General features: G+C 34.9%; 3 protein-coding genes across 6 annotated transcripts; 1 reads left to right on the top strand and 2 right to left on the bottom strand.

Moving 5' to 3' along the window:
- The first annotated feature begins 29,891 nt into the window (after positions 1-29,891).
- Positions 29,892-42,175, top strand: LOC141692873 (uncharacterized). Its single transcript, XM_074497820.1, has 8 exons — positions 29,892-30,033; positions 30,299-30,427; positions 30,633-30,713; positions 34,176-34,224; positions 34,404-34,500; positions 34,995-35,047; positions 35,239-35,301; positions 41,643-42,175. Exons 2-8 carry the CDS (start codon positions 30,306-30,308, stop codon positions 41,919-41,921), a joined length of 744 nt encoding a protein of 247 aa, XP_074353921.1. The 5' UTR covers positions 29,892-30,033; positions 30,299-30,305; the 3' UTR covers positions 41,922-42,175.
- A 154-nt stretch (positions 42,176-42,329) lies between these two features.
- LOC141692874 (uncharacterized) lies at positions 42,330-48,054 on the bottom strand. Of its 4 annotated transcripts, none has more exons than XM_074497821.1 (8): positions 47,800-48,054; positions 46,669-46,759; positions 46,525-46,551; positions 45,238-45,353; positions 43,822-43,881; positions 43,686-43,751; positions 42,622-42,820; positions 42,330-42,542 (listed from the first exon to the last, which is right to left on the bottom strand). In XM_074497821.1, exons 1-7 carry the CDS (start codon positions 47,854-47,856, stop codon positions 42,647-42,649), a joined length of 591 nt encoding a protein of 196 aa, XP_074353922.1. In that variant the 5' UTR covers positions 47,857-48,054; the 3' UTR covers positions 42,330-42,542; positions 42,622-42,646. The 4 variants fall into 4 exon arrangements, with proteins under 4 accessions (XP_074353922.1, XP_074353923.1, XP_074353924.1 ...); XM_074497822.1 differs by having other exon boundaries at positions 42,631-42,820; XM_074497823.1 differs by lacking the exon at positions 46,525-46,551 and having other exon boundaries at positions 47,800-48,052.
- Positions 48,055-51,874: 3,820 nt separating this feature from the next.
- On the bottom strand, positions 51,875-67,103 carry LOC141689161 (protein EXPORTIN 1A-like). The gene is made up of 33 exons (XM_074493348.1): positions 66,903-67,103; positions 66,697-66,810; positions 65,188-65,304; positions 64,121-64,213; positions 63,952-64,023; positions 63,739-63,846; positions 63,576-63,658; positions 62,948-63,086; positions 62,739-62,807; positions 62,556-62,633; positions 62,403-62,465; positions 62,269-62,313; positions 60,827-60,934; positions 60,580-60,678; positions 59,744-59,947; positions 59,162-59,221; positions 58,452-58,562; positions 58,260-58,357; positions 58,067-58,175; positions 57,047-57,112; positions 56,742-56,840; positions 56,579-56,659; positions 56,354-56,443; positions 55,618-55,703; positions 55,430-55,510; positions 55,163-55,345; positions 55,007-55,073; positions 53,794-53,904; positions 53,505-53,612; positions 53,233-53,370; positions 53,016-53,153; positions 52,832-52,936; positions 51,875-52,308 (listed from the first exon to the last, which is right to left on the bottom strand). Exons 2-33 carry the CDS (start codon positions 66,793-66,795, stop codon positions 52,186-52,188), a joined length of 3,231 nt encoding a protein of 1,076 aa, XP_074349449.1. The 5' UTR covers positions 66,796-66,810; positions 66,903-67,103; the 3' UTR covers positions 51,875-52,185.
- Positions 67,104-72,089: the final 4,986 nt, after the last annotated feature.

Raw genomic sequence — 72,089 nt, 5'->3', positions numbered from 1 at the left:
GTACTAGGAAGCAGCTGTGATTTAATTCTTTGAATCACAGATTTTCTGAAATAACACATCTCTGGTGGAACAACAAATCCACCAGAAAAGTTTTTAAATTCTTTGTGCTCATTACATTTGTGTTTGAACATATATCTGTCTGCATCAGCTTCAAGCAATTCACACACATTTGATCACTCAAACACTTAGCCTTAGAAACTGCTCAAAACTTGAAAAAGTTTTGAGATTTACATTCAAGCCCCCTTCTGTAAATCTCATTGTTAGTCCACTGGGAATAACAATTGGTATCAGAGCAAGCTCTTAACATACAAAGAGTTTAAAGATCTATTCTGCTAACATCATGAGTGCACAGAAGAATCCTCCTGCTAACATCATGAGTAGGAAGGATATTGGTGTAAAGATCCCACTCCTGGAAAAAGATAATTATCATCACTGGAAAGTGAAGATGCATTTACATCTTCTTTCTCAAGATGAAAGCTACATCAACTGTATTGAAAATGGTCCTCACATCCCTCACAAAGTAGCCACAGCTGCTACTGCAACAGTTGCTGTTGGACAGTCCATTCCCAAGCCAAAAGCAGAATGGACTATTGAAGACATGGAAGAAATCCGCAAGGATAAGAGAGCTATGAACATTTTGTTTAATGGCTTAGATCAAGATATGTTTGACAATGTCATCAATAGCCAAACTGCAAAGGAAGTTTGGGATACTGTACAAATCATCTGTGAAGGTACTGAGCAGGTCAGAGAGAACAAGATGCAGCTTCTTATTCAACAGTATGAATATTTTCACTTTGAAGAAGGTGAATCATTAAATGATACCTTCAACAGGTTTCAGAAACTGTTGAATGGATTGAAGCTGTATGGTAGAGTATACCAAATCAAGGATTCCAACTTAAAATTTCTTAGGTCTCTGCCAAAGGAATGGAAGCCCATGACTGTCTCTTTGAGAAATTCTCAAGATTATAAGAACTTCACACTTGAAAGACTATATGGAATTCTGAAGACTTATGAACTTGAAATGGAGCAGGATGAGCTGTTGGAAAAGGGAAAGAGAAAAGGAGGAACAGTTGCTCTTGTAGCTGACAGTGAGAAGATGGAAGCCAGGAATGAGGAGAAGACAATGCTAAGTCTCAAAATTGGCACAAGCAAATCAGAATCAAGCAAGGGTAAAGAGCAAGTTGCTGAGGATGAAGACAATTCCAGTCAGGATGAATCTGATGATATTGAAGAACATTTGGCCTTTCTGTCCAGGAGGTTTGCAAAAATGAAGTTCAGGAAAAACACAAAGTTCACTAAGCCAAACAAAAACATGGTGGACAAATCAAAGTTCAAATGTTACAACTGTGGCATTAGTGGACACTTTGCAAGTGAGTGTAGGAAGCCAAATTCTGAGAAAAAGAAATTTGAGCAAGTTGATTACAAAAAGAAGTATTTTGATTTGCTCAAATAAAAGGAAAGAGCTTTTCTCACTCAAGATGATTGGGCAGCAGATGGGGTAAATGAAGATGATGATGTGGAATATGTCAACCTAGCCCTGATGGCTAATTCTGATGAAAATGAAACTAGTTCATCAAGCAACCAGGTAATTACTACTGATCTCTCTCAGCTTTCTAAACATGAATGCAATGAAGCCATAAATGATATGACCAATGAATTATATCATTTGTGTATTTCCCTTAAATCACTAGCAAAAGAAAACACTAGGATCAAGGAGAATAATGTGTTTTTAAGTGATAGGAATGATGTGTTAGAGGATCTAGTAATTGAGCTTGAAAAGATAAAACTTAAATGTTTGACTGTAGAGAGTGAACTAGCAGAAGCTGTTAAGAAAGTAGAAATTCTTTCTACACAGTTAGAAAGTGAGCAAGAGGTAATCAAGGCCTGGAAAACATCTAGGGATGTTAGTGTTCAGATTGCAAAGGTTCAGGGAATTGAATCATTCTGTGAGGATGCCTGGAAGAAAAACAAAAAGGAGTTAGAATTAATTGATGGATTGTCAACGGATGTGGAATCAACGGATGATGAAAGTTATCCGTTGAAGGAAGACAAGGAGCATCCGTTGAAGGCTCATCAATTAAAACAGGCAAGTTCTTTTAAAAATAAAAGTCTCAATAAAAAGAATGATTCAACTCTCAAGAACTTTGTCAAAGAAGGAGCTAGCACATCCAGAGATGTCAGTAAGGTGAATATAGGACACATGACTTTAGATCAGCTAAAAGATAGGCTTAAGTTGGTTGAGGATAAGAAGGAAACTAAAAGAAAATCTAAAAGAAATGGGAAGGTAGGGATTAATAAAAATAACAATTACACACCTGATAGGTATGCTCCTAGAAAAAGCTGTGTACATTGTAAAAGTGTTAATCACCTATCTGATAATTGTAAATCTGTTAAAAATGCTCCCATGCCTTCAAATCCCTCCATGCCTAACATGTCTATGTCACCTCTGCATGCTATGCCTGTTATGTCTCACCAGAATCCCCATGCACATTTTGCAAACATGCCATATATTAACAATCCTTATTTTAATGCATTTAGTATGCCTCAAATGCCATACAATATGCCTATGTGGAATAACATGTTTGCACAACCTATGCCTTATCAAATTCAAACAAATGTGTTAAATGATTCTGTGACTAACCCTACACTTCAACCAACCATATCTGAGACCAAGGTTGACCCAAAGTTACCTAAGTCAAAAGATGCAGGAGGAATGAAGTCTAGGAAAAAGACTAACAAGGCTGGACCCAAGGAAACTTGGGTACCAAAATCAACTTGATTGATTTTGTTGTGTGCAGGGACAAAGAAGGAATCTATGGTACTTGGACAGTGGTTGTTCAAGACACATGACAGGAGATTTCACCCTGCTCACAGAGTTTAAGGAGAGAGCTGGCCCTAGCATAACCTTTGGAGATGACAGCAAAGGATTCACTATGGGATATGGCTTGATTTCAAAAGAAAATGTTATCATTGATGAAGTTGCATTGGTTGATGGTCTCAAACACAATTTATTGAGCATCAATCAACTATGTGACATAGGGAATACTGTTTCCTTCAATTCTGAAGCCTGTATTGTCACAAGTAAAAAGGACAATAAAGTGGTTCTAACTGGAGTTAGAAAAGGGAATGTGTACTTAGCTGATTTCAACTCTACAGATGCAGAATCCATTACTTGTCTTCTCAGCAAAGCAAGTACAGTTGAAAGTTGGCTATGGCACAAGAAGCTGTCCCATTTGAATTTCAAGATAATGAATGATCTAGTCAAAAAGGACTTAGTTAGAGGAATGCCTCTAGTGGAATTCACAAGGGATGGACTGTGTGATGCTTGTCAGAAAGGAAAGCAAAAGAAAGTATCATTCAGTAAGAAGCTTGAATCTGCAATTGATGAACCACTACAACTTCTACACATGGATCTTTTTGGACCAGTCAATGTATTGTCAATTTCAATGAGAATAATAAACTCAAATGCTGGGCACAAGAGAAAAGGGTTCTTGCAGACCTTTTAAGAATGAACCTCAACAGCCAGGTGCCATTGGTATACTTGTCAATCATGAATGCACCACAGGTAAGTGAGGTAAATATTTCTATAACTCCTACTATTTCCAACCCCAATGTTTCTTTGCCTTCTAGTGTGGCTATGGAACCTGTGTCTTTGTCCAAACAGGCTCCTACCAAAGCCACCAAATCTAAAGTTTCCAAAGTCAAGTCAAAGAAACCTACCTCTGTTGTTTCTCAAAAGACAACAGTTGTAACAACTACCATAAACCCTGAAGGGAGTGCACAGGGCGTGAGTGGTGAGGGGAGGGGTGAACATCAAAAAGCCCCCCAGGATTAGGTAGGAGAGGTGAGTGGTACCCAAACCAGCCAAGCCACAGTCTCTCAAAAGACTGTGGTGGTTCAAAAGGAGTCCAGCACATCCCTAGTTGCATCCTCCCAAAAGGATGTAACTATTGAAAATAGTCCCCAACCAGGGACACAGAACAAAAGAGGGAGGGACACTGAAGCCACAAATTCACCATTTAAAGCCTTTTCAAGGAAGAAGAAGGCCAAAACCCTAGTTTCCACACAAGGGACACACACAGCACAGATACATCCACCAGTATCTGTGCCTTCTCAAATTTAGCTTGATGTGATTCCAGCAAATGTGGAATCACAGCCCCATTCTCTCAATATAGAAACACACCATTCATCAAACTCTCCAACACCCTCTCTGGATGTGGATATGATATTCACATCAATTCCTGATTCTCCCTCATTAAAACTCAGGGAGGAGCCCCACTCAAAACCTGGTGATCATCATCTTTTAGATGATTTGTTGGATCATCAGCCAATTATTTCAGATGTAGTTGCAGAATCTGTGTCACCTCACTTAAAATCAATCCACAGAGATTCAACAATTATGTCACTTTCTATATCTACATCTTTTCCTTCCTCAACGGATATCTCTCATCCGTTGACAAGTGGTTGTTCTTCAACGGATAAGCTTAACAGCAGTTATCCGTTGATACCATCAGTTTCTACTTCAACGGATACTCCCTATCCGTTGATGGTCTCTACACACTTAACAGAAACAATTCCAACTGTAGAGGACATGGCAACTGTACAATCACTTTTAGGTTTGAGGGAAGGGAGTGATCTTTTGAGTAAGAGGCTGGGTTGCTCCCAGGCAAAAGGAGAGGTTGAGAGTCACCAAATGCATGCTATTTCTTCCAGCATGGCAAAAGTGAGTGAGAGGAGTGCCACCTTAGAAGGTGAAGGTGAGGGTGTGAGGGTGTGTGTGAGCTAGGGGGAGCCCCTGATGCAAGAACAGAGAGAAATTGAGAGAAAGGCAGGTACAGAAGCTATAAGGGTGGATCCAGCCATTGCTAGTGGGTTAATGAAAGTGGATGATGTAGACAAGGGAAGACAATTTCAGCAACTTTACAAAGCTGTCATTGATAACATTTCCTTGGATGCTGACACTTTTACTCACCCTGTTTCAGCCTATCAATTATTGGCTGCACAGGGCAATGTGGAGGCAGAACAGACACTACACATTGTACACACTTCAGAATCTCTTCTCAGAGACAAAGCTGCTGTCAACAGGCTGCCTTCTCAAGCTGGTGAGCCATCTGAAGAATTTGGAGTGAATTCTAATGATGATGACTCTAATTCTTTGAATGAGAGCATGAACTTAGGGGGAGTAGCAGGCCCAAGTTCTGTTCCTGATCTTCCTGCATGGGCATGGGCAAAACCATCAACACCAGGAGAGTTTGGTGTCACTTTGGTCAGACAAGTCATGACAATTCAGCAGCCCCTTTAGGAGACTCAGGATGCTAGTACCAAGGCAATTCTTCAAGCTCATCTGGAATCTCTGCATCTCTTGCAGTTGCAGCACTACCAGAACAATCTAAGTGTGGATGAGCTCAAGCTGGGCATTGCTGATCTGAAATCCTACAATGCTGAGAAATTGGATTCACTTATACCCTATGGTACTATGCAAGATTTATTGGGGAGACTGAGAAAAGCATCTGATGCTGACAAGAGGCTGGCCAGATTGGAAGATAGGGTTCAAATCATTGAAGACTCTATGGTCACCATCCTTTAGAATCAACAAACTCAAACAAATCTACTCATGCAGCTGGCACAAGCACAAGGCTTGACCCCTACCCTTGATGATAATAAAAAGGGGGAGAATAAAGGGGAAGGAGAAGGAGAGCCATCTACAAAAGGAGAGCCATCTACAACAGTTCAAATTTCTCATGTGCTAGTTCCTGTCATCACAACTTCTCCAACTATTCAAGTCAAAGGAAAGCTAGATGGAATTGATCTAATCCAGATAGCAGCAGCTGAATTGCAAGTCAAAGAGCAAAGGAAGAAGATTGATGAAAAGATGCAACTAATATTTGGTTCTACAACTTCTCAATCACAATCTGTGAAGCATAGCACAAAAGTGGAATCAATTATTATGGAACTCAAGCCAGTAGGGAGGCATAAGGATGGAGAAACTTCTTCCAAAGATCTGCAACCTATGGTTCTCAAGCCCAACAACAGATCCAATAAGGACTCTACAAAGAATCCTCTAAAAGAGGTGGATTTTCCTCTTCCAAAAGCTGATGAGGACAAGCTTTTAGGTAGAAGTATTGCATATCTCAAAGAGACCATGGATGAGGCTGTAAGGAGAAACATGGCTATTATCTTCAGAGAGGGAAAGAGCATATGTGTGATGCAAGGACATCCCAAATTCTCAATAGCCAAGAGGGAAGAAACCAAAAGGTTGAAGGAAGAAGCCAAACAGCTAAAGGCTGACAAAAGAGCACAAGCAAAGCTTGAAAAACAGCTAAAGTCAAGTCAGGCTGAAGAACAGAAAGAAATTGAAGACAAAGGTGAAGATGAAGCTATGGGGGACATGGTTGGTACTGAGATGGAGGAAAGAAGTAAGGAAGAATGGCAGAAAGGGAAAAGAAAGAAGGTCAATGCAAAGAGAAAGAAGGTAGATAAGACTGAAGAAACCCAATCAATATCCAAACCACTACCCTCTATTCCTGAACCAATTGTACCTGACCCTTTCATGAACATTCATGGTGAAGCAATCATTCCCAAGGAAGAACCAATTGATTGGGACACCATCAAATTGCCCTCCTTCCTAACCTCTTCTCCACCTTCAAAGAAGCAGAAAAGAAGAATCAAATCAACACCCTCTAAAGCCTCAATCAAATTCACACAAAAGCCTAAGCCTAAACCTCAAACCTCTAAAGATGATTATGTTCACATCTGTGACATAAAAGAATTTTCAGACATTGAACTCTATCTGGATGAGCTGGAGGAAGTAAGGGGAATAGCTGCCTACAGACAGCTACCAGAAAGACTAGTGTTCAAATACAAAGGAGCTGGGGAAAGAACATGGCCTCTTCACAGAATTCTGAATGAAGGCTACTCTACCTTGATTAGAGTCTACTCAGCCATACAAAAGGATTCTGGCTTTACCAGAACTGCCAAGACTGAGATTCTCAACAAGATTGCCAACATAAGGAAAACTTGGAGGGAGCCCAATGCTTTGCCTAGAACTTTACTCATTCAAGAAAGAGGAATTACAATTCACAAATCACCTCATTGGTTGATGGAGTTCAGAGACAACAAAGGAGTCAGAAGATTTTTCAGAATTGAAGATCAGCTAAAGATTGCCAGTGATGAAACTCTCAAGGATATGCAATCTAAGTTAGATATCAATGAAGAAGATGAAGCTGAATTCTACAGACAACTTCAACTTCAAATAGAGGAGAATGACAGGAGGCTAGGAAAGAAAACCAGGGATCAAAGGAAAAGAAAGTAATTTGCTCAGGCTAAAGGAGCACCCTTGGAAACAATGTAATTCTTCAATTCCATCTCAGCATATACATTTTTGTAGCACTTTTGAATTTCTGCTTTGTTACAGTTTATATATTTGTTAAGTGTTTTGTTATCATCAAGCTAAACCCAAATTTATGCCTACAGTTCTAGTAGACATAAATAGGGGGAGATTGTTAGGAATATGTGTATTAGTTTGATGATAAGTTAAGCAAAACACTTAAGTAGAAATCTAGTGTTTGTAGCCTCAACGGATAAGACCATCTTGGCTATCCGTTGAAGGAGTAGCTTTACTTAGCAATAAGTTTAGTATTGTAGCACATTTCACTCTCTGGTTTCAAGCTGTAATTCTTAGATGTTGTTAGGAAATAATCAGTCATGTTGACTACTACTGGATGTACAAATAGGAGGGCTAATTGTAAATATTTCATGCCTTGTAATTTTGTATAAGTGAAGAAGTGTCAACGGATATTGAAGACCTTCAACGGATAAGAAACAAAGCTTCAACGGATGTCTCTAATGCTTCAACGAATAATATCCATCAACGGATAAGTGCTTCAATGGATAAAGACTTCAACTGATAATGCATCAACGGATAAAGCTTCAACGGATAAAGCCTCAACGGATAAGGCATCAACGGATGAAAGCTTCAACGGATGCTTAGTTCATTAGCAGTTGATAGTGACAATTCACAAGCTGACAGAGGCACATGGGTTGACAGAGACTTACTGGAATGTGGAAGCCTCTAGGAGGAATCAAGAAAATGCAGCATTTCCATTCTGATGCAAACAAGGAAGTATTCAAAGATTTACAGATTATCCTAGATTGCATTGGATAGAGAAATGAAGAAGAAACATGTGAAGAATCTTTTCAATTGTATTTTACAGTTTGTCTTCACTTGTAAACTTGGTGATATATAAACCAAGTAGCAGCTAGTAATTAGAGATGAATTTTCCTGAGCTGTTTAGAAATATCAAAAGAGAAAATCATCTAGTTTGTACTAGGAAGCAGCTGTGATTTAATTCTTTGAATCACAGATTTTCTGAAATAACACATCTCTGGTGGAACAACAAATCCACCAGAAAAGTTTTTAAGTTCTTTGTGCTCATTACATTTGTGTTTGAACATATATCTGTCTGCATCAGCTTCAAGCAATTCACACACATTTGATCACTCAAACACTTAGCCTTAGAAACTGCTCAAAACTTGAAAAAGTTTTGAGATTTACATTCAACCCCCCTTCTGTAAATCTCATTGTTAGTCCACTGGGAATAACATATTATTATATACCCCACGCTCGAATATCCTCATACACCATCTACACTCAACCATTCTTTCGTATCACCAAATCGACCATCATTCGAGCAACTAATTCTTTTATTAATTTTTTAATGATTCTGTTTTGCTATAAGGAGGAGATTCGTCTTTTTGTTATTTGTCAATGTCATTTTTCTAAATTTCTAAAAGACGTATATTAGCATTTTCATAACTAATATAAATCGTGTTGGCATATACTAAATGTAACTAGCATAATAACCTGTGTGAGGCACGGGTCATTTTTTTGAGTTTTTTTATACATCATGCAATTATAATATTTGTAGAGCAACTCCAACAATATCCTTATATAGGCTCTTGAGTCAAATTTTGAAGAAATGGAGATAAAATTTCTCTCCAACAAGCTCCATGTCCCCCTCTATAACATTAGAAGCTTCGAATGCTTCCTCACTTTTTGGAGTGAATATCCCCTCAACTATTATTATATTATATTTTTCTTACCAGTTATTTTATATTTAATGAATGAATATAAACAGGGTAGTAAGTGTACATTTAAAATGAAACGATTAAACTTAATCTGTAGAATGCCGTTAGTATGTTTACAAATAAAAAGTTACAAATTAACATATATGTTAAATACAGAGTTGACCAAAATCTTGAATTTTATTTAAATAAACTATATGTACTGCTCTATATTATTACTGAGTTCAATACTAACTTACAATTAACTTACTCAATTTAAAAAGATAAAAAATGCATAACCGAAGTCAGAATGACTTGCAACTATAATATACAATAATGTAAAATTTACATTATTGTTAATATTAAAGTTGATTTTAATGAAAAATATTATATTTTGAAATTCAACGTATGTATGTATGGGAAAATGCTAGTTTTTTATTTACACTACTGTTAACAAAGTAAAATTAAGTTATATGTATGTGTGTGTTAGCATGTAAATTATTGTATCTTACATCTCTTGGTAAATTATGATGGTTTCAATTATTTATATGCCAAATATCTGATTTATTTACATGTATAATCATTATTAACATCTAGTGAGATAATTGATAACTTAAATAACATGCATTTATAATTATTCAAAAATTAAAATTATGTAATAAATAAATTGCTATAATTTATATATGGTATTCAAATTATCACTAACAAACAATCCATATCTATTTTTTATGCAACCGGGTATCAATCATGGTTGTAACATAAAAATGAATTATATATTTTTAAAACTTAATATTGATATTCATGATTTTTTTTCAAGAATTCGAAAGAAAAATTGTATTTATATCGTTATTTAAACTGTTTTTAAGGTTCATTCATTACGACTATAATATTTCTTTATATAATAATTTGATAACATTTTATACTATTCTTCTAAAATTAAAAATTTTCAGTTCGATAAAGTTTTATAAATATCAGTTGAACTGGTTAATTCCTTCAAATTATTGAACTATATATGTTTTTTTCCTCAAATAATATAAAATGCATTGAACCAAATGCTACAATATAGTATAGATATAACTTTTATTTGAATAAATCAAAGATTAAACTAATTCAAAATATTTATACAATATTATCTTGATCAATGAATATTGCTGATCTAAAAAAAATCTTTTTAAAAAGTTAGTTTTTTAAGTGAAAAATGAAAAATAAATAGATTTAATATATCATCGTAGTTTTAACAAATCTAGTGAGATCTCATTTCAAATTTCAAATATTCTTAAAATTGGGACAAATCCCAAAAATAATAATGCGTTACCAGTGAAGTTAGTAATTTTAATATAAATAATCAACTGACTTGATCCTATAAAGACCTCAAACACATTAATTTATATTAACATAAGATATTAAAAAAATTTACATTATGGGTAAAATATTCTCGCCGAGCTTGTAATTTAAATTTACTAAATGTAGAATGTGACGATATTTTTCGGCCGGGTCATGTAGTCAAATTTCGAGTATTTTTGAACAATGGGCCAAGTTCTAAAATGAATTGACTCATTATAATTCGAACTTATTTAAATATGTAATACCAATATAGATTATTTATATATAAGCGATTCTATTTTCAATATTTTTTTAAAAATTATATTTGTACATTTTAATTACTTTTTATAATAAAAAATATGTTAAAAATATATGAGATATATTTTCAAACTAAAAATAATTAATAAATAAGATAATAATCCATTTATGTACTATGCCTAATTTTATATCTGGAATTCAATTCTTTAAAATTAACTGTATAAATATTCAACTAACTATCCTTTTTGTGTGGAATTCAAGTAAGTATCTTTAAAGTTAAATAAAATATTCATTTAGCACACTTACATATTATGTGTATGATAAAAAGCACATGTGACAATATGGTGTAGTGGTAAGAGGTTGTATAGTTGAATGAAATAACTTGAGTTTGATTCCCACAAACCACCACATTTTTTATATAAATATTAAAAACATGGGTAATTTAGTCTTTTCAATGAGAGTTTTTAATCTCATGAAATTATACTCTTGTTCTCCTATTATATATAGAAGAGATAGATAATAGATGCATACTTTTTTCTTGTAAAAAAAAGTTAAGTGTATTTCACTAGTCATTTTAAGCACCGCTTGATTTTAAAAAAACACCGTCTTTTCAAGTCCCACCACAGTTGATATAGAAGCATTTATTAATAAAAAATTTGTCTCTATTTTTTTTTGACAAACGTGGAAGTATAGTCATGAAACATACATTTTCAACACATATATGATGAGCTGCACCGGTGTTCGCAAACCGCTTTCTTGAATTTCTATTTAGGTTTGCATTCAGAAGTAACATTATATAAATTATTTTTCCAACATCATCAGAAATGTAGGCAATATTAACATCTTTCGCGGCAACATTGCCTTGTGATTTTTTTTTAAAATTTTTACAATTCTTTGTCTGATGATGTACGTAGATTTTATGTCACATATTTTTGAGACATTTTTAATATAACCCGTTAGTAATTTTTCTTATGATTTTCATGTGTTGTAGTTGTTTCTGTATGATTCATTTTTAATATAAAATTTATTCACTTGTACACAGGTCCTTAATCTTTCGTATATTTAGTTCAAGACCTCCAAATAGTTGAGAGGCTGAGCAAAGTAAAAAAGCAACAATAAAATAACAATATTAATAAGGGACCAATGTACTCGTATGATAAAAATACTAGTAGTATGCTATTCAACAATATTGTTGATATACATGGTCATTTCTTGTAATGTGAATGCAATACAAAGTTACATAGTCTACATTAAAGGATCAGTTCGACAGTTGTATATTTATTGCAACTTTACAAGATGGGCACTTCTAGTTCTTGTTTATAACGGATGTTAATTTGTGTCGGTAAGCTTCATTTTTTATATTCATAGCCTCAAGATTAACGTTTGAATAGACATTATAGGCATTGGCGAATATAGGATTTGGTTTCAGGGGGAGCGAAAATATATATTAATTTTTAAAGATGAAGTACACCTCTACGCGATTTCATATTTGGAAATCGTTCGATGATTTCTTCAATTTTTACAGTCAGAAAGATATCTCTTACAATATATGTGACTAAAAGATCATTCAACCACGCATCTCATATTCGATTACGCAATCGAGTTTTAACTATATTCATTGCCGAGTACGATCTTTCGATTCCAGCTGTTGCTACAGGTCATAGCATAGCAAGTTTTAAAAGTTTATATATTGTTGGATGAACTAATTTTTTTCCGGTTTCCACCATTTTCTTTGCAAGTCCCGAAATATCTCCAAATTCTTTGAATCGCCGATCATGGTTGACATCTTCAAAATAAGTATACAGAGACCATTCAAGTTCCATAAAAATTAACCTCGGAAAATTCAGTTGGATAAAACCTGACAAACCTCACAAGTTTTTCCTGATCAAATGCTTCAAATACATTTTTTGGATCAAGTGAAGACAGATTCAAAAGAAGTTATGTGCCAATTTCTCAAAACGGTCATCTAACTCTCTTATTTATCTATATAAGATAGCATTAAACTTGTCAACACGATAGTGATGATCATTTGTCAAGTCTTATATCATCCGCAATTTTTTTCTAGAATCAACATACTTTTGACTCATGTCAATTACATCAACATTATGTTTCTGGCAAAATAAAACAACTTCATTTATAATGACTCCCAACCAGTTTCTTTCATCTTCTTGAATAATCTCCTAGTTGTATTAACTAGATTCATCGCATTCACTATATTTTGATCATTCCTCTGCAGTGTCCGTGATGATTCGTTATTAACTCCAAGAATATTTTTCAACAAATGCAAGTAAAGCACAAAGTCAAAACTATTCATGGTTACCAACATTAGCTCTGCATTACCACGATATTTATGATCATTAATAAGTTTTGCTACATGTTCCAGGATATTACCTACCGGACTCCACGGTCTAGTTAAGCTCAAAAGAGTCATGTAATACCTATTTAATTTGCTTATATCGAAGCAAGTCCTGCCTTTTGCACGAAGCAGAAACCACATTTGTTAAAGTAGATATTTGAGTAAAGAATACAGCAATCTTCCGATCATTTTTAACAACTCCAATAAGCGCCAATTGTAGTTGATGCGCAAAATAATGGACATAATAAGCACATGGATTGTCCTTTAAAATAAAGCTTTTCAATCCGTTAAATTTTCCTTGCATATTACTCGCTCCGTCGTAGCCTTGCCCATGATTTTTTGCAATACTTAATATGTGCTTGTTTAAAAGTTCTTCAACACCATTAATATGTGCTTGTTTAAAAGTTCTTCAACACCATGTTTAAGTGAGATAGAAGTGGTATCATTAACGTGCACAACTCCAAGAAAGTGCTCAACAACAGAACCATGTGTGTCCATATAACGTATCAACAACACCATATGTTCTTTGATTGAAATATCCCTGGACTCATCAACTAAAATGCTAAAAAATTCGACTTCAAGATCTTTAAGGATATGATTAGTCATTTCAATTTCCATTGCATTTATTATGTCTTTATGAATATTTGGAGCTATCAACTTATTATTTCCAGGAGCATTATCAAGCACTACCTTCTTTACTTCTTCATTGTGTTTAGCTAGAAATTCAAGTAAAGTAAGAAAATTACCCCGCTTAAGTGAGTCTTCTGATTCATCATGTCCCCGAAACGCCAAACCTTGACGCAAACACAATCTGATAATGCCTATTTTTGCAACCAAACGAGTGCGGTAATTCAAACATGATTGTTCAGTTTGCCTCGACAAGACAACTTCTATATGTTGTTGTTGGTTCATCAAAACTTGAGCAACCTTTCTACATTTGTTATATATACTATTATGATCCCAACGTGTTCCCTTAATCTTTTTAAACCTTGCCTCAAATTGGTAAATCCAATTCTGACAAATGCGTCAGCATCACTTTGACCACCGAATGTCAGCTTGAAAAGTTAACAATATAAGCAATATGTTGAATCAGTAAAAATGTTATATTCAAGCCAAGTTGGATGTTCATGTTCTTTGAACCAACTATAAATAAACCTACGATACTCGCTCCCAAATTGTTTCCACGAAAAATTTGTGTTAGGTTGACATGGACCCTTTTATAAATAGTATCTTTTGACCCTGTCTTTTTTATTTGCTGCAAATTCAGATATATTCTTTCTCTTCGCCAGGTCTATAGATAGCTCAATCTCATGATCTATATTGGTGTCCTTAAGTGGCTGATTTGTAAAAGCATTCTCCCTAGGCAAATTCATGTCTCCGGAACTTGAGTAGGAATTTCAGTAGTATTCTCCGGTTGCTTTCTTTTCGGAAAATACCTCTTCATTCTATTATAAAGAAAGGAAGTACAATTGAGTCAAATGTCAACAAATTTTCATAGAGACATAAGACATAAAATCAAACACTTGTGTTGCGACGAAAATACAAGCTTGAAATTGACAACAATTAATGAATAACCCTACTAAATTGAGTTCAACGCCTTAAACACACCTCACTACTTGGATATGTCCCTGATTATACGGATTTATGCAGTTGTTAAGGTGAAAAGATAAATCATAAATACAGCAGTGATAGAACCACGTGTTTGTGTCTATATACTCGGAGCAAAATTCATATAAGAACTCATTAGGAAGATATTCTACGTCATCCTCAACTGAATGGACCAAATGAAGAGGGTGTGGATCCCAACTATGGTTAATTGTAGCTGGCTTAAGAAGGCAATTAACATGTAAATAGAAACTACAACTTATATACCCGAACGTGAAAGACAAATAAAATGGATATATACGAACAAGGCATGCTTTACAGGTTTGAGAATCCAGTATTTTATGATTTTCAAGGAGGTGATGATGTGCCTGATGTTAATTTTTTTGGGGGTAGACATGCACAGAAGAGGTCAAGCGATAATTATTTTTGTTGAAACATTAATTGTAATCCATTGCTATAAATATCGCAAAAGTTGCAATGAAATGTATCATTGCGGAAAACACCAAGTTAAAATAAATTCAATATGCCTACGACCCAATGCTACATCACTTTAGGAAACTGTGCACAATATTGATGGAGAGAATAATTACATTGGCTACATTCGTAGAATATATAACTCAGTATGGATGAGATGAGTTTTGTGCAACCGTCACAAATAACTAGTCTTAATTCTTGGTTCGAGTCTTTATCATGGCACTTGTGTTTTTGATTGATAAAGAATGTTAGTTAGGCCAATGATTTAAATGACGAGGTGGTACAATGACAGTATTTTCTAAGTGGAAAATCGTATATTTGATGCAATTTTTCATGATAAAGTTCATCGATGATTCATCTGGTGCTAGGAGTTGGATTAACTTAGGATCATCAAAACAATTATCTTGTTTGTAACCATATAGCCTGGATGAGAATACAAACTAACAACTCATAGTGTACAAGTTTGGTATAATCTCTAATTAGTGGTCAAAAGTACGAGATTTTAATTATGGTATATGTCTAACCTGATTACTGGATTTTTTTGATAATGCACGCTGTGCATGAACTAAAAATCTGCAGCTGTCACAATAGTAGAGTCAACGTCGTGGGTGCACGGTTGCTTTGCATATTTTGCAGAACTCGTAAAATCTATGAAAGATTTCGGGCAGAGAATCCGAGAACGTAGGAGTATGCTTACTGTGGATTCCAGACGAATAAGTGAATGGTAAGATAACACAACTTTTGTGGCTCCATAATGGACAGTTGAGTTGATGTCGCACATAGAAGAATAATCAGTGGCCATCTTGTTACACCCATTACACTCAAACATGACATATCTCTTCACCAAGAATAGCGGGTGTTGATGACACGAATGTTGAATCGTTTCACATTCTTTATCAACTACATGATAATTCATGTAGAAATGGGATTCACATTCTCCATAACAATGTAGATAATCTCCCGTATGTCAATTGCAACCATCTCACTAAATAACATCTTTGCTTGAAACAAGGCTAATAAATTGTTTGTCCTTTGGGTGCAAAAATAACCTCAAAGATGCACAATTTTGGTGGAGAAAGAAAGCATATTTTTCAGGTTTACTAGTAGTAGCACTGCCACAGGTATAAACTGTCGATTTATGTAGCATTCCTTTTTCGCAACGAATGCAGACATCCCCATCCATAACATGATTATACTCCAGTTGTCGTAGATAATTTTTGCTACAAAAAACAACAATAAATACAACCAATATAAATACTCATATCAGTAACAAATACTTAATTTAAATAAATGGGGGTGGAAGGACTCGAACTCGAGTCCCTCCCTAAATCGAGCTCTGATATTATGTTAAGTAACCAGTCACACTAAAACCTAGAGGAAGATCCGAACATGGTGTTATACTATTTAACGGTTTGATTGTATGCCTATGTGTTTGCTCATGCATATCTGTACACTGTATTGGGAGAAAAGGAATAAGCACGGAGAGTTGGGGACAAGATTATACTACTACTTATTAAAAGAGTTACCACCCATTTATATATTATGTATGAAGTGACCATGCATCAATCTGAAAGTAATAGATTTTTTACTTCTAACGGGAGGCAAGAATCTATATTATCCTTCTTATCAAAAAAATTTCTTGATTCTCATAGCAAACTCCATGGCAATCATAAAGCTTTTGATCCGTTTCTATTATTTAAAGTAAGCAAAATTTGAGAATGTTTAGATATAAAGATAGGTGAAAAAAATTTATTCATAAGAAACAAGTAGCTAGACATGCAAGAGCTATATAACAAAAAAGATTTTCTTTTCATTTTCTTATTTTAAAACTACACAGAAATACTAAATGGTCCATTTGTTAACATGGGAATAAATAAGAATTAACCGGATGACTCGTAATTGTATCATTAAAAATATTAATTGGTTACGAGCACATCAAAAATCTTACCACGTGCCATTCAGCAACTTGATTTAAGTTTGCGACTATAGAACATCATTTTTTATATACCATACCTATCTTTTATAATCTTATCTCTCCCGTTATTTTACAATGTCTTTTATCAAAAATATTTTATCAGTTTTAGCATGATTATTTCATTATATATATAATTTACATGCAATTAATATCTAAATTTTTATAAAAATTGTTATTTAGAAACAATGTTTCAATTATGCTTCATCTTAGTGATAAATGTGTACCAACTCTGATTGATTAGTGTACCCACATATGGGAACACTAATGTTGCGTTTGGTTCACCGGAATGGAATGGTTTTTGGAAGGAATGGAAAGCCCCATTCAGCCCACAATTTTTTTTACCGTTTGGTTGGGCCGAAGGAAAAAAAGGCCCATTCAGGCATCATTCATTTCCGGTCCGTTATTATAAATTTATTACTTCTTAAAATCATGGTATACATTCATTCCATTCACTCAAACATAATTGCCGACATATGAACACACTGGGAAACTCGACCTAATCAAAAAGCTCGACCTAATCAAAGCTGCCTAATCAAAACTTTAATTTATCGATAGCAGGTAAAAATCGATCCATCGAAAACTATTTATATTACTTCATTGATGATAATCTGTACTTCTTCATCGATTCAGATGCTTTTTATATTAGGTTATATGTATATGTTCTATTACATATTCAAATTTACATGTATATCATCACAACCTTCAGATTTGTGTAGATTATAGTTGATATGCTTTTTGTGTTTTCATATTAATTGATTCTCTTGTTTATATGCATTATTATGTGTTTTTCACTTATGTACATTATGTGTTTCCTGATAATCCTCAAAGGTAACTTTATCAGGAAAACATTTTTATATTGTTTGCTTAGATTAATGATGAATAAAGTGAAACTCCAGTGATGAATATTATCTGATATAGTATGCGGTTATGTGCAGCCATGGCACGACTTCTGTTAACTAGAAGAAATAATACTTGGAGAAAGAGAATTATAATATTTACAATGTGGCTAAAACTGATTGTGTCGATATATTGGTTTCTTCAAATGATTATTTTATTGGGTACAAGGGTAGCAGTAAGGCAGGGGTATTCTATTTTCAAGACGGAGAGGATTTCATATATTAATAGGCTGGTCAATGAAAGTGATTCAACTTGTATTAAAAATCTTCGGATGAATAGGAAAATATTTCACAAGTTATGTCTTACACTTGATAAGAGATAGCAGGCATATGAGCGCAATATAACAGGTTGCAGTGTTTTTATACATATTAGCACATCATAAAAAAATGAGTGTTATCGGCACCGACTTTCAGAGATCAACCGAATCAATATATAGACATTTTCATGTGGTGCTTAGAGGTATTTTGAGATTGCAAGAGTTTAAGAAACCTGAACCAGTTCCTAGTGACTCCACGGATGAAATATGGAAATATTTCAAGGTACATTTACACACATCAATTTTATACTAACAAATATGTAATTTTAAAGTTGTCTCATCTATGTTTATTATTCCTTAGAACTGCCTAAGAGCTTTAGATGGAACGCATATAAGAATGAATGTTCCCGTAGAAGATAAGCCTAGGTCCGAAATCGAAAAGGAGAAATAGCAACAAATGTGCTTGTTGCGGTTACACGGAATTTAATGTTCACGTATGTATTAACCGGATGGGAAGGGTCAGCCGTTGATGGAAGGGTTTTGAAGGATGCGTTGTCAAGGAAAAATGGGCTACTAGTTCCAAAGGGTAAAAGAATATACTTCATATTTTTCTGATTATTTTTTAACCATTATATAAATGTTGAATTTATCTAATGTAAAGGTACATACTACTTAATTGATGCGGGTTATACCAATGGAGAGGGATTTTTAGCCCCTTATAGAGGACAAAAATATCATTTGAATGATTGAAAAGACGGGAATCAACCAACAAGTGCAAGAGAGTATTTTAATATGAGGCATTTAACGGCGAAAATGTGGTTAAGCGCACTTTTGGTATTTTGAAAAAGAGATGGGCAATTATGAGAAGCCCAACATTCTACTCTCTAAAGATTCAAAGTCGGATTATTTTAGCATGTTGTCTCTTGCACAATTATATATTAGAACTGAAATGACACTAGATCCATGTGAATTTGACTTTGACGATGAAGAGATGGAACAAGACGTGCTTGAAGACCATATTACAAGTGTTGGCACAACCACGAGTGGACATATTTTAGAGATCACATGGCTGAAATTCTTTTTAGTGAATGGAGAGGTTCTAACAATTAAGAATTAACAATTAAGCTACTAGTTCATTTTAGGGTTTTTTATTTATGGTATCTTGTATTAAGGAGTACATTTACTAAATCAGTTAAATAAAAGAACGTTTATGTCTTATTACCTGTATGATGCACTTTCTTTGAATTTGTAAATGTCAAATTATCCAAGTATATGATATGGAATTGGAACCGACTACATCTGTTGGAAGAGGTGCCGGAAAATATAAAAGAAAGTGGATTGACTTCGAAGATGGAAAATTAGTCGAAGCTTTGATTGAACTTGTGAACACCGGAAATTTTAAAGCAGGCAATGGGTTCAAACATGGTTATTTGACATTTCCGGAAACTGCATTGCAGACCAAGTTACTTCTTGCGGTTGAAGAAGATATGATGGATAAAAAGAAGTAATTAAATGAGGAACTTTCAAAGATTCCAGGTCTTAAAGTACTGCAAAAACTTCAAGTTGTAAAGAAAATAACCAAGGATGAAGATTTGATGATTTTATTTTTTGCAGCACCTGTTGAGGAAAGGAGTGTGATTGTTGATGCTATATTAGATGGAAACATGTGAGATTGAGTTGTGTTATTAATATCATTGGGTTGCTTCAACATTTGATATTAAAACTAGTAGCAAAAATTGTTCATTTTATATTTGGTTTGTGTAAGAAGTATCTGTGCAATCTCTTCTACCTCACTTTGTGAACTATGAAAATATATTATCTCGTAGTTGAATGGTTTGAACATTTTTTTATTTAAAAAAATTTCTTGAAAGTTATGTAGTATTTGTATAATATTTACATTTGAAATTATTGTATTACACAAGGGTATCCATATTTATATTAATAAAAAAATTGAGTTTATTCCATTCCCTTTCAATAACCAGACAAGTCTAAAGAATGGAAAGGATCATTCCATTTCATTAAAAAAAATTGAACCAAACAAGATACCTAAATAATCATTCCATTCTCCCCCATTCTATTATTTCCCCGTTCCATTCTCACAATCATTCCAATTCTATCAAAATTCATTCCTTCCAACCAAACACATCATAAGAGGTTAGATAATCTGCTCGAGCTAAGTCATGTCTTTGCGTTGTTTTTGTTAGAAAGCAAGGTAATAAGTTAGCTCAAAAAGTGGCTAGGCTTCCTTGTTTACCTAAGAGCTACAACATTGTCACGTCTACTCCAGTGGTTATGTGTTTGTCGGATACTCTCTCATTTTATTAGTTAATATTAATTAAAATGATTTTTTCTTTTAAAAAAACATTGTGCACATGTAATGTTCAACTAGCTCCTAAACCCGTGCAAGGCACGGACAATTCTTATCTATTAATTTTTAAATATTTTAATATTTATTAAATATATTTTACAAATATTTGTAACCGAAGAATATGAGTATATTTATAAAAAATGTGTAAGATCGTGTAATATTCAAAGTGATTGTAGTATAAAGGAAAACATTATTTTAATTTTCTTTACCGAATATTTTACTCTTTAAAATAAATGATTGAATTAACTACGCAATAAGAATTGATCCAAATTATTGAAGTAGAGAATGATTATTATTAATGATGGTAGCTAAACATTTCATACCGAGATGTTTTTAGTTTTTAACAGTATTGAAAATTTTAAAATTATCGTGAAATGGGCGATGGTCGTTATGTGCGTTGTTTTAAGATTTTTTTATCTTCTCACCATGTTCAAGTATCAGCGGTATTAATTACTTCTCTCATGCAATTCATGAGCATACTCGACGTCACATATTATGTGCTTACGGGGTATAGATTGATTCTAAATAATTTATTCATAAATATGATTTTGTGTTCATAATTTTTAATTAATTATCGATTCATAGATCGTGAATGGATTTACATATATTTTGGTAAAGAAAAAAATCTTCTTCTTTAAATCTTTTCGTCTCAAATCTATTTCTTTACGACCTCCTTCCATAGATGACTAAAAAAAGTATCGAGTTATTTTTGTACCGGCCTATCCCCTTGATATTTTGCTCCGGTTGGGATAAACATGATTATTTGATTGTGTTGTAAGACATATATATATATATATATTATACGTCAATTTTAATGGTAAAAAAGTAATTAACCAAATTACCAAAGTAATGAAAATGGAGGGTAATCAATTGACTTGTGAATTACAGATGTGTTGAAAATTTGTGAAGGGTCTGGTTCGGTCGGTTTGTATTCAGTTTAAAAAATATTAGAATCAAACTGCAGCCATATTATCGGATCGGTTTTTATACGTTTTGGTTATTAATTGGTTCAGTTTTTAATGGTGCGGTTTGTTTCGGTTTTGTTCATTCTGGGTTTCAGTTTCAGTTTTTGGTTTTAACACACATTTGAGACCTTTTAGGGGTTTGCTCATCTCTAGAAGAGTCACAAACATGTACAATAAAATCTCGATGAATGAATACATTCGGGAATATAATTTTTTTTATTTACCGAGATTATTAATTTATTTGATGAGTTCATTTATTTATCGAATGTACGTCTATCGATAGTGTATATTTTATGCTTATGAATATCCTACATTAATCTTTTATAATAGGCACTATGATTAGAAGATCATGTTTCAGTTCGTTGATTAGAATAAGTTGGCTATATTACATAAGAAATTTTGATTTAAAACGAATTTTTTTATTAAAGTTGTCTATGAACTCTAGATTTAACTATAAATAAAAAGTTGTACAATTAAAATATATATACTCTTGTTGTTTTGCTCTAGTATAAAGCTAACATATAGAAATGAGTTAATTAATCAGGCCTCAAATCATTATATTTTATAGATATATTAAAATAAATATCAAATTAAATATAGAGTAAGACACTGTATAAATAAATAACCTCTACCTCGACATTTAATGTTACTTAATGTTATCAAGAGTGACACAAATGTGTCTCTAGCTCAAGTGGTTGATATGCAAAATTTTCAAATACTTAACTTGGGTTCGATTCTCATCCAAAACAACAATTTTTAATATTTAATAAAATACAGGGGTAAAATGGTAATTACGAATAAAATGTTTCCCCAAAACTTGATGTTGCAGTATTATATATATAACTAGCATAATAGCACGAGTCATTTTCTAACCCGGTACGTGGAGAGGTTTGCACATGTCATTCTCTAGCCTGGTACGTAGAGAGGTCCTGCTAATAATTTGAGGCAACAGTTAAACATGTTTCGTTAGAAAATAAAATGTATGTAATCCAAGTTATGTAATCAAAATGCTTAAAAAGAGTAGCGTAGAAAGCACAAATTTGCTAGCTAACATCATTCAAAGTTGGGTTGTAAAGCTTAAGTACTAATCTATGCTGACAAATGCAATGACTTGTCCTTTTACATAAAAGGGAATCAATTTAAAAGCATAGGTCTTAAACATGGATAAGAGGCATGCATAATATCCGGATTCATTGCTTTTGCCCTATTCAAGCATAATTTTGTTTTTTCTGCAAGTTGTTGCTGCCATTATCATTGTCCTTATAGATAGCAATTGGTGAGCACTCAAAGATGAGAGCAGATCTCATTTTACTCGTCACATTCATGGTAATGTCGTACGAACTCACCTTAATTTGAACTGCACACATTTTTCCAATAATACCTTTCACAGCCGCATGTATTTGTGTCATGGTTCCATTCTGAAACGTGAACAATTGATATGGTTATTTCTGAGATAATAGTATATTAATTTAAAATATTAATGATGACAGGCTATACCTCCAATTCTCTCAATAATTTTTGTGAAGGGACGGATGTAGGTTGGCCAGCTTCCTTGTCCAATAATGTTAAGGTTTTTGTGCCAGATTCATCCGTAATGCGCATGACCGCCCTATAACTGGACCAAACAAGTATTTCCAGTACTCGGATCTGATTCCAACATGCTAATACAAAGAGAGAAGCTTACTTATCCAAGCACATGAAAGCTAAAGGCAGTTGTAGGTTAGCATATATCTTCATTTGTCAGATCAGATGAAGCTCAAATGTGTGCAAGGGTTTGCTTCATTGGCGCAGCTTCCGCTGTAGAAATTACACTCACCGAACTTACCATATAAGCACAATTTGGGCAGCGGATTTTGTGCCACCCATTTCTATTGAGTAACTATATTATTTTTGTCATGCAGTATATATTAATGCAATATTTTTTGTGTTGTGGGTGCCAGTTTCTGTCACGAAGGCTACCAATTCGTGATGTTTGCTTGTTCGCAGAGAACCCGCATGTGTACTAAGCCGATGACAATAAATTCTGTATTGCGTGGGTAGAAATCTGGGATTTTGCATGGCTGTCTACGTTTCTGATATATGATTTTGACTATTCATTCACGATGTTTGGTTATTCGAACTCGTAGATACAGTTCCTGAGAATATTCTTCTTCAATAGTGGAATTGCAGGCTTTGACAGATTGCGGAAGAGAAAAACCGGTAATCTGACAAACAATCTGATATGCTCCTACTCTGTCCAGATTAACTTGGGCCCTTGAATTTCTTCCTCCTTTCACCTTCCTCTCTTGCTATTTGAGCTTCCTGCATGCATCAGTTTTTAAAGAAATTTAGGCTTCACATAAAGCAAAATACAGTAGCTGAAAATCGAAGATATAAGCATTGCATCATCACTACCACCTCCTCTTCTCTTGCTTTCCTCATTTTCTCTGCTTCCTCAAAGGCCTAATTTTCGATCTTAAAAAACACCATGTTAGGTACACATGGTGAAAATTATTAACTCACCATGTTGGCTAGTATGTGCAAGGGTAAATTAAAGAGCTAGACTGTTTCTTGCACAACTTATTTTGTGTATTCTGGATCATCATAAGTTTGTGTATTCTGAATCTTATTAATTCTATAAATGATCGACCTGGATGCCTATTACATATATATATATAACAATCAAAACAAATATATTGATATCTTATTTGCTATACTTATATGCCCAAATTTTGAATTGGCTTCATAGCATAAAGATCAAAATCATCTTCCAATTCAATACATAATCAAAGAAAAGCGGTAATCTTTGTACATACTAAGAATGGACAGAATACATATAAGCACATGATAAAATATATATAAGACGAAGAACCTGAATAATCAATAGAATTTTCCACTTCCCTTTATAGTTCGGGTTAGGGGTGTATATGGTTCGTCCAAACCGAATACGATGAGCCAAGAACATGTGCACCATACAATATACCTGATTGGACAATCAATAGTTTCTTGTACCATACATGTTCTTGTACAAAGAAGTTCTTCTTTAGGTATATTGTACAAGAACATGTGCACCATACAAGAACATGTGCACCATACAATTCACCTATAAGTTTCTTCTGAGTGAGAGATCGGACAAAAGGTTATGACTTATGAGGAACCCATAAATGATTAGTTAAATTACCTGTAGTTACAATATTACACAGTAATTTTCTAAAGTTTAGTTGGGCAGAGTGAGAATCATCGTAGTAAAAAGTTTAATAAACCGTCCAAACCGAACCGAACCGAAATAACCCAACCCGTAACAGGAAAAATTGGGTTGGGTTACAAATTAATTTTAATGGGTTATGTTCAAAAATTATCAAACAGTTTTTAATAGGATGGGTTGATAAATTCTTCAAACCGGGCCAACCCGGCCCGTGTACACCCCTAGCTCGGGTTCTTTATCCTCTCTTGCAGCAAAATCCATCGCATATGAGAGAATTACATTATTAACTAAGTAAGCATTTTGTGCTTCTACTAGCTCCTAGAGAGAAGTAAATGTACCTCGCTTTTCCACGGTCCCTAATATGCGGGGTTAGGCATTTATCGGCTTCCTCAATAGTGAATGACAGATTGCCCATTAAAAGAGTTTTGAATCCTATATTCTTGTGGCTCTAACTTTAGGAGTGCTAGGGGTTCTTGATTGCAAAAAAACAAAATAATATTAATAAAATAATTTAAAAATAATATTTAACATATGTTTCATGTAGGTAAAACAATAGAAGATAGCACTATTAATCACTTACAGCTTTTTGATATTGACTTCGTCGAACGCATCCACCAATTCTATGCCACCGCCCTGTTTACCACAATATTAATCTGAAAACAAAATATATTACAACTCAACAGAAAGAGGAAGAACACTACAGTGTTCAAACAAAATGACTTAACCAAGATAAGCTATTAAACCACTTTAAGTTATTTACAATTACAAACCATTTTGAGACATATTCAGTGCTATAGGACCTTTGGATGGTGCATGCATTTAGTATAGTAAGCAAAACTAAATCTCTTCTGCATCTCGGGGCCTTGAATTGGCTTAATGCTGGTCCATTTCCATGTTCCAAAATCTTAACAAAAGTACCCGTTCCCAAAATACATAAATCTTAACAAAAGTACCCGTAACCAAAATACAGAGTCATAATCTAATTACATGGTTTTCCGGGAAACGACATAGCCTTGATCTATAAATGATGCATCTGTATCTCGACAACACTCCTACGCTTCTCTCAACAGTGCCTTTGATTTCCCAGTAAATTAAATAGTGGCCCGGTTAAATTTCAAATTAACTAATTCAGCCTTTGCCTTTCTTGTTGAATAAATGTACTTGATTTTTTTTGGTTAGTTTTGAACTCTTTACTTGTAAAATATTGAGTCATGCATGTCCAAGTTTTTAAACCTCCACGTTTGCGCCCATTTATTGCTTTATGTAAACTCTCGGATTCTTACCCCTTCTTTTATCAGATAAACCTAACATCAATATTCTTCAACAAAAATTATAAAATTATTACAATGAGACTTTGTTAATTAATGAAATCACAGAAATGATCGACTTATCTATCATTACATTCTTAAGGTAGTGTCTAAATGTAAAATGATGGAGAACAAGAAAGAATCTTGATCTATATGATGCACTAACCTTATAACCTGAAGAGTGGTCTTGGAGCTATTGGAAGTAAAGGTTACGCATTTCTGACGTCCACCTGGAAGGACTACATTGTTGCAATCATTTAAAAAGACTAAAAAAATCAGTATCTTATGTGTGTGTGTGCGCATCTTTGTGTGTAAAGTTATATTATACTTTTTTAATATAAAGTAAATAAATACCACAGCAACAATTCTAACTCAGAATCATAGGTACTCCCTCATATTTAACTCATAGTATGATTTAATTAAAATCTATAAATGTTGTTATTTTATTAACAGTCAATTACAGACGGATAATGTGTATGGATAACAAATAGAAATGCAATTACACAAAATGTGACGATATTGAAGCACTATTAGAAGTTTAATATTGTAATACAGATCTATAGATACGACAGTACCTTAAGGAGAAGGTGATGATGGATTGTTTGAGAGCGGAATGAAGTTTTGTCTCCATCAGCAATTATCTAAACATAATTCTCCAGATCCGCATATCTTGCTAAAGGCACTAAATAAGTGTACAATGTCTACAAAGCACAACCATCCACATCCTCAACATTATCTCCTAAATTTTGGGCTTCTGCATTACACAATATACCCGAATTATAAATTAGTTGAAATGTTAAATAATGAAGCAGTCTAGTGATTATAAAAATTACTTGAATTAACTGTTAATACAAAGCTTATAGTTCAAACCCCATCAGAGTCACTATCATACGACTCCCAATCGAATTTCATTGTCATCTGACCCATCCTTTCTGTTACAGAATACAACAATAAACACTTACTTTAGTTGGAGAAGCCCTAAAATTAACTTCGAATTACACTGTTTAGGTTCGATAAAAATATTTTAACCAAAGCCGTATAATTAACTAAGAATTACATTGTCGCTTAGTTTTTAAGAAACACTCAAAACAGAACATAGTGACGCAACTACGACAACAAGATCGACACCTTAAATTCCTTTAATCAATATATTATAATCACATGTGAACTATATCAAATAGAGTTACTTTATATCTGAAACCAATAGCACTCTATTTAAATAGCTTCTTACACAACATTACAATATTTAGTTTATCCAAATCATATAAAACCTTACCAAAAATAAGAGATGCAAGAAAACTATTGTAATAGATGAAAGCAGAAATGGTCTTTTAAGCAGATGCAACCCAAGTAAATCTCATATTTTTTTTTCATTGGAAGCTCAAATCATTAATAAGTCAAAGATAAAGACGTACCAGCTGCAGGAACTGTGTTTGGACAGTGCCGCTTGTGACAATGTGGTTGGGAGGTATACATAGAGGGCAGGGTAAAATTGTCATTCCCCAAGGAACAAAATGTCTCGCAATTTTTATTCCCATGTTCTGCTATTATATAGATCATAATAATAAAGTAAGGATATGTGATAAGGAAATGTAATATTAGTATAAAAGCACAAGACCTCCGATATGGAAAAATCTAATGATGTAGGCTTATAATTACAAATGTAAGAACAATTCAAGCAGGCCATAGCAGCCACCAAATGTATATTTACAAGGAACCATAAGAATACATGTAGCCCAAAGCATATGTGGGTTGCATTTAACAGATATGAATAATTATCACACTTCATATCATTCCTTCTTTATTTTATCTACAACACTCTAATTAGATAATCTGCAGGTCTCTCTGCCAGATTTTGTGGAGCATTTTAATGGATCTATAGAATAGTCTATTGTTCATTTGTTGAGTTGTCTCGAAAGTGAGTTCCTTAAATATTAAAAGAATGACAACTATAAGCTCATGTGATACAGTATATATGTAAGGTCTATCTGATCATGGATCAGTAGATTCAATATTGCTAAGGAACCAGTCTTTTCAACCATGTAAATATTATAAATACTAAGAGAGGAGTATAATCATTGAGCTTACGAACTTGCAAGAATGTTATGATCAGTTGAACATTGAGTTAAATTGAAGTCTTAACGAAGATCTTGACTCTAAAGCAGACGCATTAGACCTTGACTCTAAAGCAGATGCATTAGACCTTGACTCTAAAGCAGATGCATTAGACCTTGACACCTTGTAATGGTCTTGTAAATTTAAAGAGGTTTGTATTTATGTCATTACTGAACTATAATTCTCTAAATGCAATGTAATGTCATAACCAGAAGTCTTCTTTTTTATTAATCCGTTGAGATTTCCTCGAAGAACCCATCACCTAAGAAGTAAGAATCCTTAGAAATTATTACTTTCATTTTATTAAAAATAGATATTCTATTAAATTTATATATACGAAGGGCAAAGTTTCGTGTAACTTAATAGATATGCCAAAAGAATATAAGCAGATACATAACACTATATGGACTTCAATTTACCAAGAAAACTCACGCCTCTCAGCTCCTTTATTCCTTGCGATTCTGTAAATTGGGAACTTCTTCTGCGTTTTTGTGAATGTGGAGCGGCTGGACCGTGCGGGTAGACAAATTGAAGGGCAAAATAGTCATTTCACAAGGATTAAAATGTCTCAGCTATTATATCTATACTATATTATAATAGCCGGAATACAAATAATTTGGTTCAACGGTTTGGTTAAACGATAATTTCCTAATTTTAATTATTACAAAAATAAATAAATAGTGTTATATATCTGATAAACTAATAAATTATTAAACTACTACTAAATATGGTATACTTATCCTACTAAACTACGAATACAACTTATCATATATTAAAGAATATAAATAATAGTATTACATATCTGCTAAACTACTAAATTGTTAAACTACTAGAAATAGTCTATTTAGTCTACTAAATTACGACCACATGTTATTCTATTATTTTTATTATAAATTTATAATCATAATATATTTATATAAATAATTTAAAAATATAATATAACTTGATAAATAAAAATTTAAAATATTAATGAAAACTCGTGCATCGCACGAGATTTATGCTAGTAGATATATAAAGGATAGATGATTTGTTAGAAAAAAAATAAAAATTGGGATAATGAAGTAAATTATAATCATAAAAGATAACTTATGTGAATTGAAAATAAATAAGGTTTTTGAGTTGTAAACTTAATGTCAAATAATCATTTATTTAATTTACTTTTTATTTAACAAATGATACTTTTTACTAATATACATATTTATTATTCATCCAGAATTTTAACGGGTCAAAAAATATTGTTCATATTTAAAAAATATCGCTTAAAAGTTATTTTCACTTAATATTATAAAGTTAAAATTAAATGATTAGATAAAAAATTGCAATTACTATTTGGAAATTGGTACTTAATCTTTATTACTTGATATAAATACATAGGGTTTATTTATTTAATAATCAGATTTCAATTATGAAAATATGAACCAATTATAATATATGAATACGATATCAAAAAGTAGGTATCGTTTCAACAATATTTCAATTTTTATGATATGATATAGACTTGTTAAAAGGTTTGTGATATATTACTGTAGATAATTGTGACCTTCAAGTTTAACATCATTATTTAACACAAAAAAAATACATTACTTGTCATTTGTAAAAAAATCTGAACACCCGAAAAGAAGCTCAATTTTCACTAAAATGCAAATTTTTATACCCTTTTCATACCAGAAATTAAAATAAAATTGGTGGTTCCTAAAAAAAACGAAAAAAAAAATTGTAGGGGCCAATTGCATCAATTAAAAACGTGGCCCGCCATAGAATCTAAACGACGTCGTATCCAGCAAATATCAACCAGTAATAGTACTCTCTCCCAGTTGAGAGGGCAGCTCGCTTTCTCCATCTCCTCGCTTCCACCACTGCTGTTACCAGTAAACGACGTCGTACACGGTAAATTTTATTTTTCTCATCATATAATTACTTACAAATTTATCCAACTAAATTTCTTCTTAATTTATATAATATTTATATTCATGTTGTCGATTTTAAAGGAACCAAAACTTAGGGTTCTAAGGTTATGTTACTCCCTCTAGTTAGTAAATTTAAGCTAAGCTCGCTTTAATTAGCTATTTAATTAAGTTTTTTTATTAAATTAAGATATCTGTTAATTATACTATTGATTTGATTGACCTAATTATGATTTTAAATATGCAAGGGTTGAGATGGAGACACCAGTTGAAAATTCAGAGTTGACTGAGAATCGAGAGCCGCAGTCAGTTATTAATTCCGATATTGTTGTGGACCAGAACCACCACAATGCAGTTTCTAGTCCCCCGAATGATGGGTACATTTTCTATTTAGTGAGTTTTGAATGTATGAGATTAATTGGAAATGTAAATGGAAGTTGCGATGGTTGGAGATTTTGTGATTCTTTGCAGGTCTTTGAATTTGTTGAACTTCGTCTGTTATGCTTAAAATGAAAAATATTAGAGTTTAATTTAAGCGGATTACATTAGCCGTGTTAATTCTATTTTGAACTTAAATTTCAGGGGAGAAGAATCCAAGAATACGATAGCTAAAGACGAAGTGAAAAGCATACTGGAAGTTATAGCGGCTACTGGCAAGTATTGGTATGGTTAGAACTTAGAACCTTATGTAATTATCACTTATATTATACCCTTGATGTCTGTTTAATGAAGTAATATATGATACCTAATATGCTTTATAGCATTGGATATTCAGATTAATATCTACGTTACCCAGACTCTTCAATTTTGCCCTCATACCCGTGTCGAGCCGATATGACATGGGTGTGGGTATGGGATCTGAGTCGGATCCTTCATATGGAAACCGGACACTTGGACTTTAAGAAATTTAGTTCAAAATGATTTACTAGGGCTCGCAACAACTTAATTCTGGATAGGAATGTCAATAGATTACTATTTTCATGTTAATCTTTTGATTTATGCAGTAAAATAACATTTGTTTGAGGACACTAAATTAGAAATGTAAAGTATAAAAAGTTGGTATAAATTCACTTATATGAAGGTTATATGCGGGACTAGTGTCCAGTTTCTGATCCATATCTACGAATCCTAATTTTTTTAAAAACTAAGAGTCTGACACTTGGATCCGCACCCTTGTCTGACGCCTGACGCCCGTACCCGAGCCCATGTAACTTAGTTAATATGCATTATATAGCCTTATTAAATATTCGTTTGATTTTATTTGCTCAAATGATGGCATGGTGTAAATCACAAAGATTGTAACAGTACTATGTTTAATGTTTACCTGCATAATTTTTGTATAGTAACTGTTGTCGCTTTGCTCTAGTCTGGTGGACTTTGAGTTCAAGAGACTAATTAATTACTTAGTAGGACCTGATGTAGACTCTATACACAAAAACATAAAGTAATTGGGTACCATAATTAAATCATTTTCTCACCTTTGAAACTCCTTTTTCCCTTGGTGTGCACAAACTCCACAACCTGGCTACAAGATGGTATTTGGGGTGGGGCGGGGGCTGGAGAAACCGAAACAAATGACAGAAGCCTTGATGGAGTCAAGGGATCAATTAAATTTCACTTAAAAAATAACTAAGTACAACAAGACTGGGATTTCACACTGCAGGATAATGTATTGAAAATTCAAGATTGGTACCTGGCCATATTTAACAACTTGTTTTTGGACAGTTGCCACATAATTCAGACTGGTTGCACTATCCGGCAGTATTACCCTGATAATTTATGAATTAAAAGTATGCTTTTTCTTTTAGGACTTCGCATCTGATCTTATCCCAGCAAATAAGTCACTAGTACTTTTCCTTTGTTGACTTTAATGTCTTGTCATGGACTCGTGCTAGTCCCTTTAGTGTTACCAATGATGAAATATGTATCATTTCAAATTAGTATTTATAGATGCAAACAAGTGTGTGCGTAGTTCCATATTTAAGTTTCTGTGTCACACATAAATTTTTCTATATTGTTTTCTTTCAAGTTAAGATAAGCTTTAAAAAATACACAATCCAAGAGGCGTTCCCCCAATATAAATAGGACTAAACATAGAGAAAAGACGTCCAGTACGCCCCACTTAATAATCTTGCAAAACATTCGTAGTATCGAACAAACAAGGCAAATATAGAAACCAACTAAACTATTGGGTAGTCTAAAGTATGTGACCACAAAGTAGGACTATTATCTAAGGACTCCAAAAAGACCAGCTAAAAGAAGGTAAGGATGAAAGAAAGATCCTTCTGGAGCAGCTGCTTGAATCAATGAGAACTATGCAATCGTTCCCTAATACACCTTATGAATCAAACAATCTGCTCTGCGATTTTAGCATAAGTCATATCACGATCTTGTATATATCTTTGCTGTCAAATATGATAAATGGAAGAAGTAGGATAGAGCTTTTTGAGCAGGCCAATAAAATTTATCACGGGAGGGTAACTGCAATGGTTAATTGTAGGACAGCCAGTCTGAATTTGTAACTAAGCATGCATGAGTATTCTTTCTGGAATAGAAACACACAGTCAAGAAAGAGATGAGTCCTTGTCTCGTCCTCTACATTACAGAGTCTACATGTTATAGTTGCTGTCATTCCAAATCTCAGAAGCCTATATTTGGTTAGAATTATTCCCTGTACCGCCAGCCTCGCACAGAATGAAAAGTTAGGAATATGCATCAGATAATAGTTTTTTTAGTTAAGTCAATGTACTGTCAGGCTAGTAAGTCAGCAACTTGTCCTTGTCCTAAGTTGACGAGTTTATAGTGTAGTATATAACATCTATGCATTCGTTAAATTTAATACGTCAATTATACCATTAAAAACTAAGGCCGATAAGAACGCTAAATACTTTTGTGATTCATAGCTGTTAATATTGCCATGATTAATCAATATTAATGCATCAAGGTTCTCTCTACTTATATGTAAGTGGTAAAATGTGATATTAGTTGTTCAAAGTATTTTATAATACTACTACTCCATTAACTACTCTTAAGTGACCCAAACCAACACAAGTGCAAAATCAAAGCCTCAAATTCATATTGTGATTATATTCACATAGGGAATTATCCTTCCACCTTTGCTTGATTGTCTTTAACAGCAAATCGTCTCGGAAAAACTTCATATGATGCTTGGTTTTCCATTGGCCCATTATGGTTTTAGAACATGCCTCCTAGCTAGCCACGAATAATATTATGTGATTATTGTTTGAATTGCTCCTTTAATTTGATGATTTGTGCATGCAAACTAAAGTGTTTATCCTTCCATATATGTATATATTATGATCTAGTACCGGGCCGGGTCGATAATATTAGGTTGGGTTGCACGATATTGGGAATATCTCAAGCTGATTAGATGACTGGATAATGTCATCAGCATGCCGACAACTTGACAACCATAATGATGGGGGCTAGGGTTAAAAGTAGGGTTTTAGGGTAAAACAATTCTCACGCAAGAGAATAAAACACAGCTTTTCAATATCACAAATAAATAATTTGATTTGATTACAATAATCAATCAATAATTATAAGAATCCTAAACAATATTTCCTCATTTTTAATAGACTCTAAAAGATGGCTATTCCTAATTTAATATATAATTAAGTAATTCGAGAAACTCTAACTAATGGGCTTCCAAAGCCAAAATTATTGTTCCTGAATAGTTTCTTTGTGCTTCTTAATGGGTTGTCCTGCATCACATAATCTGTTGATGGTATGCTCTTTTGTCACAATGCAAAAAATAAAATCTAGTAGTTCGAGGAGAAAAGGTTTGGACTTGATGTAAAGTAAAAAAGTTTAGTATTTCACTTTGAAGACATTCAAAATCTTGGTTGTGCTGGCACCAAAATTCATACATTTTGTACGTTCTCTTCTCATGCAAAGTTACGACATCGTCTGACTTTAATACTCATACATATATGATATGTTTGTTTATGTTCAGATGATCCTGCAACCTATGATGCACTTGTTTTGTAGATTACAGTCTGTAAAGTTCTATAATAATTTCATATTTATATATAAAGTTTTTTTTTGGAATGTTTTAATTTATTTATGTTTTAATTTATTTATCTTTTGTTTTATACCACTCAGGCATGATTGGAATGAATTGAAGAGCATGTTTTCCTTCTTTTTAAAGCAGGTAAAGGGAAGCATTTTGATTGGACTTCTTTTTATTGTTGTAGTATATATGGTTTCACGTGCTTGTGTAGAGATATATTCACATGTTTATAATTTGCAATAGCATGTTGTGTCTGTATCTTGTCATGGGAGATTGAACCTTGTCTTTGTTCCTAACGCCATATCAACTTAACTTGATAGGTTCTCTCCGAGTATCCAGAGGCAAAAATGACAAATGAGCAACAAACTTTGTCATTAGGAGAGACTTACATGGAGTTGGTCAAAAGGTTGGATGATGGTACTTCCACTTATTATACCTTTTCTGATTATTTCAAGTGTTCCTGGGTTGAGATATTTCGACAATTAGTGTTTGATTATACGTGTGGTGTCTGGGTACAGATTATCAGATGTTTATCGCTTTATCTCTCTTGGGAAAAACTTAGGGTGAATAGGTACGAGGTTTAGAGAAGTAAAGAGTGAAGTTACAGAACCAAACAATAGACATTTTTTTAATTACAATTTAGGTTCCATTTTCCAAGGAGATATAGAGATAATTTTAAGTTCTCAACTAGATTTTTATCTTTAAAAATAATATCAGTTTTTCTATTAAGTTGTGTAAGCTGAAGCTCATTGGGAAAACAGTTTAACAAACATTGCGTTTTAGCCACATAAGCTAAAAGCTGCTTTTCGGTCCTGGGAAAGCAATGCAAAATGGGCCTAAACTGATCAAGGTCTTAAATACCTTTTCATTTTTTTAATTTGTTTAGAAGTCGTAATATGTTTTTTTTGCAGATCTTCATAATTTTGTTGATGGTCCACCTTTTACCCTTCAAAGGCTGTCCGAGGTACTTCTGGTTTTACTTATATATTAAGTTTAACTATCTTTCTCTAGCTCCTGTTTATTAGAATTCTGAAGCAGCATGATTGTGTCATATTGCTTGAGGGAAAGTTGAACTTGGGAAATTTAATATTTGTCTTTCCTTTTAAGGTGCTTTATGCTTTATGTTTTAACTCGAATACTTAATTCACATGACAGATATTATTGGCTGCAAGAAGCATCTATCCAAATCTTTCAAAGCTTGCTTTTGCACTAGAAAAGGTAAGGATTAAAACCGAATATATTGAGTAGGTGACATGATTTTGCATGGACCTTTTATTCTCTTAATTTCAGTGTTCTATGCTAAACTAAATCTCTAACTTGTTATTGTTATGCAAATATTTTTACATATAACATAGATATGAATATCAACGGTTTATGTACTAAGATTTGAGTCATGCATACCCATCACTTTCATGACTTCCTCATAAATTCCAGCCATGGCACAAAACACCAAAAATTTAATGGTGCCTATGAGTGTATTGTTGTTGCAGTATATCTGACCCAAAATCAATGCTCAAATGTGTATGGTGGACCATTGACTTGGCTAATATTTGAACTTAATTGTGGAGCTTTGTATTTCTCAGCTTGTATATATCAGCTGTGTGTTTATGTGATAAAGGAAAGAAGAAGAGAAATGTATATTTCAGTATTTATTTATCTTTACAACAGGGGGGCTGCTCTCCTTATATAGGGAGTAAAACTTGGTCCTCAATAGTAAACCCTATCTAGTGACATAAGTATGCTGACATCATGTTGCTGATATCATCTCTAACACTCCCCTTAAGTTGGTGCATATATATCACTCATGCGCAACTTGTCGATAAGAGGATGAAGCATTTTTTCACTTAAACCCTTAGTTAAAACATCAGCTAGTTGATCTTCTGATCTAACAAACTGAATATTGATGACATTATTATTGATATTCTCTTTAATAAAGTGTCGATCAATCTCAATATGCTTCGTTCGATCATGTTGAACTGGATCATGTGCAATGGCAATAGCCGATTTGTTATCACAATGCAGCTTCATCGGTGTGTCTGATGTAAGTCCCAACTCCGTTAGAAATAATCTAATCCATAGCAATTCACGTACACCTCGAGTCATAGCTCGATACTCTGCTTCAGCACTAGATAACGCAACCACTGGTTGCTTCTTACTTCGCCAAGTAACTAGATTGCCTCCAACAGATGTACAATATCCTGATGTGGAACGTCTATCATCTAGACATCCAGCCCAATCTGCATCTGTATAGCTCTCAACCCCGAGATGTTTGTTATTAGTAAACATCACTCCTTTCCCGGGAGCAGCTTTAAGATACCTTAGTATCATATAAACCGCGTCCAAATGGGGTTGACGAGGATCATGCATGTATCTACTTACAACTCCCACTGCATATGCTATATCTGGTCTTGTGTGTGAGAGGTAGATTAGCCTTCCAACTAATCTTTGATATTGAGTTCTATCAACCGTGTCACCGGTATCTTCACAAAGCTTATGATTCGCTTCTATAGGAGAATCTGCAGGTGTACATCCCAACATACCTGTTTCGTTTAACAGGTCAAGTGTATACTTCCGTTGTGAAAGAAAGATACCACCCGGACTTCTAAAGACTTCAATTCCAAGGAAATATCTTAGTTTTCCCAAGTCTTTCATCTCGAATTCGGAGGCAAGTCTCCGTTTAACATCTGCAATCTCACATGTGTCATTGCCAGTGATCACGATGTCATAGACATAAACAATCAATATTGTGATCTTCTCACCTTTTCTTTTCATGAACATCGTATGATCTGAATTACCCTGTTTGTAGCCAAATTTGACCATAGCTCTCTGAAATTTTCCAAACCACACCCTTGGAGACTGTTTCAATCCATATATAGTCTTTTTTAATCTGCATACTTTTCCGGTGGTTGCAGTTGTAGAAAATCCAGGTGGAATGTCCATGTAGACCTCTTCTTTTAGGTCTCCATGCAAGAATGCATTTTTTACATCCATTTGTTGGAGCTCCCATCCAAGGTTTGCTGCACATGATATCAAGACTCGGATAGAGGCCATCTGCATCCTACTACCTTCCTTCCAGCGGGGAGAGTAGTTTAACTCCCAAGTGTCATTGTGTTTCAATGCATTCATCTCTTCTATCATGGCATCTTTCCATTTAGGATCGCACAAAGCATCCTGCCAAGTACGTGGAACAGAAACACTAGACAAGGATGTCACAAAAGCAAGTGACGAAGAAGATAATGCATTATATGAAACAAAATTTGAGATAGGATGGTTAGTACAAGAGGGGACACCCTTTCTAATAGCAATTGGAAGATTCAGAGTAGGATCAAGAGTGTTACCATTATCAGTCTCAATTATCGGAGTTGTCGGATCTGCCTCAAGGTCAGAGGTCTCTTGATGTGGTAAAGTGGCGGCATTATCATTTTTCCTCCGAGAAAAAGTTATCAAATCTGGTCGATCAAATCTATTTAGATCATCCGACTCACTACACACACGTGAACGTGATGATGATGTGTTTGAACTAGTGTTTGGGCTTATGTTTGGAGTAGGTATATTGATGAACGGAAGTAACTCCTCTGTAGCTTCACTATCAATACTGTGTCGCTTAATCTCCCCCTGAAGCAAAGAGGAAGAGCCCGGGGAGAAATAAGAGATAGATTCCCAAAAGGTAACATCATGACTAACAAATATACGACGCGAAGAAGGATGATAACATTTGTAGCCCTTTTGAGTTGGTGAATAACCAATGAAAACACAACGGAGAGCACGAGAATCAAGTTTATCTCGAGATGGAGAATGATTGTGAACAAAGCAAACACTCCCAAATAATGGAAGAGGCAATGGATGAGAGGAAGGCGCAGGGACAAAGGACAATGGTGTTCTGAACAGTAGAACACTCGAAGGAAGACGGTTGATAAGATATGCAGCAGTCATGACAGCCTCGCCCCAAAGATATTTAGGGACATGCATTGTTAACATAAGAGACCGTGCTACCTGTTGCAAGTGACCAATTTTCCTTTCGGCCACCCCATTTTGTTGAGAGGTTTTCACACATGTAGTTTGATGAATAATACCACATGTATCCAAATAAGATGTAAATGGACCGTCATATTCGGTACCATTATCGCTTCGAAGGATTTTAACAGAGGCATTAAATTGTGTTTGTATCATGTGATGAAAAGATTTAAAACATCTGAATACTTCACTTTTGTGTTTAAGAAGATAAACCCAAGTAAGTCGAGAATGACAATCAACAAAAACAACAAACCACCTATAACCATCATGTGTAGGATGTCGAAATGGACCCCAAACATCAGTATGGATAGTAGAAAAAGGAATAGAACTTCTTTTAAATCTAGATGGATAAGGTGACCTTTTGTGTTTGGTCAATTCACATGGTTCACAGAAAAAATCTTCCTTCGAACATTATTTTGTTAAATTAGGAAGTAGACGTGTTAAAACACCAAAAGATGGATGACCTAGCCGTTTATGCCATTGATATAAAGATTCCAAAACAATACTAGATTTGGATGACACCTGATAACTTGTTAAAGGAGAAGTAGGAGTTCCTTCCATGATATAGAGACCATTCACCACTTTACCACTGCCAAGAACCTTGCCTGTCGCCAGATCCCGGAATACACAGTGAGAAGGGAAAAAAGTTACTGAACAATTGAAATTTTCAGTAATATGATGAACTGATAATAAGTTTGCAGTTAAAGAAGGAACATGCAAAACATCTGATAATGGTAATGATGATGAGAGACAAAGAGAAGTGCCCCGTCCATGGACAGGTACAAGAGCTCCATTAGCGACACAAACATTGCCTGTTTCACTGCGATATGATTCTAGGAAACTAGAATTTCCAGTCATATGTGCTGATGCTCCAGAATCAATAATCCATGATGTAGGACATTTATCGGAGATTAAGTGACAAGATTTACCTGCATGGGCAGAATGAACTGTAGGTGGAGTGGTGTTCAGTTGAGACATCATTTGACGGAAAACGTTTAGTTCTGAAGCAGTCATCGTCCCTGTAGGAGACTCGCATTCTGTTACCGTATGATGAGCATTAAAAGGAATGTCTCTTCCTGTGCCCCTAACCGGGCCTATGCCAAATGAGACACCTCGATAATTTCCTCGGGTGCGTCCTCCTCGTCCTCGGATTCTGAGATGAGGGTGCAAGATAAAGCAGTTCTCACGAGTGTGGTACATCTTGTTGCAGTAGTCACACTGAGAGATAGATTTTTCACTCATTAAAGCCACCGATACTTGTTCTGGTTTTTCTTCCTCAAGTTGTTGAATACTTCCTGTTAAGAGTGCAGATCGGTCAGATTAAGTCGCTGGAGTCATACTTTGCTTTCGACTTTCCTCCAAACGGACGCGTCCATATGCATCCTCTACGGTAGGAAAAGGAATTTGTCCTATAAGTTGATTTTTAATTGAATCATACTCATCTGACAGCCCATCAAGAAATTTCATCACTCTTTCTTCTGTCATCATTTTTTGATATATTTCTCCTGATCTTCAGCATGTTTACACTCAAATATAATGTAATGCCCCAACTCACTCCATAATGATGTAAGCTCTGAATAATACTGAGTCAGTGTTCGATCTCCTTGGACCAATGCCCATATTTTTCGGTTCACCTCGAATCGCTTGGCTATATTCCCGGAGAAAGAATAAGTCCGGATGAGAGAACTCCACACCTCTTCAGCTGTATCAATAAAAATATAGTCCATAGAGTTAAACAACCACGAACAGACCATGGCATTTTCAGAATCCCAATCATCAAAATTTGCATCGCTCTCCTTAGGTTGCTTGGCTTTCCCATTAATATATTTCATTAATTTATGGGGTTTGAGTGCCATCGTGCAAGCTTTTGACCATTCGAGAAAAATTTTCCCATCAAATTTAGGACTCACATAAGGAGTACTATGAAATCCAGATTTATTGCTACTTGTAGCAACAATCTCATTTGCAGTATCAACAACCTCCGCCATTGAATCAATATTGAAATAATAAATTTCAGATTATAATCAACCCTTGACTTGACTAATTGACCAAGTTAGTATATGTATATATTCATATACATAGGCAGTGATTATAATACTCGAGCAGAAGCCCAGAAAGTACACAAAACAATATCCAGTTTTAAACCCAACAAAAGGAGGATAAACTAAAAATTTATCAGATTCAAGAGAAAGTACCACAAATAGATTCCGAACGAGGAGAAGAGCAAGAATCCCAGAAAGAGTTTCACCGGAAAGTGCACAGGGAGTTCCCACGCGCCGGCGCGTGTAGCTCGTACAGCCGGAATTTGGCGCGTCTGGTGGCGCGTGAGAGAGCGTCAGAAGGATTTTTCAGGCCAGATTCTTGGTGCGAGGTCGTCTTGTGGTGCTCAGTACTGCAATGGCTTTGTATGTTTGTTTCGTTGTGTTTTGATTATCTGATTTTTCAACAGAATAGACAGCTTCTCTGTTTACTTGAAAACTGGAAGGCCCTGTTGTGTTTCTAATGTGATTTCTTCCCTCTCTATGTTGAATCCTGCTCTGATACCATCTCAGCTTGTATATATCAGCTGTGTGTGTATGTGATAAAGGAAAGAAGATGAGAAATGTGTATTTCAGTATTTATTTATCTTTACAACAGGGGGCTGCTCTCCTTATATAGGGAGTAAAACTTGGTCCCCAAGATTGGAATAGTAAACCCTATCTAGTGACATAAGTATGCTGACATCATGTTGCTGATATCATCTCTAACTGTATTATATGATGTATAGTTTATAAAACCTAAATATGCGGGAATGAACTAATATTGAATAGGAAGCGTGAATGTGTATATAGTTGGGATTACCCAAAATAACATGAGATAATGACTGTTTCAGGGTAGATTATTCAAGTATAAAATGAGGAAGTCTGTATGTGGACTACTATGATTCTATGAAAATGATATAACTAAGTGATATCTTGTACGTTTAGGCCTCGCACTTTGATTGTACTCAACTTACATTAGTGAAAGTGTAATGTAGTCATGAATTGTTTACAAGTTTACATGCCTAATTTACTATATAGTAACATGTCTTTTAGAAACTTGAAAATTTTGTTAGAAAAAGACGAAAGTCGCTATGTGCCTGGTAGTGACAGAGTAGTCAAGGGTAAGTGAGAACGTAGATCAACATGCAGACTTTTTTGAGAAATTTTTTGATGTTCACTGTTTTGTTAGTAAAAAAAATATAATATTACTTGAGTTCTCTTTATTGAGAGTTTTAGGGTTCACAACTGGGAAGTTGGGATAAAATGGGTGATTTGTTCTTGTAAGAAGCGAACGGAGACCCAGTAGACTTAAAAATGTGATCGTGATCTTTCCTTGTTCATGTACCTTCAAGTTTGTTTTGTTTTCTAGTTAAATAGTTTATCAAGTTCTTAGAGGAGGTTGTCGTAGAAGGAACAACTGAATTCATGAAGGACCAGTCATGTCGATTTGCTTTTAGTTGTAATAGCCCATCTATCATGTCATTAATGACCTTCATTTTTAACTTTGTTTAATGTCTGGTGCAGAATTTGTCTGTGACATCCACATTAACCATCAGTACTGATCCATATCCTCCACCTATGATTCAAATTATGAATGAACCCGAAAAGGCAAAGGAGGAGCCACAACAATTGGAAGCAAATGGAGTTGAGCCTATGATAGTTGACAGGGATGAGACAGCAATGTCAGAAATAACAGCCTCGGAGAACGAAATAAGCAATAATATGATGCTGGATATGTCTGCCTTCGAAACATTAGTCGGTAGACCTGTGGAACCTGTTTCTAGGCCTACCGATGAGTCATAATTTTTTTCAGTGTTCCCCTTCCAACTAAAGGAGTCCTAGGTTTCTGGTGAATTTTTATCCCACCAAATATATTCAAGTGTCATTTGGGCAAACTCATTACTCTTATAGGACAAACCTTTAGTTTAGTTTCTAAATTACATATGCATGTACCATGTGCTTGGGCCCTTTGCATTATGATTAAGAAAATTATCTCATTGAAGGACCAGCAGGAGAATGTGGATCAGCGATTATTTATTCAATTATCTTTCGACATACATCTTACCCTGTTATCAAAAACCCTCAGGCACCAACTTGATAAAGATTGGCTGTTTCATAGTTTTATATCAGCAATTCTGCCTTAGATAGCTCAAGGTCCTATAAATTCTTGAGGATTTTCTTCTATATATAGGATAGTGAATGAATTCATAATTTAAGGAAACACACATAATACTAGGATGGTAAGTATAAAGTACTTGTACAACCCAGGGTTAATAATATACAGGGAAGTTAATGGTATATCAAGTACCGACCATGCTATAATTTTTGTTAGCTTCGAATTATATCTGAAATGCATTATAGTTCCAACACAAAATGTGCTAAATGCTGCACCTTGAGCTTTGCCAAAAAGTTTGTTGAATAAACCTGTAAAGAAGTGGCAGGAATGTGTAAGTAAACATTTTTGACACTACAGGTAACTAAAACATGATCAAGATGTTCTAACCTGGTCTACCAGAAGGATGAGGCGCCTAACGAGAAAAACCTGTATCCTTCATCTCCTTTAGAGTGCTCGCCAACCAGTCCAACCCTTCATAAAGGCCATCTCCTTTTAAAGCACAAGTCCCTTGTACATGCCATTTCCTATTTTTGAGATCTAGGAGACCCATGCCTTCACCTACTTCCATAGGCGACATTGCTCCTTTCTATAGCAGGAAAAAAACAAGTAACATGCATTGTAGTTTTACAGCAACTATGCATATATACAGAGAGCAGAAACTCCAAGTATATAGATCCTCTCAGTGGACATTAGTAAAGATACCGTACGTAAATTATTAATTTTATAATAACTAACACAGTAACATATCTTTGTATGTGAGATCTTTAATTTACATTTTCACTAAAAGCTCAAGCAACAACAAATTCAGCGGCCATACCATTTCAAAATCAAAGTGGTAACATGCAATACAAGGCTGTGCTATTTTGATTGATAACCAGGATTCAAGCACCAGTCTAGCTCAATCATCTTGATCTAGACAGGACTGAGTACTGACCATAAAATTCTGAGATCCCAGGAATCAAAGAATTGTTTGAGACTAGAGAAAGTAAACAAGTTTGCAAAGGTGAACCTTTTGGGATTCAGCTACTGGTCACCGGTTTTCATAAGGATCTACAAACGTTACCTTCCATATCTCTTCAGGGTGATCAATACCTATTGCTACTACAGTTATACAATATAAGCAGACTTTAAAGCTTAAACTACAGGGATTATGGATTTAAGCCAAGGAGTTGGAGTAAAGTTAATATACTGAATTTTCGTGTCAGTTACAAATGATCTACCGACTTCATAATCCATATATAAATTATTTAGCTTTTGTATGCTGCTCTTAGGATAATCAATTTCCTTGAGAAGCAAAAATCATACCCATGACTGTTGGGGTTCCCCCTGCTGGTATATCTGCCCTCTTACTTCAGTGGGAGGTTGAGGGTATACAATCCCCCTCCCGTATAGAAAAGTTAATCACGTTGAAAAAATATGTAAAATATACCACAATAGAAAAAAAAACATACCATGTCCTGTTTGTTTGCAAACACCAAGATGACACTTCTAAGCATATACGGGTCTTTGATGATTGCCTAAAATAAAAAGAAGATCAAGACAGGACGATTTTACTCAAGTAGAATGTTATTTATAAATCATTAAGACCTGGAACTCTGCCTTAGCTTTATCAATCCTTTCACGATCCAGAGAGTCAACAACGTAGATCTGTGCACATAAAAGAGTGGAAGTCAGTATCCGTTCAAGCTATTTAAGTCAAGATCAGTTGGCTGAATAGGTTAAGCACAAAGCAATATTAAGTGAACCATTCCACCTATATTACCCATCATTGTTTAACACAAAAAGTGCAACGAGCCTCCCACGGGTTGAATAGCGCACTAGATAAGAAAACAATTACTCTACGGTCTACATGTAATGGAAAAATAATAAACAACAGTCAATAGTGCAATTGAGAAGCCCAATTTTATGTAAGAGAAACAAATTCACATAATATGTTGTAAATATTACACAACTTGGTTTCTTATAATATGAGAAAATACTAATATCATTACGTTGTGTTCATTCTTTGAACACCACCTTCTTGAAGGTTCTCAAAATTTTCCTCATAGTTGGCACGTTCTAATTTTTGTTGACAAAATTTGCGGTCACAATTTGAAAAGTCAGATCTTCAACCCCCTACTTTTCAAAGTGTTCTGAAAAAAGGTAGGTGCTTATTGCTTATTATTGCTTAAGAGGTGGACTAGTGGCTGAGATTTTAGAAAGCCGGCGTATACCCAATGCTTTACTGGGTGTGCTTAAATTAAGCGCTCTACACAACTACATACATACCTACATCTGAGCCTACATGACATTCAAGTGAAAGCTAGTAAATTATGAGAAACATACTGGTCCAACTAAAGGTGACTGCAAGAAAACAAATTAAGAATGACCCTTTGTAAATACTGAAAGATCTCAAAGATATACCTGCTCCAGAACATGTTAGATTCATAAATTTGGCCACATAAAGCATATGAGTATAAGCTTGCTAATCAAAATCAGTTGGACGTCGTTACGGAAGACCGATCCCACTATACTGTCCTAAGATAGAAAACCTAAAGCTATTCAAAGTACGACAAAATTAAACACTCCAACAATATTCCTTCCACCAAGACGTTTCACAGTCAAAATACCTGTACATATTACGGTTCCATCTTCCTTAATCTATGATATATATTCAACCAAAATGGTCTTTTAAACACTAGCTAGAAAAGATTATGACTGATACACGATACCCTTAAATTTTTGGCTTTGGAAGTCAATTTCACATGCATTGTATCTTAAATTTACATGACTATATTGTATTATGTAGTACCTTTACAATACTTTGGTTTGGTAGCTTTTGTCTGTACTAACTACATACTTAAAAACAAACAGTAAACTAGAGTTTTGTAAACTATGCAAAGTGACTTCTAATAATAATAATAAATGCTTTTTGAAGGATGCGACGACATGAAAAAGAATACAAAAAAAGCTTTAAAAAATACACAAAAGCATTCACTTGAATTTATCAAGGCAATTCATTACCAGTCCATCTGTATTATTGAAGTAATGCCTCCACAATGGCCTAAGTTTCTCTTGTCCGCCTACATCCCACACAGTGAACATCACATTCTTATACTGGACTTTCTCCACATTGAAACCTACATGGGGTAGAAATATATGTATCAATACCATAAGTTCCCACTCAGCCTGAACACCACCAAGCCCTAGGGATCATTGACCTATATAATTGACAAATAGTTCTGACAATAAAATAGTATGCAAACCGAATCACGCCAACGTTATGGAAGTTCCCAGATCGTGTAAAATAAGAGTAGTACCAAAGGCGGCACCTTCTGATTTCATAATAAAAAATGGAAAATTGGCTATGGAGATTCCGCGCGGTCAAAAATTAATACAGAAAAAAAGGGCTTTGACAGGAAAGTCGTTTCGATCCAATCCATTCTTGGGGTCAAATAAGGGGTCTGAAGATGAAGTCATCTTCCCATTTGGTTGGAATAAAGACCTCAATCTGGAATCTAGTAAATGCTATACCTAGAGACCTTTTGGCAAACTCACGATCAAAGACATCATTTAAGACTATTAAATAATACTTTTGTCAGTTCACCTACCTTAATTCCTTTTCTTCGATCTGACGAGATACCGTTTTTCATAATTATTGGGAGAGTGAGGAAGGGCATATCCTGCACATGGACTAGGAAATAATATGGAAATCCACATCAGTTTTGGATTACATGGCGACTGTATGTCGTGCAACCAATAGGACCCTATGGAATAAAAGAATTTCAGGATGAATGCATGCTGTCATTAAAAGATTGACTAGCAAAAATATGGGCCTGGATAGTATCTCTGGCACGGCTAGGAATGTCAACAATAGATAAAGGGAACCTTCAGATATTTGTAGCTGAACCTAAAAAGACTTTTCCATCATGAATCCTTCTGATCTGTTCTCTTTTACAGAAAGGCACAAAATTAAACCACAGAAATACCCATGAACACCAATAAGCTAGGCAGTTTGTTTACACTTAAATCATGTGAATCATATCTTAATATTTTGGATCCAACTGGAGGATGCAGTAATTAACAGCCCATGCTTTAGCAGATATTTTTGGCTATATTAATTGCATATTTACTGGAATGACATCTCCACAAACTTTTCATAAGTTCTAGTTGTTTAACATTTAAAATAATAACCAACTGTCCAACTATTTTATATTGAAAGAGGCATTTTTGAAAAGACTGATATATTTATAGTACATGGTAAAAGCAATGAGCTGACCCGACTAATTAGTAGTATGGATTTGAACTTACGAATGAAATGGAAAGAATACCGAAAGTCTGCAGTAAAAGAGAATAAATCACAAACTTAGCATACTTCAATTCTAAAATGTAATACCTCTGCCTAACAGCCTAAGCAATCTGGAACACACTAATTTCTCACAAAGAACTATTTACCTATTGTGGGAACAGTTGAAAGAACTTCTCCAATGTGCAGTTTGTACAATATAGTTGTTTTTCCAGCTGCATCCAGTCCAAGCATTACAACCTACCAATCCAAAAACTTTATTAAATTTTTAAATAAGGTTAAAAATCATTGTTGTAACTTGTAAGCAAGGACACACGATTAATGCAGTATAAAAAAAGGGAATTGATAAATAAACTCCTTCTTTTACTATTTAAGCTCCAACTTTAATTTGTGGATATATTTTGTACACATTTGCCCATGAGTTCTCAATAGGGAATTCATTATATTTTTATTTATCATGGATAATTGTGTCATTTACAAGTTAATTGGAGCTTAAATATCAATATTTGGAGTTTATTTATCAATTTCCTAAAAAAAATATCGGCACACCCTTAAAAAGTATAACCAGCGATGACCCTATCGAATTTCTATGTAAAACATTTATCAAACACAATTGGTTCGCACTTAAACAAATTCAGTGAACTAAGCGGTACATATCACATATCATCCGGTCACACCAAAGATAACATTCATAAAAAATATAATACTCCATAGTAATGAAATACATCATCAGTGCATGAGAATTTCTCAGATTTAATGTGAGCAAGTGTCTCGAGCCAACACTCCCCATACCATAAAAAGCCTTCCAGTCCTCAATCTTCCACACAACAGTTTAACCGCATCCAATGCCTCCCTCACATGAAACATATATGTCACTGCCTCCTATTAGATTTTCGTAATAGTTTTTTGTAAAATATTTGTGGCATAGCATAGGAGCATTAGCAATAACTTTGATGCCTACTGCAATGTACATACAGAACCCTAGTTTTGTTCATTTATCGACTGCAAATGCTTGTAGGGTTCTTATCTTATACTTAAATCTCTCGCTTAGCATTTTTTATGTAAGTGTAGTATGATATTACTATCAAGTCCTAAAAGCCAACGCCATAAATTTAAAGAATGACCATGATTGTAATAAATCTAATGTCTCGCATATAACAGAAATGTAAAGAAGGACGATAAATAATGGGGAGAGAGAGAGGGCGAGAGAGGGAGAGGGAGAGGGAGGGAGGGAGAGAGAGAGAGAGAGAGAGAGAGAGAGAGAGAGAGGGAGGGTATACTCGCATCTCAGTGTTACCGAAGAAGGTGTCAAAGAGCTTGCGAAAGGCTTGTCCCATCACCCTTTCCCAACCCCTAATTTTGATCAATCTATCAAAATATATATTATACGTTTGGCAGAATGCATGGAGAAGGGTTGAGTCGATCAAAGCTCGATATCAGCAACTTTATCAGAGAGAGAGGGAGGGAGAGAGATTGAGAGAGGTTTTTTTCCGCTAAGGGGAGAGAGAGAGAGAGACGAGTACCTCTCCCACTAATTTTCACTTTCACTAATTTTCGTACCGGTAGAGTTTTCTTGTTCTTTTCTTTGATACGGAAATTAGGCCTATCAAATTTTGAGTAAAATTGCTTATATCCATTTGATAATTTAATTAAATTTTAAAATTACATAATTAATATGAAAAAGTAAATTTCAAATTTTAGTCGATGATTGTTACTGGCTTGGCTCGGTTTGGGATTAATGTTAAAAATTATTGTGCTGTTAGAAAAGTGCTGCTGAAAAAAGTGTTTTTGTAAAAATTAGATGATTGTTTGGTAATTTTTTTGATACGTATATGTTTTGATGCAAAAAATTAAAAATAATGATAATTTTGGTAAGGTTTGATGGTGAAATCAGCATTGCTTCCCGCAACAGCTGAAAAGCAACTTTTTCTAAAAATATGGGGGTTTAGGCTAAAAACATTTTTCTGAAAAACAGCTTTTAAATTTTACCAAACAGTTTTTTAACTGTTTTTAGCGAAAAGCTGTTATTAATATTTGTAACAACAATACCAAATATACCATTAGCAATAACTCCAGCTTAAAGATTAGAAATTTATTGACTATTATGATATTCTTTTTAAACCTATCAACTACCGGGTATCCTGATAATTTGAGTATGTATAGTCGAGGTCGTTTGGTTCAAGAATTGATATAGGATTGAAATGAGAATCTGGTTGAACTGGTATTGGGTTGAAATATCATTTCTGATTTCATATTTTTAGTTGAGTGCTGAAATGAATATGTTTAATTTCAAATATTTTTTAATTATTAATTTTAAATTAATTTAATATAATTTTGGTTGATTGAATAATTTTTCTATTAAATATCTATAATTTAGTGCTTAATTTGCGATAAATAAATAAAAAGTTTGATTTTTCGTACCGCTCTCCCATATCCACTCCCCTTTGATTAATAAAAAACTCATCCCACGGTCTGAAAAATGGAAACCAAACCAAACCAAACATATCCGGTATATCCCGCTTAACGCAGGGTGTGGGAAGGGTAAGAAGTATGCAGCCTACCCCTCATTTCAAAGAATAAAGAGATTGTTTTCCGAAAGACTCCGGCTTCTGTGTGTGTTAAAAATACAAAAAAAATGAAAAAAATAATATAACATATACGCAAGAATTAATACTCATTTCAAACAAACGAAAAACCAGATGACTTTAATTGAAAAAAGACGAAACAAATCTTAGCTCATGGTATAATTCACATGGGACTTACCTAATTATTTGTTCTTTGTTGTCTCGTCGCCCTCAAGTTGCAACCAATCGAGTAAGAAGTTTGAAAATCCACTTTGTAATGGGTAATGATGAATAAATACATAAAAAATTACCGCTCGAAAGAAAGTTGGTTTATCTAAATGATGAACATGATACAATTTTCCAAGTGTCAAAGTTGCTTTCGAATGAAACTGTATAAAGGAGGAGAAGATAATCGCTTTTGTTTCAAACCGATATGGATCCCTACAAGACGTAAAATAAAAAATTGTCGGTTTCCTTGATCTTGATATTCTTAAGCGGAAATTTTCTACTTACGGGTATAATTTGACATTAAGTGGTTACACTAATGGATGCGGAATTTCTACTTAGGGGTAGAGATGCACAAAAAACTCATCGGGCCGAATTTTATCCAGGTTTTAAAAGCTCGGTTTTTTTGAAAACGGGTCGGGCGTTTTTAAAAATCAGGTCGGACCGGGCCGCGATTCCTAAAAAATATATAGCTCGTTTTAGGCCCGCGAGCCGGGCCGAACCGCACTTTATCCAGGCATTTTTATTTGTATTTAAAAAAAATATTTTAATATTCTATAACTCGAATTATGAGTAGTTTAAATATCATAAAAAATAATATCTTGATATATCAGATAGAGTAGTTTAGACACTGAAATAAATAATTATTTTTAATATAATATATAAATAATCATATATACCTTAATTGCTTCTAATATTATAATATATTATTTTAAAAATCATAAAAAGTATTGAACATTTTCAAATTTCATATAAAAAATCGGTTTTGTAATCGGGTTTTTCAAAAAGCCTATGCTTTTATCCGGGCCGAACCGAAGTTTTATCCTGGCTTTTCGGGTTTCGAGCCGGGCCAATTTTTCGAGTAAAAAGGAGGCCTATTTTAGGTCCGCGAGCCGAACCAGACCGGATTTTTTTCTTGATCGGGCTTTTCAGTTTTTTTTTCCAGATCGGATCGAATTTCGGGTTTCGGCTTTTTTGAACATCTCTACTTATAGGCATAATTTGACAAGAAGTGGTTACACTAATGGAGGCGATGACGACAAAATCATGATCAATGATGAAAATATTCTTGATCTGCTTTTCTCCAACGACACTTAACATCATCCTTTACCGAATTTTGATCAATTCTTACGAATTCAGACAGATTGAAACTTCTTAATCTTGCATAAGCATAAGCACTAATCGGACATCCATACTTGCTTCATCGTCTTTCGAAAAGATTTGAATTTCTTTACTACCATCTTTGTCTGCTTCTCTAACACAATGTTCTATAACTGACATGAAACCAATTATTTTGTCTTATTATATAATTTACTCGATAACTTCTGGATTTGCGCCCATTCAGTGACAGATCTTCTCCGGTATTAGCAGACGACATTCTTTATAGGAATGTAATGTTTGGTTACAGGGAAATGTTGGCGGGGAGGAATTGGGTTTAAGAAAAAAAATTGAACAAAATATTAGGTATAAATATGGAATTAACGAAACTGATATCTAAATTCTGAATATCTCCAATCAAACGAAATTTATTACGGTCTATTAATATGTAATATCAAAAAATTCCAAACATAACTATTAAACGGGCCAAACCACAAACTTGTTCATATTTAATTTGTGACTCCAACCATACTTTCCTCAACGAATTCATAATTGAAAGATTCCCCCATATTCAAATTCAATTTATTTACAACTATAAAATTAATTCAAACTGATTCTCAAAATCACACTGGAATGTGTTTTTTATTTATTATGATTATTTAATTATATATTCATACTAGAATATTAAATAAGACTCATCTGTAAAGTCTCCATGTGCAGATTTCATCGAGTAAAAGCTAAACAAAACATACAAAATAAGATAATTTCACAACGCCATTTCAATAGATAGTGTAACATATTTTTTCTGAAAGACATTTATCATGTTCATACAAACATTCATATTTATAAAGTTGTATTAAAATCCCGTTTTCACGAGTAGGACGTGATTTCAAGAAAACGCCAGGATACGATTTTTTGAACAACTTAATTTGACATAATTATAAATATATAGAATTATGAGAATTTATCTGTTTTTCAAAAAAAAAATATTCAAACAGAGAAGCCCAAAATAAAATTTCACATGTTAATAATGCCCGTTCAAAATAACCCCGATACACATTATCTATACTATACTATAATAATGTATAATTTAATTTAACGGTTATTTCCTAATTTTGGTTATTAAAAAATAAATAAATAATGTTATATATACACTAAACTACTATACACATAATCTATTTATCCTATAAAATAACAACAAAAAATAGTGTTATATATCTACTAAACTACTAGATATAGTATACTTATCCTACTAAACTACGACCACATTTTATCCTATTATAATTCCTATTATTTTTTTTATAAGTATACCATATTATTGCTCTTCCACTTGAGACTGAGGCATATTATAATTATATATTTATAATTTTAAAATTGTAATGACGGGATAAATAAAAAATTTAAAAATTAACGAGAACCCGTGCGATACACGGGATTTAAGCTAGTAGATGCTAAAACAAAGTATATGTATAATAAAGAAAATTTCTAAACTGCTTTTTAATATTCTGCAGAACCTGCTAAAATTTGTATACATCACCCCTATTCTGATAACTAACGTTCAACTTTGTTCCAGCTACGCCTGATAACCTGAATTTTGAAACCCCATACAACAAAAGTCTACCACTATATTCCTCAATGATATAAACTAAATACTCTACAACCCACCAGCACCATTAGGTTCTATCAGCAAGCGAAATCCTCCATATTCTCTGCTTCCAACCACAAAATCATATGGTAGGTATAAGAGAAACTAGCACTTCGTTGCAAGACAAAAAACAATTATGAATCCACCATCTCGTCCTGTATCTCATTGGGCGCAATAAGCCCTGGAATTGTAAGCATCCGTTGCCTCTCCCTTTCTCTCTGTGCTGCAGCTTCTTCCGCATAAAGATCCTTGTTATCCTGTATACAAGGCATATTGATTAAACCATAAAGACAACACATCCAACGTGGGGTTGGGGTTGGGGTTCTAACATTATGATGAACCTTTTTTCTGTATTTAAAGTGATTTACATAAACCCTGGTATTATATCTCCAAAACCTAAATAGAGTTGCAGGTGGTCTAGAGATTGTCAGATTAATGGGATTAAAAAACTAAGGCAGAAAATTCAGATATACCAGTGCCATATTTCTATCTAATTTCCCATTCATAAATTTAAACTAACATTTGCTGTTCCCAAGTTCTATTGTTTGTAATGCTCTTTAATTTCAGGAACAATCATCACAAGGAATTGTATAAAATATATTCTTGTGACAATTTGATTCAACGCATAAATTCCACGTGAATCATGAATAAAGTTCTTTTTAAGACAATCCAAAATCATATGCAATTTTGAATTTAAGATGGTTGTTCTAATAAACATTAAAGGAAAAGCTTCTGTTGGGAAAACAAGTATTGCTTTGATGCAGCCACAAGCAAATGTACCTGAGCTGAAAATGCTTTTGACTGCACAAGGAAATCTCGTATGTGGTTCTTAAAGGTGGAAATATCAGCTCTTGATTCATACAACCCATTGACAAACTGAGTCACCTGAAAAGATTAAAAATATATTAACAGTTTAGTCAATGTATTTTTCACAACGAACTCAACATTTATCTAAAATACATACCTCAGTAACTGTCATATTCGGGAATGATGAGCCCAACAGCTTTATTGTGTACTCACGAACAAACATTGCATTACTAGAATACGGGTAGGTAACTGTTGATGCATCCCACAATGGTTCAGTTATTGAACCTGACTCTACCTGAAGAGGTGCAATTACAGCCGTTGTGAACATGATCTTCAACAAAGAACGGGACAAAGAATATGAAAGAAAACCGTACCAGGCAGAACAAGTGCTGAAGCACTGCAACATGCAACTTGAACCCAGGTTTATGGAATGTGTCCGTCAGGACGGCAAAGATTTCTTGCTCAATAGTCAAGAAGTAACTGCGATAGAATTGGTTGCAGAAGTCTGTAGCCTGTCCACGTATTACCAAGCATTTAAATACCATCTTTAGTTCTTGTTCACATGTAGGACAAACACTGAACTACTTATTAGTTGTCTCTCCCTCCACATTTAGTACATGTGAATGTTGGGCCGCATAAATCATACCTGGAAGTTCTTTAGCATCTCTAATAACAGATTGAGCCCTGTTTCAGCTATGTTCCTTTCAGTGTGCCGGAATGCCCATATTATTGAATCCATAACAAGTTTGAGTTGCTGATCCAGAACATAACAACATTAGGCAAATTCTAGCATAGGCAAAACTTAATAAACGAATAAACTGAGAGAAGTATAATGTGGTGCATATTAAAAAACTTGTTATTCTGTATATAATTGTCTGTACTTGATGAACGAATAAACTAAGAGAAGTATACTGCCTACATATCTAAAGACTGACCTCACTTGACAAAAGAATTAATGCCTTGAAACAATGTGTAGCAATTGCACGGAGCAAAGAAAAGAACTTCAGGCGGTGCTCAGGGTAGTCCTCGAAATTCTTCGTAATCATCTGAAATACAATAACATGATAAATCAATGATAGATCCATCAGGAGAGGGTAGGAAACAAATCAACAATATTAAGTTGTAATCTTTATAAATTGCCGTGCAAGCCTTATATATGTTAAAATGAAAAATACATTCCGCAGGTACACAGTCGAATGATCAAACCCAGAACCAAAGGTTTTAAAAAAATAAATCCCGACACCTGTTGGTATTACAGTCAAAGGTGTATAGAGATATACAAAGCAAATTGAATATCATTAGAACTGGAAAAAATTATACCATACAACCTTTTTCTTTATCAATACCCCTTAACAGTTTTTTTGGGAAAATAAGAGAAAAACATCTCATGCTGGACAATAGCACAACCACCTTATTTTCAATCCACATGTATATCTTTTACACGGCTAAGTATATTGCAACGCACTGGTGGGATTAAGAAACACACAAGCCCTTCCAAATCGGACACAGTTGTAATATAAAAACTTTTTAAGGATAAGCTACAATGCAATAGCTCCCTAGGTTCCTAAATGTATATTTACTTTAATAAAGAGAAAAGTTAATGTGCCTAGCTGCAAAAAAAAGTAAAAAAATGCAGCCGTAACTATGAAACAATGTATAGACAGATGTTTATGAAGTTGGCTGACTGACCACCACCAATCATGGCTAACAAAAACTTCAATACACCAGATAACTTTTTTATGGTACCATGTGGAGCAAAATTTGAATACTAGCCTATATGCTATGTTCCCCGTGTTCAATTACAGAACCTCAATTTGTGAAGCTTTTCCCTTCACCGGGTCACTATTACCCACAAGACTAATTACAAAAAAACAACTTTTCCCCACAAAGGATAATACTCAATCCCTTGCATGAAAGAGGTCCACTGTGATTTTTTTTTCTTCAAATTGATGCTAGAGAATATTGCATGCATAGTTAAACATAAGTAGGAATTTACGGATTACTTGCCAATGTACTAATTAAGATCACACAAACATGTGTACATGTCTGAGTATAGTAAAGGTGTTTTTAAATAAAACGGCTATCTATTTTTAACAGACTACACTTGTGCTATATGACTAACTGACTAAGGCAGGCATCTATTCTGACCTCAAGTGTACACTGAAAAGAAGCTTCGAATATGTGAGGGACATCCTCAATCATTGCACCCTTGTACCTGAATCCAGAAAGCACACCAAAAATATGACGAACTTCGAGTCTGAAACAGACTGAAAATGAGGCAAAAAAGGATAAAAATCGACAGACTTGTTTATAATTGTAGCAAAAAGTGATAAAACTTCGGATTCTCTAGCATCTGGCAAATTCCGAGCATAGTCACCGAGAACAGGGTCCATCATAGGAGGAACAAATTGCTTCCCGATTTGTGGTTGATTTTCAGCCTTGTCTAAAAATGTCTCAATGAGTTTAAGAGTTTCCCTCTTTACAGAACTGATTGAATAAAAAAGTTATTTTAGAATAGGTTATACAATAATCTGAAAAAAAAATCTTTAACAACTTATGAGTTGACCTCACCGTAAGAGTTTTACATAAGATGTCCTTGAAGCATAAGGTCCTCCTTCAGCAATGTTGGCTGATATTAGCTCACTGTACATTCTGATGGCAACCAGTAAAAGTTTTAAGGATCTAAATCTCATGTTGTAAAATTGACAAGTAGTAATTCATCACTGTTTATAGATGGATGTATACTAGTATGAACATACCGATACACATTAAGCATGTCCAGAAAGATTAGAGATATTTGTGGCAGAAAAAACGTTCCGAGCGAGGCAGCAACACTCGTATTTGTCTGCAAACAAGAAAGATAAATGAATTAATAGAAAGGTACTTAATTTAGTATAGTTACTAGCTGAAGATATATAAACACAAGGTGTCATGGTTTTAAAATAAAAATTTTGGATAAAGAACACTCAGCAAATTGGATTTACTATTTCAAACAGAATGCATTTTTTAATTAGATTAAAGCAAAAAATGATTCAAGCATACAGTTCATAAAAAAATAGCCAGATTGAACATTCATATACAGGAACACATACTACATCTAACAATCTAACAAATGGGAAACCCTATGAAGTTTGGCCACAGCATGTAGTAGGAGAAGAGGGACAGAATTGTTGTGTTTCAGTCATCCATGAAAAGGGTTAACTGACTTTGTTGCTGGACTTGATATAAACAGATTCTGACATAAAAACCATCAGAGAAAGAAGAATGTATATCACAAGCACTCTGCAAATAAATACAGGAGCATGATCCCCAAATAGGTTTAGCAAACACGAACAAGAGATGTCTAGAGAGAAGTCCTGTAACAAGCTATCTAAACACATTAAAAAAATATGTCTAGCCCTTTATAAAGAGGAAAATCTTACTAATGCCTACGGTTATACAATGACATGTATTCCTCAGAAGTTCGAAAAATTATCCTGAAAATAAACTACACACCTGCAATATATTAAGCACAGCCCGAGCTACAACTTGATCCTTTAAGAATTCCACACTTTGACGTGCCTGGCCAATTATTTCAGCCCATTTCTGCATAGAGATTTATGCTTATAAGGCACGTGCTTTATAGATACTATTTCGCCACCTGCTCATGTAACATGTGTGTGTGTTGTGTGTGTGTGTGTGTGAGAGAGAGAGAGAGAGAGAGAGCTTTTCAAAACTTGCCTGATTAGGAAGCTCCATTAGCCTCTGCAGATATTCATCTCTCTTTTGAGGGTCAGACTCCGCTTGAATCATGTTACCAACCTAAAAAAGGAATATTGGATAGTATGGATAACTGTGGTGAAGTTAAATTTCCAGGTTGAGAACGAATATAGAGTAGGCTTACAGATTCATAAAATGAATGTATTTGATGGTGCTCAAGATCTGCAATGGTTGTGGGAAGTGTAGTTAAAAGTTCCGAAACAAAGGGTTCACTCTCACCAACCTGCAAAGAAGATAACATAAGCTGTCATGCTAGAAATCTAGCTGCCCAGACTACTGGCTCAAATTCAACCAACTGGGGTAACCCATACGCCACCACAAGCCGATTTGTTGGTGAACTTGGTAGTTAAAATTAGATTTATATTTTGTGTCTAACATGTTCAATTATGAAACCCTTAGATAGTAATGTGCGAGATAACAAATAATTACCTGAACAATAACAAATTTACGCCTGCACTTTTGAACAATTTTCAAAAAAGTATCACAGGCCATATCCTGTAAAAAGTCCACGATAAAATGTCAAACAACTATAACCAAAATTTCAGCAATATAAAATAATAATGTGGCAAAGATTACCTTGAATAATAAAACAGGAATTCATTTATAAATAGTAAAATACTTCAACATCACAGGCCCATAACTAATAAAAATTTAAGAGTAACCAGAAACCTTATAATCCAAAAAGAAACAATTCAAGTGTACGACCACAGCAAATCGCGACAAAACTTGATAACCAACTGGTCCCCAAAAGGAAACATCACTTCAAGTCTGTCAACATACAGTTGCAACATATTCTTTAAAGGAGTAACAGTTTCTCCTCCAAACATATGACAATTGGCTATATATTACGGTAAGTCAACAACTTTATATCGATCATTTGCGTTCTACTTCTTGTTATAGATTTTTCTAGAAACAACTCATGCAGGCATTAAATTTAATTTCTTTTGGTGATACTCAAATTCCTTATAAATAAATAGAGATACGAAAAAACATACAGCCTTCATTAAATAATTAATTACAAGGTTCACATTTCTCGGTCATAAACGAATGAAGCATTACAGTGAATGCTATATTCTAAAACCAGTTCCATATTCTTGAAATTCACTAGCATCATATACTATGTTGAAATATTGGAACTCATTTGTGACCAGCAAAGCAGAACAGTAGGAATAATGAATGTATGACCCCTGCATCAAGTATTCTGTATTCATATGTGATGGCATATAATTTCATACACAAGTCACTTATAGAGATCATTCTACAGGCCTAAATCCTACATTATCAATCTGTAACCTACATATATATAGCATGACCGACATTATTCGAAAGCCAAATCTAATGGTCGGTTGGGATTTAAATTTCAGTAACCTGAAAATTTTACGGGAAAAAAAAACAAATGAAAGTACAATAATATTTTTTAAAAAAATTGCTTTAGGGGTTATTAAAAACCTGAACTCCTGGATGTATTTCATGCATAAATTCAAACAACTTGTTGACAACTGTTTTCAGAAACTTCCAATGGGCACGAAGAAACCTTGGATACTGGCCAACCACATACCTGAATCCCAACAAAAGCCATAGTTTTAAGTGAAAGTAAATTCTTGATCATCTATTTAGCAATAGGTAAAGTTACAATACTTACATAATATTACTAGCAATAACAGCTTTGTTGTCTTTCCCTTTTGTTACTTCGCATAAATTAAGTAAATCACGAATTACCATCACCAGAAATCTATTTTCCTGACAAAAAAACATTGGATTTAAAACAATAGTTAGATTGTTAAACCTTAAGAACACAAGATGGCAAATATGATTATAAACCAAGTAGTCAAACCTGATCTTCCATCATGGACCCAGATATTGATCCTATCGCCCAACATAATGTGTTTAGGTTATTCCAAGTCCAATCCTCTCCATTCAGTTGTTTGCTTAGTTTCCTCAGCATCTAAACAGTGAACAAAACTAAATGAACTTGGACAAACTTTGGTGTCCTGGGAACTATAAACAACTAAATTACTCAAGTTCTGCTCAACAGGCCAGCATCTATTATACACTGGATAAAAAGAACCCGAAATCATAAGAGTGTTACTAAGTTCAAAATTCTAGTGTGTCAATGTATGCAATACATATTAGTGTACATAACTGATATTTTCTGCAATACAGATCGAATGACTCATTCAAAATCTAGTTGACACCACCATGCAGTGGCAGAGTACGCCATGGTACTACTACTATTCATTTTAGATCAGTTTAAATTATCCTTAAAAAAAATCAACATGGTTATTTAACATCTGCTAGTACAAAAAACTAATAGTTGACATCTAGCAAATCTCATGTTTCTTGCGACGCAAATATAAAAGTCACAGCTCTCCAGCTCAGCATTTGCATTATTAAGGAAGTACTGACTACTGAGAGTAGTGTTCAATTACAGATACCGCTGCTGAATCTGATCAACAACGAAGATATTTAGATTAGGATAAACAAATCATATATAACTAAAATAGCATTCAATTTTACCATCTCTATAAAAAGGAAATTGCGCACCTGCTTTTCAGTATCATCATGGTCAAGATGTGACAAGTAGATCAGCGTTTCCCTCATTATCTGCACAAAAATGAATTGTAAACTTCATAAACAGAAGACAGAGAATAATATGCACATTGTAATAAAACTTAAATCCCCAATAATTTTTTGGACATCAATGGCATAAGTTTGTTCATCTGTTTAACAGGATTCAGGCCATGTAGGAACATATTATTTGATGAGTTCAGACCATAGTACGCTACGTTCAACCATAGAGAAGTAGGAACTGCAAGGTCTAAGCGCGTTCTTCTTCGAATAATTTTATCAGTAAATTTTTGAAAGAATCTTATTTCTTAATAAAGCACTAAAAGGGCAAGTATTATAGAGTCTGCGTCCTTTTTACCTACAAAACTCATAGAATGACAACTGCATATGCGCAAATTAGAAAGTTGACTACCTTATGTTGCACACTTGCACCCAGACGAGTCCTTTATAGTTTTATGCAGAATATTACATATGAATTCAAGGGCAAGTACACAAGACCCCTTCTATTAAGAAAAATGATACAAAGACAACTGCAAGCACACTAAAAAGTATAACTACCTTATATTGCACGAGGACGTCATTGTCTTTCATAGTTTCACGGACAATATTACCATTCTCATCTTCAACAATTAGAACCTCCTCAGGCTTTGCCATGCGACATATCATAAGCAATCTTAATTTAGACATTGGCATTGCATAAAGTTGGCGACGTTGTAAAATATCCGACCCAACACCACCAGCAACACGATTTAGCAATGGCATCTGCTTCAGAACATAGATAATATGACATGTAAGTAAATCAAAATACAAAAGAACGCAACTGTATGAGAGATACACTTCACATATCCCCTGACCCACTCCCAGACAGGGCTGTCATTTAAATTCTACAATTTTTTAAAGTATTATATAATTGAAATTTTACATAAAATTGTCGAGAATATAACTTTTGCAAATAAATTGTTACTCAAACCGTACAACACCATTTGCAACACTTAAAAAGTACAAGTATCCAAAAAAGTGACTGCAGAAGTAGCTAAAATTCTAGCAGGTATGAAAATGATGAAGGTGACGGGACACACGAATACGGCAAGTGGCGTAATATAGAGGCTACTTTAAACCTATTAATAGGTATCAAAACCAGAAAATAAAATAGTGGCCAATATAATGGAGCAGACAGATATTTTGTTCAACATGCAATATTTATTAGAGCAATGAAGAGTCAATTCTCCGAGCATAACACAATATATTAGAGGCCCTGTAATTGTACAATTATGATGGAATTGCTCAATGTAATCATAAACAGCTGAAAAACTAGGGAGATTGACTTTCAACAAATACAAGCAAATGTGAACAAAATAAATATGTTTTCATTCATTTGCATGGAGGAATCAAACCTGCAAACCAATTATGCCGCCTGTTGCTACAGGATTATACAAGTTATGGTGTGCCTCAAAGAGCTCTAGTACCAAGGAGTTCCAGTAATCCAAACACACCTGTAAGTGCACCAGTATTGATGATGAGCTTATAATGACACTTATTCAAATGAGATTATAGACCAGCACACTTGATCTAGTAAATTTTTCGCCTAAAGTTTTCAATTAGCCACTAAAACATAAATGAACACACAGAAAAAGGTCATACCTTAAAAACTTCAGTATCGTCCACATATGAAATGTCAATCAGATAATCCAGACCGCTAAGCAAAACAGAAATATTTTCTTGTGTTGCCTCAAGAACTCGTATATGGGACTGCAGTAAGAGAGTGATTAATCAAATCCCTAATAATTTTTCAAGCCTATAACACAGGATGCCGCATGAAATCAATATACCAACAGAAACTCTTCTACATGTTCCATGTAATGTTCGTCACAGGATACTGAAAGTTTGCAAAAGAATGACATTAATGAAGCATTACTATACTCGGACTCATCAGTTTCCCCGTCATCATGTCAGATACAACTGGACACGGTTTTGGGTATGAAACTGACTCTGATCTAAGATCTCAAAAGAGTTTACTTCAAAACTATTCTGTTGATTTTGTTTGGTATGAAACATGTATAATGGTAATAGACAACATTTTTCTAAATACCAAATATGATAAAGAAATTGTGTGGCACGCTAACGTCCAGAGTCCCCTCACCCCTGGATCCATATCCAACAATACAAATTTTCAAAAATTGGAAATCCAACATTAGGGAAGGCCCATCCACATGTTCAACTCTCACAACTGAGTACATTTAACACAGGTGAAGCATACTTATCAAGTCATCTTCTACTATGGCTAAACCATGATTAGAAATTGTTATAATGTAGAGAAACAGAATGCAAACCGCCAACAAGGTGTCTTCCAATCTTTAAGATTAATACTGTAGTTTTACAAAATCGATGCAGTCAGGAATGACATAGCTATCATTCCTAAGCAGGAAAATGCCTGCTCTGAGTCATTGATCTACTACTCTTGAAATAATGTGCTTATTTCGCATTAGCAGCAAATCCCTAATAAATTCAGCACATGTGTAGTACTACGAATTTTAAAGTTCACACTCAACTTCTGTGACTTCTAAAACTGGCAGTCACCTTGACCAGTAAGGTCAATTTATCAGCCAAATCTGTTGCAGATTGATGCGACAAACTTCATATGCATGACCATACTTCAACCAATCAGTATTGTAGCATGTATTAAACAAAGTTACTTATTGCAAAGATATCAAAAGAAACCAAGTGCGAAAAAATTACTTAGGAATATCACCAATTTGGGCTGCTGAAAAAATATAAACAACCGATTACTATTCAAACTTCAATTTCAAGGTATTAAAAAGTATTAAAACAACCCCCTTCAACATAAGACAGTTAAAAGGTTGGTATTTATTTCAGAGTAAAAATATTATTGCGACACAAGTATTTATTGCTAGGTATAGTTGTGGAATGCACTCTTCTAACAGAATCACAAAAGTAAACTTGGCAAAAAAAGTTGCACGGCTTCAACATACAAGCAGCTCATTCTACCCCATCAAAGAACATGGCATACATACAAGAACATTTCCTTCAAGATTATAATTAGTTAGCAAGAAAATTAAACTTGCCTTAAAAAATGAAGTGAAGAACAAAGCCAAGTTCTGAATAAAAGCCTGATAAAAAGGTTTAGAGAAATGTCAGCCACATAGAAATAGAATAAGCTCAAGGACCAAGTATAATCTTATTGAATTCAAAAGAATACCTGCTCGTCACTAGACCCATTTGCATAGGCTTCAGGTATTTTTAAACTGGAGGGGACAATGGCCTAGAGAACAAGGAATCACCATCAAAATGTAAGCAGCAAGTATACTATATAAACAGATTTGTATGAACCAAGATTCGGAAAATTACTTGCCTGCAATTGTAGCATGAATATGCTATACAATTTAGCGTACTGGGCATTATAAAAATCTCCAAAACTGAGAGCTGCGACCTGTGTCAATTGTCACATTATGATAATCAACTAATTGCACATATTCTCTAGTGCAGAATGCAGATGGACTTGCATGCTTTAGGTAATTCTATAACTCAAAAATACCTCTGTCAAGCATTGGAGACTCAGATTCCGATACACTGGCAAGGGGAAGAACTTAAGAAGTGTTTCCAGCTGAGAGAAAACAACAAGATCGAAGAAATACGTAATAAAATCAATATGTAGGTTCATTCTATTACCATTCACAGGCCAAAAGTGATGGTTGCCATATGAATGAATAGGGAGATAAAAAATAAAAAGGAAACTGTACAAACCAATGTAGATTCAAATATATATCCAAGAGGTATCCAAGAAAGAAAAGCATGCAATGTGGCAAGCGTAGCCCTGATAAGCTCTGCCCTTTGAGATGCTGATAGTACATACAGGCATAACTCATGGATGAGTTGAAATTCACTGTAACAAGATGAGTTCTCGGTAAGAACGATCAAATACAAGTATTACATCAATGACCATAGACAATAATAAACTAAAATATACTAAGCTAGATAAGTCAAAAAATAATAAAGCCTAATATTAGCATTTAGATGCAGCAACATGTCACAAATGGAAATACAACATTGAAACCAGCAATAGATAGGAAAGATAAATCATTCAAGTGCAGGACAATAACTAGATTAACAAGCTTGAGGTATTGAGTCCCGAAACTAAATTTAAGCTGGTCTTCCCTCTTTCATCATCTCTATCATTAATTTAATTAATTAGAAATGTTGACTTTACACAAAACTGTAAGTAATATATAACTGTTAAAATACTGGAGTTACACAATTAATGCTCACTGATTTATTTAATTGAAAATACTGGTGTATGCAAAACTAAATGTAGCTAATGTGCAACAGTGATATAGTAACTGAACTGATTCAACTGAAGTTAGGGTATAATCACCTGTTCAAAGACTCTTTGAGCTCTTTAATCTTCTGCTGTGTCATTTCACCCCTTGAGAAATCAAAAACCTCTTCACTTAATAGCTGGCATGTAGAACGACAAGTTAATCCCGGGACTGCTAATATATACATGAAGATAGAAAAAACATGTGTAACCTACATACTTTTAATATGGCCATGCAATTCTCACAAATCGTTTCACTAGTCTTCGCTGCTGCAACTAGATCCGGAACAAAGCTCTGCCACCGAGTTGGCCACTCATGCTTCAAGATCTGTATATAATTCGGAATCCCAAAAATGAACCACAGACATATCCCAACACGGTTGACATATAGAACAAGTTAGAACATTATACAAGAGAGAGCAAAATAGAGTACCTGAACCAATATAATATTAAGTTTGTTGACATACAGCCTTTCCCGTCGAAAGGAGATTTCATCGCTTGAAAGCTATCAGGGAAATGATATGTGAAGATATAATTTATCAAACAAAAACTACCCAAAGCTTCTTCATATTCTAAATGTTTCCTATTATGAAGTTAAGTACCTTAACAATAACTTCGGAGATGTAGTTCTTCATTCCATCTCGTTGCTGAACAGGCAAAGCATTCCACCTGTACTTTATAACACCCTCCAGAACCTGCAAATACAGTAGAAACTCAGCATACATTGCAAACATTCTGGTCGGAGGATGCTGAGATATCATATCAACAAGTACTCCACTTCCATAAGTTACTTCTTTGTTCAACAGATAGTGTAATATGTGCTTAAAATTGAACAAATCTCTTGGCTCAAAATTGGACACTTTGACAAAGGGAATGGATATTCAAAAAAAGGAATAAGACGACACGGCTTGGTATCGATGTATAGACGAGTATTGAAAACAGAAATCCACCCAGACCTTAAATAACATGGTAGGCCTGAATACATTTAATTTTATTCTATTCTAATAGCATATGATACTATTAATATATAACTGTAAGCAATCAAACTTTTAAATTAATTTCTAGTGAAAATTGTGAGTTGAGGAACATGTTTAAATATGTATAGAATAATTAATACATCTTATCTTTTGTTGCTTCTGGTTCAAGAATCAAAATATTTTTCTGAAAATATTATAGGATCAAGGAAAAGCCTATACAACCCTCTTTAATTCAGTTCATGTTATACAGTTGCTACCATAATTTTATTAAATATACATATCTATAATGAATTGAAGTTCTAACTTTGTCAATATATATACAGGGTAGACATATCAGCAATCTTCACAAAAATCTAGTCCAACAAACAAGGTGGCCAACTGAAATGTGTCCTAACTGAAAAAAAAAGGATAGCATACTGCAGAACTGCTATCACATACTAAATTTAGACTGCTTGTACCATTGTACGATTAAAATGGACACAGGACACTTATATTAACTTTACTGCCTCGGATGAGAGGTGGTGTAACTACATCAGCAATATGCACCATAAATTGAACTAAAAGAAAAGACTGGCTAAAATTTTATGCTTCGTATTAAACCGCACAAAATTTAAAAAATACACCCTACTTTAACCTCAAATTCCTATGTTTTGATATTAAAATAGAAAAAGTGGATGATAGAGTAAGCTGACCTGCAGAGCAAAAAACTTGGTGTTAAGATTCTGTGTACTTGAAAGTATATGCACAACTTGGAGCCACATATCAGGATTAGTTTGCAACTCTCGCAAAATCTGGTCTGCAGCATTCCTCTGAACCATTCATTAGCACAACATGTTAGTATTAGCAATTCAATATTATAAATAATAATCAGGAAATAACAAATTCAGTAGGGGTCAACTGAAGTTATAATATATAATAATTGATTCATCTTAGATAGTCTTGACAAGAAGAGTCCTAGCAGAAGAACTAACATTTAATTTACAATATTAATTCTATACTAAAGCTTCATTTATAGATTTTGTATTTCTGTTTTTCCTTTAAAATCCATTTACATTACCAAACACAAACGATTAACTTCTCCAAACTTTAAACCTATGGACCCTGAAAATTTAAATACTCGCGTGCATTTTAGGAAGTGTAACTTCTGAAAATTAAAATATTCGCGTGTATTCAAGAAAGTGTGACTTCTGATTTTAACCAAGAGATAAAGAAATTTGTTATCATTCTAATTTGACAAAAATAGAATATAGTATAGAACTATAAAAAAGGCAATTTCATATTGAAAAAGTTATGGATAAAAGAGACAAACAATGATTTGAGATTACGGGACAAGAGAATTAAATACGGCGCTGAAATACATTTATGAATTTATAGTTATAAACAACAGAATTGCGTGTGGAATACGCAATGTTGGACTTACAATTATGGTTAGAACGCTGACGACACATAATTCCAGATTCAAGCTTAGAGAGAGGAGAATTTAATAGTGAGTTGACAAAAAGGAGAACTTTAAATTGCACATCTAGTAAGTGAACAATATTGTATGCAAACAAGTCCCGAATAAACCTATAACTTATGAAAAGGAATCGGACAATATCCAAACAAATAAAGCATACTCTATGAGTCCTGTCTATCAAGCAACGTGCAGGGAATAATAAACATACTCTAATTACTTATCTTAATTAGCAACAGAAGAAAGCATTCCAACACACGAAACAAAAACTCTGGTTTACCAAATAAATGCTATAACAGAAACTTAACATTCCAATAACTGTGTGTTTTCCACTGAATTCTATTCAACTGTTATTCCTACCATCCCTCCATCAATCAATCTTCCAAAAAGTGCTCCGTAACAAAATAAAAAAAATGCATATCTCTTCTTCCCTAAGAAAACACACTTACCAAACACACACCATCACAATACAATAAATTGTAGCACATTGTTATCAAACATCACTGATCACAGACACACACACACAGAACAGTCATCGAGTGTATACAAATACAATTGCTATGCACATTTAAAAATTCCAGAACATATATAGAACATTTACACAAAAAGTAAGTGCAGAACATGCACAGAACGACATATCTCGAGTTTTCTCAAGCACAAAACTCCTCTTATCTAAACTCGAGTCTACGAAAACCATAACAATTCATAAAAAACAGTAAAAAAGATGCAAAAGGCTGAGATTAACGACCTCTTCTTTAGATCCAGTTCCATAGAAAGCATCGACAGTAGCATCAAGCAACGCCACATCAATCGGCTGACTCAAATCTCTCAGCTTATCCGCAGCCATTTCAATTAAATCGCCCTGTACACAAACAAAACCCTAGCCTAAACACACACAAATATATACACACACAAGAGAGGTAAAGTATATGAAAATTCAAATAAGTGAGATACCAGGCGCTTCCCTCCTGTTTTTTGTAGGAGAGAGAAAGAGAGGGAGAAAGCGAAAGCCTTTTGAAAACTGACAGGTGAGTGTGTTGTGAGAGAGATTGAGAGAGAGAGAGAGAGAGGGCCCTGGAATATAGATGGGGAGAGAAAAGCAGAGGACTTGTTTGTTGTGGCTGGGGCGTATATTTATACCTCTCCTATTGCGATAGATTGGATTTCAAACGGGGTTTTAGGGGTGAGGGTTACATGTTAGCGTGAATTAGAAGCGGAGGCATGCGTGTTACTATTTCTGTTTTTTTTTTTTAATTTTTATTTTTTAAATTCTTTGTTTATAAATAAAATACTATATATAAATAAAAGTTTGACTGGAAGCTTCTATTAGTAATTCTGACTTTTTCTATGAAAAACGGCTTTAAACATGAGCAGCTTTGTTGAATTTTGGGGAATTCGATGATTTATTATTTGTAAAAATAAATGATATGTTGTTATTGTTTTTTTAATTATGGCTTATAAAAATCTAAATGAACATATACTTGGGAATGTGTAAAAATCTGATTTCTTAGTTTATATTAGAAATATTAGTTTTTTCGAGTTACATTGTCGAATTAGGCTGTTTAGTTGCTGCTAGAGTGACGTAATGATGATAATCGAATTAAATGAAGTGTTAGTTGCTGCGTGTTGACGGAGGAATTTGGTATCAACAAAGATTGAGGTTTCTCGCCGGAATTAAGATCTGTGACGGTGGTTCTTTGCCGGAAACTTAAGCGGTGTATGGTTGATTGTGGTTATTTTAGGCTGAGATTGATCAGAGTAAGTGGTGGCTCTCTTATCAGCTCTCAACTTCTTACCCTCTCAATGTGCCTACGTACCCTTTATATAGGGATCAAGCCTGACGTAGTTCTCGTAGAACAAGAAGTCTAACGCGTTGAGACTTCTTACTCCTAAGCCCAGTAGAAGCCCATCCGATATCCATCTTCCGCTAGCTTTAGGAATGTCCAACTATGAGGCCCAACCGCAAAGGCCCAAGGCTCGTCCGTAATCGTAGGACTTCACGGATAGTGCATCTCCCTGCGCAAGGATAACACTCCGCTACAGCTATCTCCCTTGATTTACGAACGCAGGTATAGCCACGGTTCACCCCAAGTGCCAGACGCGTCCCTGTCCCCCGAATGAGGATAACCCACCAGATAACAGGACAGGTGATCCCAAGCTCTTGGGTGCAAAGTGCAGGATGACTCCAAAGTTCTCCAACGAGGATACCCGTTGAATACAAGAACAGAGCTCCCAAAGCACACACCAAAGTAAACCCCACATCCCCAACGAGGACACCCGTTGAATACAGGAGGAGGCCTTCAATCATCAGGTACACCCCTGGAGGCCTTCAAGCTTTTCACGGACATCCCCCTCCTTGACCGTCTCAAGGAGGGAATTCTTCAAAGAATACCTGCAACAAATATGTTAGTAAAAATACCTCTGCATTGCTCCTTTCCATGCGTGCTTTGTCCTGAGCTCATCCTTGAGAATACATTTACCACACAGAGGACGCGTCCTAAGACATTGGGCGCGTCCTCACCCTCTAGGCACGCGCTCCAACCTTTATTAGCCTAGCGACTACAATTGCCAAATATGGACGCGTCCTGCATCCTTTGACGCGCTCTACACTAGGTAGGTACCTCTAAACCTCCTTTCCACAAAAATTAGTCTTTAAAAACATTTCCACAACAAGTGGGCGCGTCCCAAGCTCATGGGCGCGGCTTCTCCTTTCAATATCTTCCTCCCCATCTCTTAACACAACCCAAGATACAATCTACACAATCATGGACGCGTCTTAAGACTAGGACGCGTCCTCCCCTCATGTGTTGCGGCCTAAAACCTAATCCTTCATCCTTTTGTCCCAATTCAATTCCAATTAACCCGTACTTGACCCGAGACGATCCAGTACCAAATTTTGGCTATAACAACTACCCCCCAAATTCCATTTGCAGTTTAAAAACAAAATTGGAATTTCTCTTCAAGCGAAATTTGGCTCAAAATATGTAGACGCGTCATGACAGGAAGACGCGTCTTAGGGTGCAGCAGTCATCCTTAGGGTCGTCCTTCTTCTATAAATACCCTAGTTGTACCACACCACCACTACCATCTCTTTTTCTCTCTCATACAACCGCCATTGCCACCTTTTCAAACAGGAGTTTCGAGGTCCAAATTCCGGTGATCTATCCAGCCATTTCCCTATTTCTTTAGCTGAATCCAACCGCCAACTCACAAGGTATGCAAATCTTCCATTACCTTCCTATTTAATTAAGCAAATTGAGTTTAATAAACAAAAAACCCGTTCATATACTTCGAGTTCCATACACCATTCCTTGCTCTCCTTGTATGTATATGCGTATATATCTGTAGCTATAACATATTTTGCTTCCCTGATCTCCCAATTACATGTTTCCAGGATTTCATCATATTTCCCCCAAATAGTTAACGGTCGATTAACATTCCGCTATTATAATTATGTAGGACGCGTCTTCCTGTTAGGACGCGTCCTGTACCTCCTAATTTAAGACATGTTCAAGTTGTCCCAAACAAAGGTAATATAGGACCAAAGGTTTATTAGGACGCATCATTGTAGCACACCCCCCTGCGGTAGATTCTCAGGACGCGCCCCCCCAATATCCTCCTTCCATCTTTCTTTTCCTTTTCTTCTCTCCCTTTTTTTTTTTTTTAAAAATGGACGCGTCCTCAAATTGTTATTTATTCTTTTGCAGCTGGAGGACGCGTCTTCTTCTTCACCATTTCACCCGTTTAAAGCATTCAACAAGCGTATCGGAACCTACTCCCCACACCTGATCTCTTTTAAACCCGACTTTCCCAACATCCACAGGACGAATTCCTTCCTAAGAGCAGAAAGACGCGCCTTCTGTTCCCTTAAATCAAAACCCTCAATAATGTCCAATTCCAGTTCTGACTCCATGGATCATGTTCCCATACTTTCAAGAATGGAGAAGAAGGGAGTCAAAAGGCAAAGAACTCCGGTTCTCAATACTAGGGCTGCCATTGAAGATTGGACAGACGACGAAATTGTTTTAACCACAAGCCAAAAACCCCAAAAAATAGCCATTTCAGGAGAGGACGCGTCCTATTCCCAGGACGCGTCAAATTCCCAAGGCTCGGCTCCCTCTCAGGACGCGTCACCTCTCAGCGTGAATGAATTTGAAAGGAGGATTCCTGACCCCGAAACATATCCAGTATCCCCTCAGAAATCAGACTCCCCTCTGGAACATTGGAATCCTTCAGATGTTGAAGTGGACTGTGACTGGACCAAGCTTGACACTCTAACTGAGGCAGAGAAGAATGCTAGAAGAAAAAGAGAGGGCAAGCTGGCATGCGTAGCTCTTGACTCGACGGCAACCGATTGGGAAATTCAATGGCACATGAAGTACTATGACATGGAGGGAATCTGGGCGCGCCCTCTTCGAACCATGAGGCCACACATTTTCAATGTCGGGAACCAAAGGATCCCCAGAATGGTGCTTACTCCAAAGTTAATTTCCTTGGGTGTGGGCGCGCCTTTGCATCCATACATTAAGAAAATCTTAAAATGGTACGACGTAGCTCCAGTCCAACTATCACCAAATTCATACAAACTAGCTTGGGCTCTGTTCATCATGTACCATAACTTAAGGCTGGGCGCGCCCTCAATGAAAGAATTCAGCTTCTTTTACAGCATCAGGAAATCAATTCCCGGGTACCACTTCCTGGTAGTCAACAAATGGTTGAACAACAAGGGATTCAATGAAGGTAAAATTAGCCACGAAAGAGACTGGAAGGAGCCATTCTTCTATATTTATGATGTCAAAAGGACACGCGTTCGCTTCAACCTGGAACCAAGTGAGTCCAACATTCAGGACGCGTCCCCTTTATCAGGGCGCGCCTTTTCTTTTATACCCCTTTCTTTGTCTTCTTTGTTGTAACCTATCCTCCCTTCTCTTAGATAAAAGGACCCAGAAAGAGCTTGCAGGAAAGAAGAAGAAGAGGGCAGAAAAGGTGTTACAGTATGCTGAAAAACATTTCAACCTCAAGGACATGATCACCGAGGAGAACTTGAAGAAAATAGGAGCTTTGTCCCCACGAGTGGGTTCTCTCTGCAAATTTCGAGATTTCCACAATGGGAAACCTATCCTTACCGCTTCTGAAAAGTCCAAAGGGCTCCAAGCCACAGAAATTATTCAGCCAGACATCACCAAGAAGGTGGATTTAAAGCAGGGTAAGAAATCATTGTACGTACGACGCGTCACGGCGTTAGGACGCGTCGTATTTATGCTCACTTTTTTTTTTCTTTAATTTTAGCGTAATTTATAAGAGTTACTTCATATATGCACTATCACCTTGGACGCGCCCTACCCCCCGGGCATGTCTCATTATAGAAAACGTCATACCGTTAGGACGCGCCATTACCACACATTTATTCATCTTTATGTTCATTTATATCTGACATGCACATAGACCTTTATATCATTAAATGGGCGCATCCTACTTTTAGGACGCGTCTCCTTGTACCTAACTAATTCCTTTCAATATTTATATTGCAGATATGGCCTCACTCCCCAAAGGGTTTGCAATTGGGGCTTCCAAAAAACTAAGGGCAAGGAAGCAGGCTCCCATAAAGGTTGATTCAAAGGCAAAAACCCCACCTCCTGCTGCAACTCCTTCTCCTCCTCCAAAGATAATAGAGACTCCCGCGTTCGAAATTCCTGAGGGGGAGGACGCGTCTTCCAAACGCCAAAAGATCATTCCTGACGATCAGTCCTTCGTTCTTAGATACCTGGGCGCGTCCTCTGTTGGGGATTTTTCAGAGGATGAAGTCAGAGGCTGGACTTTCAGAACAGAGCAACAAACAGAAAAAGCCATGGTGAAGGCCGCAGCCGAGCTTCACCTTCATGCCAGACAGAGTGCCAACATGGCGGCAAGGCTCAGGGCGCGTCTTGCAGTTACTGATACTGCAAAGTGCCAGGCCGAAGACAAAGTCAAATCTCTGGAAAAACACATTGCCCTGCTCACCCAAGAAAAAGATGCTGAAATCAGACGCCTGGAAGGGGAGAGGACGCGTCTTCAAGCAGATAAGGCTGTTTTGGAAGGCAATGTCACTGCAATGGAAAAACAAGTGGACAGCGTCATCACTCTGAACTCCACCATGCAGCT

This window comes from Apium graveolens, chromosome 10 (assembly GCF_009905375.1).
Source record: "Apium graveolens cultivar Ventura chromosome 10, ASM990537v1, whole genome shotgun sequence".
Taxonomy (NCBI): Eukaryota; Viridiplantae; Streptophyta; class Magnoliopsida; order Apiales; family Apiaceae; genus Apium; species Apium graveolens.
Note: the sequence above shows the minus strand (reverse complement) of the source record. Positions and strands in the feature narration are given on the sequence as shown.

Excerpts from the sequence above, each read along its gene's own strand:
- LOC141692873 (XM_074497820.1), top strand. The coding sequence starts at position 30,306 with ATGGAGACACCAGTTGAAAATTCAGAGTTGACTGAGAATCGAGAGCCG. Across the intron at positions 30,714-34,175 it reads GCGGCTACTGGCAAGTATTG|GCATGATTGGAATGAATTGA; the intron begins GTATGGTTAGAA and ends TATACCACTCAG. Across the intron at positions 34,501-34,994 it reads GGTCAAAAGGTTGGATGATG|ATCTTCATAATTTTGTTGAT; the intron begins GTACTTCCACTT and ends TTTTTTTTGCAG.
- LOC141692874 (XM_074497821.1), bottom strand. The coding sequence starts at position 47,856 with ATGGGACAAGCCTTTCGCAAGCTCTTTGACACCTTCTTCGGTAACACT. Across the intron at positions 46,760-47,799 it reads TCGGTAACACTGAGATGCGA|GTTGTAATGCTTGGACTGGA; the intron begins GTATACCCTCCC and ends TTGGATTGGTAG. Across the intron at positions 42,821-43,685 it reads TTGCAAACAAACAGGACATG|AAAGGAGCAATGTCGCCTAT; the intron begins GTATGTTTTTTT and ends TTCCTGCTATAG.
- LOC141689161 (XM_074493348.1), bottom strand. The coding sequence starts at position 66,795 with ATGGCTGCGGATAAGCTGAGAGATTTGAGTCAGCCGATTGATGTGGCG. Across the intron at positions 58,563-59,161 it reads ATGATGATACTGAAAAGCAG|ATGCTGAGGAAACTAAGCAA; the intron begins GTGCGCAATTTC and ends TTCACTGTTTAG. Across the intron at positions 53,371-53,504 it reads AGATGCTAAAGAACTTCCAG|GCTACAGACTTCTGCAACCA; the intron begins GTATGATTTATG and ends ATACGTGGACAG.